This window comes from Lepeophtheirus salmonis, chromosome 9 (genome assembly GCF_016086655.4).
Source record: "Lepeophtheirus salmonis chromosome 9, UVic_Lsal_1.4, whole genome shotgun sequence".
In the NCBI taxonomy this organism is placed as follows: domain Eukaryota; kingdom Metazoa; phylum Arthropoda; class Copepoda; order Siphonostomatoida; family Caligidae; genus Lepeophtheirus; species Lepeophtheirus salmonis.
Genome location: NC_052139.2, coordinates 29,591,838 through 29,663,926, shown reverse-complemented (window position 1 = coordinate 29,663,926; position 72,089 = coordinate 29,591,838). Strand labels below are relative to the sequence as shown.

The 72,089-nt window shown below is 32.1% G+C and overlaps 1 protein-coding gene and 2 long non-coding RNA genes across 43 annotated transcripts; 2 read left to right on the top strand and 1 right to left on the bottom strand.

The window, feature by feature from the left end:
* Positions 1-10,745: 10,745 nt before the first annotated feature.
* Positions 10,746-11,207, top strand: LOC121124838 (uncharacterized). Its single transcript, XR_005866437.2, has 2 exons — positions 10,746-11,059; positions 11,113-11,207. It is a non-coding gene; the product is annotated as an uncharacterized lncRNA (long non-coding RNA).
* A 22,460-nt stretch (positions 11,208-33,667) lies between these two features.
* Positions 33,668-66,665, bottom strand: LOC121124749 (lamin-B1.S). 41 transcript variants are annotated; one of them, XR_011781778.1, is made up of 13 exons: positions 44,601-44,760; positions 44,435-44,524; positions 42,035-42,741; positions 41,026-41,076; positions 40,754-40,949; positions 40,470-40,695; positions 40,261-40,393; positions 39,652-39,972; positions 39,364-39,564; positions 39,151-39,310; positions 38,647-38,765; positions 37,196-37,304; positions 34,519-36,978 (listed from the first exon to the last, which is right to left on the bottom strand). XR_011781778.1 is itself a non-coding variant. In XM_071891028.1 (12 exons), the coding sequence occupies exons 2-12, from the start codon at positions 44,469-44,471 to the stop codon at positions 36,969-36,971; spliced, it is 2,151 nt and encodes a 716-aa protein (XP_071747129.1). In that variant the 5' UTR covers positions 44,472-44,524; positions 44,601-44,634; the 3' UTR covers positions 34,519-36,968. The 41 variants fall into 41 exon arrangements, 23 of the variants coding, with proteins under 23 accessions (XP_071747138.1, XP_071747129.1, XP_071747139.1 ...); XR_011781781.1 differs by lacking the exons at positions 44,435-44,524; positions 44,601-44,760 and adding an exon at positions 65,994-66,665; XR_011781777.1 differs by lacking the exon at positions 44,601-44,760 and having other exon boundaries at positions 44,435-44,584.
* A 1,850-nt stretch (positions 66,666-68,515) lies between these two features.
* On the top strand, positions 68,516-69,909 carry LOC121124738 (uncharacterized). The gene is made up of 3 exons (XR_005866397.1): positions 68,516-68,743; positions 69,319-69,461; positions 69,540-69,909. It is a non-coding gene; the product is annotated as an uncharacterized lncRNA (long non-coding RNA).
* The last annotated feature ends 2,180 nt before the right edge of the window (positions 69,910-72,089 follow it).

Genomic DNA, 72,089 nt, shown 5'->3' with positions numbered 1-72,089 from the left:
AGACTAATTTCTTCACTTAAGGCTTAGCTATGGTTGATAAGCTCCAAGAAATGGTGTTCAGAAAACTCATAAAAGGCAAAAAAACTGCTTAAATGGTCACAACAACAGGGTGGCTATTAGCTTTGGATGGTTTGCAACTATTTTGTCAAACACTAGTTTCTTCACTTACAGACTTGGGTATGATCATTAGGTTTTCCAAAATTACATAGTCAATAAATATTACTTTTTGTCACTTAAGGATTAACTATGTTTGATAAGCTCCAAGAAATGGTGTACAGAAAACTCATAAAGAGGCAAAAACAACGGCTTAAATGTTCACAACAACGGGGGTAGTTGCATTGGGTGAAGCATTATAATTAGCAAATGTGTGTATCCTTCATGATAATAGTATGTTGTTTTACAAGCATAAATAAACGGGGGGAAATATTTTTTTGATGCTCTTAATAAGGAGTAATATCGCCGGACATTACTTCATCATTAGTTTTTGCTCTAAATCTTTACAATGTGATGGTAGAAAACTACATTAAGTCAAGAATGGTTTCCCGAATTGACTTATCAGTTATAAAGGAGTCTTATTTTGATATCTAAGATTACTAATTAAGGTTTAAAATTTGACTGCATGGATTAACTTTTCTTTTTTTAGATAAACATGAAATAAATGAAAGTAGGATTCTAAAAACTGTTTGTACTAAGATTGGAAGAAGACAAGGATTTAAATCTAACATTATTTTATGATTTTGACATTTACTTTATTATCAATAATTATTAAGATCTCATCGGTAGAGATATATCTATCCTGTGCACAATTGTATATGCAACTTGCACATGAGGAAAAAAAGGTGATGATATTTTTGATTAAACTCCACGTCTGGCTTGTGTTTTGCAACTTAAAGTTAGGACATATTGAACTGAATTCCAATGTCAGAACAATAAAATATTATTTGGATCTAACTAATTATTTCAATATTCTGTATTTATAATTTATTGTTATTATTAGTTATATGATTACAATTGTTTAATTTTGTATATTTAACATAAATGTACGATGGTTTATTTTTTAGTATGTAGATTATATTTAATTAAAGCCTTCTTTTTAAACTTGGAAATTCAAATATATTTCGAAATACTCTTACTTTGTAGTTTCATTAGTTATAATTCTGAGAATATGGTTCATAATGAATTACAATTTCATGCAGTGTGACGTTTTCAAATCTACTGTAACGGATAAAAAACGTCTAAGTCAATTATACGTAGTATATCTTCATTAAACATTTTGCTAATAAATACTTTTGTTATATCCTCAAAAATCATAATTAAGCAGGCAACTGATAAATACTGACGTGATTGTCAGTGAGAATCACATCAGTATTTTAAACAATGGTACCATATGTCTTTCTCCCCCCCCCCTCTTTTCCTCGCACGCGTTTTTCTCGACAATATTATCAACTATAGTTATTATTCATGCCCAGAAACTTAAAATTATTGTTATTGATAATTGATGAGAAGAGTTCACAGCTTAACAGCCAATCATCGCTCAGAACACTGATTAGGGTGGGGAATGCAACAGCATCGACAGCTACAAAAAAAAAATACTATATACATTTTTACAACGACAAACACACAATATATACTCCCTTCAGCTATTTTCGTCCGTTGACCCTTTAATATTTTAATCAGCTAAATTTAAGTATTTATGAATTTCAAAATGTATTAATTGGTACATATTGTCCGAAGTTACCTTAGCATTCTAAAACAATACATATCTTACATTAATTCACATCTCACAACCTTTCCCCCCATAATTTATTGGAAATATTTTCAGCATTTGAACCAATCAATGTTCAGATCACTAATTAGGAGAAAATAATTAGAAAAATTCACAGTTAATAATATAGCAAGGTATAAAACAGTGATGTAAAGACGTCAATTCTCAAAATTTTCCGTTTCTTTTTTAAAAAATGAGAGTTCTAGTGGGGAAAATGCTCTTTATGAATATTGTAGGATTCAGATGAAAGAATCTTATTAATTAGTACTATTATTAAATAAATAATATATGTATGAAATGCAAATGCCCTATGTGAGTGCGTGGGAGGGGGGGGGGGATGTTTGTCCGGAAATTACTCCCAAACCAATCAATGGATTTTGCTAAAAAAATTAATATAACTTCTTGAAGCTCAAGATATGGTTCAAGTGTAAAAAAAAATTGTCCTTTAAATAACATTTTTATAAAGACCAATTATTTGACTAAAAAACGACTATTTTATATGAAACAAAAATAAGGAATTTAAAATTTTATAAATGATTCTTGCGCCTTGTTGGTATGTATCTTTGCAAACTTTTTTTAAAGGAGATTATAAGATTAAGAGAAGAAAAAAAAGAAGATAGAAGAAGACAAAGGATTTTTGACAATAATACGAAAGATGAGCGAACTCTAAGCCTATAATCTCTTTTAAAAAAGAAGAAAAAATCAGTATTGATTTTAATTTATTAATGTCTTAGTCAACGCCAGTTAAACTTACTCTATTTTCTTATTAAAAAGTATGAAAAGATACATAAGTAAACCAAAATGCACTGAGAATAATTCTTAAAATTTGACGGTCTATATTTTTGTCTTGTATGAAGTAGAAAAATTCTTACTTAATTTTAATTTCTTAATGTACAGGGCAAAGCCGGACAAACCTACTCTAGTTATTAATAATATTAATGACAGTCAAAGTTTTGAAATATATAATTGAGACCGTTGCAACAGGCCCTTTTTCTAAAACCTCAAAAAAGCTACACTCATCAATTTAAAAACACAATTAATAAGAAAAATATTTTTATAGCAAAAAATCAATAATTTTTGTCACCCTTTCTTTGTGATATAATTGCTTTAGGGGGGGGGGGGTAAAAGTAGTTTTTTGAAGAACATTATTTTTTGTAATAATTGAGTTGGTTTTTCATTGCTTTTTTGTAATTGATATCATTTAAATGATTAATTATTTTGTTATCAGTTGGTATAATGTTATCATAGTTAAAAACTCAATCATTAGGGAGAATTTTGAGATATTGTAACGCTTATGATAAAAGAGACAGATGTAACGAATGATACAAATTTTCTTTTAATGATTATTGTTATTTACTATTTCATATTATTAAAATTCACATCAATCATATTTTTTAGATGCAACAGGGCCTAGAAGAGTTCTTTTAAGAGTGAATCTCTGCAATCTATATTATAAATCTTATGATATCTACCATAATTCATAGTAATTTAAATATAATTTAATTTAATAAATGCCTAGATATTTATTTTACTTGATTTTTAAGACATATTTTATATTTTTCAACAGTTGCGACCGTCCCTGTCTACAGGAACATTCGCCACATTTTGACAAATCGGGGTTATATGCAATTTCTTGAAAAGCTATTGACTGTTATAAGGGTAGTTCCATTATATTTCAACAAATTTTCAAACAATTTTATACCCTTTACGATGAAAATTTATTTCAACTATACTATTACATGGAGTATCATTCAATATAATCAACTAAAAAATTATTTTAAAATCGGTAATCCAGTTAGTAAGATTTGCCTTTTAAAAGTATTAACAACTTGGTGGCGCACACATATTGAAAAACTGTAAGCACTGATTTTAGAGGACATACTTATGATAAAGTATGACTTTGATATCAAATTATATATAATTTATATATCAAAAGGCATATCTTTGGGGATCAATTTAAGGATTGAAGATAGGACAAAATTTTGAAAAAAAAAAAAAAAATCATTTCTTGAAGAGCTCCATAGTCCACTAAAAAAATGTCGTTATATTAGTTAATTTCTTCAGCTTTAATTCATCATGCAAAATTTAATGTAAATTTTATATAAAAACATTGAAAAACATTCAGTTTTACACTAACTATACCACAAAATTCAAGCTCCTTACAAAAAAGCTCTTAAAAAATAACAACATATAATTTACTACCAAAATCATACTTCTATCAAAAGTATGCCCTTTAAAATCATTTATTATTTTTTTAAATATGTGAGCACCACCTAGCGGTTAAATTTTTAAACTGGTCTTTATCTTGCTAACCGTTAGACCGATTTTAATATTATTTTTTGAAAGTGTAATTTTAAATGTATACATGCCATTTTTTTAATATTTTTCCACATAATTCAACCATGGTTTCCCTGCATTTGTTGATACATGATGGAAATACCCATAAACTTACTTTAGATTGAAAAAATAGCAGACATATACAGCTATATTTTGATAAAATCTGGCGAATCTAAGTCAAGGAAGCTGAGAGTAATTGAGTAAAAAAAAAAGGTGTTACAATTGTCCTCAGTCATGCCCTACGTAATGATTCATTAAAATCTGAACACTTTGAATTTTAAACACCAACTAGATATAATTTATGTGTATATAACTTGATGTGTGGACGTTTGTCGCCCAGTGATTCCTAGAGAAGGATTTATACGATATGTATATGGAGTTCACCAAAAGATGCACAGGTTAGATTGAGTAATTGCAATACTACAATGTGTGCTTATACTTAATCTGTGCAACTCCATCTAACCAATAAAAAGAACATTAACAAAAAAAAATATTTGTAGTTAAATTTTCGAAAAAAATTTCCTAAAAATGTAATTTTCTATGAATAGGTATGGATTTTTAAATGAAAAAAAAAAATTATATGCTTGGAGTTTTTTTCAAAAATTACAAAAACCAAGCTATGGATGTCCTTGACTTTAAAAAAATAAAAAACCACTTATTCAAGTACTATTACAAAAAACCACTTTTTTTTTAATATTATATTATTTTCATCTGTGATCATGATTGTTCATAAATCTTGACCCTGTTAATTTACCTACATAGGTATAATACAGCTCCATCCAATGTCTTATTGACTATCGTTATCATCTTTTATAACATTCCAATTCCACTTTTTTTTCTTTTTTTTTTTTTTGTTAGCAACCCTCATAAAAACCCCTAAACAATTTTGATGGACATTCATTCCTACATTGTTATTACAACTACAGACTATAAGATTAAATAAAAGAGTTTTTCCCCCTCAATAAAACTACACAACATATCTCCTCATCAACAACAATAATTATTTCTACAAAAACCTACATACATTATCCAATAAAATATTAATATTGAGGCTTTTCACAAACATGTTTATTTGCTACTGCTGTTGATGGAATCCTTCTTATCTTCATATATGAGGAGGTACTAGCATGGAAGAGGGGGGAGAGGGGGGGCGGGTACTCTACCAAAAACTTCTTATTATTACATTTTTCATTGATGTAACGTTTTTTCTCTTATCAAACTACATATAATTAAGCCATCTTTTTACCTTATCATTTTGTTAAATAAATGTTTTAACAACTTTTCAACGTTATTTCATTATGTGGATTGATAGGTAGTAGGGGAGACCTGGAGTAGTTTTTTAATTAGTGTTGTCCCAGTCCTTATTTATATAGTCCAGTCCAGTCTGAAAAACTGTTCATTCCTTCGGACTATGAGTAATGAAACTGAAAAAAAATAACCAAGTTTGTTCCTATGATATTTTTTGAGCCTACATGATCATTAAAAGGCTGTTTTTGACCGAAATAAAACATTCCATCCTTTCTTTCTCCATTTACAGAGTGATCCAGATACATTGGGAAAATCTTTAAACGCTCATAACAAACCAACTAGATTGGGTAGATCCATATTTTCTTCATTTTATGAGAGCTACATTTATTAACATTCAACTTTTTATAATGAGATCTGTCTTTCTTTATAACCTCTACTATACGACACCAGAAGCTTTGGCAGGCCTGGGCAAACGTCGTGCAGATTTACCCTTGCCATTGTACTGGTCCTAGAATGACACTTTCAATTAACATTCCATAGATGGATTGAGTAGTCCAAGGAAGAAATTATACCTTCCTACAAGACTGGTCCACGAGTCCAGAAAATTACCGGGCCGTGCAAAATTATTTACCGATGATGTAATTATACTTTTTAAGAGGTTTGGTGGTCCAAGGACTACTGGCCCCCTCAGAGCCCAGATCTGAACCCACTAGACTTCTCTATCTAGGCGCACGTGGAGACCAAGGCCTGCAAAAAACGACACAAGAACATAAATGCCTTAAAGGCTGCTGTCAACAAGGCCTGGACCTCCAAGGACGCAGATTACATCCAGTAAGTCTGTGGCAGCTTCAGACGTCGCCTGACCAGTGTCATTGAGTCAAATGGTGGCTACATTGATTAAATTTGATCACAAACTATTTTATTATTCTAAAAATGTATGAATAATTGTTTCTCAAGTCATTCGAAATGTCATTATTGTCCGCGATATGTTCTGAACAAAAATCAGTAAATTATTCTGCACGGCCCGGTACAGGATGTCCTAGCCACAAAATGTACTCACTTTTGGGGACCATATTTGTGGGCAACACCTAGGACCTGACCCCATGCGATATTTGGTTCTAGGGGAGGGTCGATTATGAGTCTGTGGAGGCTCTGAAGAAGTCTACTAACCTTAGTATGGCAAAACTGGCTCCGGAAAAGGTAGTCCTTTTCATTGAGAGTTTTTAGAGTGATTGTTATTCCGTACAGTTGGAAGCATTTCTTATGTTGTAGTTATGAACGATTACTTGATAAAGTAGGTACAAATCGGAGATTTTGCAAATACCTAAAAAAATGTAGCTTTTTTCAAAATACATCCAATTTCAATTACTTGATTTGAACAAATTGTTCCAATTTAGAATCCTTGAGTTAATCCAGATCTAATTAGGCTCCTCTCTAGTATCATCATCCGTTAAGTTATTTGCATTCAAATAATGTGAAAATGATTCGATATATTTTAGCCGTTGCAACCTTCCCCAACCATGGGGACAGTTGCAGCATTTGACGAGTCGCATGTCAATTTTGGAAAAGCTATTCAGTAGTATAACTATTAAACTACAAGTAAATGTTAGTATGTTATGTTAAAATTGTGCAAATCTAAAACATACCAGCTCATAGTCAATCAGCTAAACTATAAGAAAATGCAATTCTCCTTGGCCTCGTACAAGTACCATATATGGGGATAAGATTTGTCATTGTATTTCCATTTTTGGCTTTATGTCCTAAAAAAAGGATAAATATACATTAACCATACCTAAATGTAGTTTCTTCATGATTAATCGTTAACAATATTCTCTCATATTTTACATTTAACTAAACATATACATATTTTCTCAAGGATTGATTCGTTATCTATTAGGAGATATAATGTATAACTGGTGATGGGTTTTTGTAAAAATCTTCAGATTTCAAAAATTGGGCCAAATAAAAAATGCTTGATTTTTGGAAAAAAAATTGAAAAACTAATTTACATTTTTCCATAAAATAATTTTTATAAATAAGTTGTTGGAAAATGATTTCAAATATCCATTGTGATGTTTTATTAGATTTTTTTTTTTATATAAATTTCAAAAACTATATTTTTGAAAAAAATTAATCAAATATTACATTTTTTGGAAAAAAAAAAATTAAATGCTTTTTTTTTTTGGATATCATATCTATTTTAAAAATACATATTTAAAAAAAAAAGTTCCAACAATCAAAGCTGTTTGTAAAGAATTTCCAAAATATACAGTTCTTCATTTAAAAATTAAATAATCGGGGAAAAAAATAACTTTTTTCTTTAAAAAAATAACTTTTTTCTTAAATTTAAAAAAAAAAAATTAAGAAATATATAGCCATTAGCAGAAAATTATTTTTTTTTCCAAAATTTTTTGAAAATCTACAGTTTTTAACAAAAAAATTAAATTTTTTTTACAAAATATCAAATATCAAATTTTTCAGGGGAAAAAATCAAAAATCCATAGATATTCGCAGAGAGTTATTTTAAATTGGACAGAAATCCATATTATATTTTCAATTCAAACAAAAAAAACCCAAATTTCAGGGGAGGGGGGTACATCCCCTCCAGCCCACTCCCTGCAGACACCCCTGGCAGAAATACTTGTTATTACTTTATTCTAAGGTGATTTTTCTTTTAGAATTAAGGAATAATGCTTTGATCTAAAAGCTTTGGAAAATAAATGATCCTATTCAAATTAGCAAGTGAAAATGGCATATGTCTATGACATGTTTTATACACCTAATATCATTGCTCAACTTACAACCAATAAGAATAGACTTTAAAGTACTCCCTGCTATGCTTTGTTAAATAAAAGAAAGAAATAGACCGATCAGCCTGAGAGTTGATGTTTGTTCTTCAAAGAAATTATACTAACTAAACATAACCTCAATACACGGCAGTAGTGCCATCGTTTAGACTTTGCATGAACTTCTCAATCGTCCCTCGTTTATATTTGCAATAGTTTTTTATAATATTTACATTGCTCATCGATACATAAAACATACAGCAAAAATAAATACTCATTTTTTCTTTTATATGAAGCAAAAAAGTTAAGAATTAAGTTCTTAATGTATCGGACAAATCCGATCAAAACTACTCTATCTATATGTATATTAAATGTGGATGTCCGTAGGATTGTCCTGAAATTTATCATGTAGGTTCTTGAGCCTCACAAATTTGTTCTAGAAACATTTTTCTTTTTTGCACAGATATTTTGAAAGGAAATTTTAATATTTTGATAATAAAAAAAGAGAGACAAAGACAAAGGATTTTTGACAGTAATGAGAATAATTCTGAAAATTTGACAGCCTTTATTTTTTGTTTTATTTAAAGCCGAAGACTTTAAAATGAATTTTCATTTCTCGACCAAACCCGGATATTCTAATTTATATATTAAATGCGAATACCTGTCTGTTTTTCCGGGAATCACGCCCTAACTAATGAATAGATTTTTCCGTAAATTTTCAATTGTGTTTTTAATGCTCAAGAAATGGTTCTGGTAACCATTTTTCCATGACTGCTTTAAAAGCATTTTCTAATTTTTTGATATTGTATATCAAACAAAATTTAAAATTTATCTTTTCACTCTCCTTTTAAACGAAATTATAAGGTTTGGAAAAGAGGGAAAAAGGATTATCAATCATTTGAAACTATTTCAAGTCTTTCCAAATTACTATTATGAATTTAATGAATTATTTTATTTAGGAATTTATAAAATATAGATATTTGTTTAAACAAAATTATACTTATTAAAATATTATTTCATTTAATATTTACTCACAGGATTGGATATATCATTTCAAGCAGAAATAAGTTAAATACTCTGACCTTTCCAAAAAGAAAATCAAAAAACTTATATAAAATTTAGTGCACGTAACGTAGAAGACATAGTTAAAGGGTGTAAACATATAGAAAAAAACGCAGGTTTCCTTTTGAAAAGTGAGGGCTTCAACTATTTTTTGGTAGCAATAGCACACTACCCCTGGGCTAATACGAGAGCGGAGGGTATTCAAACATATTTTAAGAGGCCCTAAGCTATTGATTCTCCCCTTCCTTATCAATCCGCTTGATTCATTTCGTTGACGATTGGATTGAATTTAAAGAATTACAAGGAAATGGTAATGAAATAATATTAATCACATTTGAAAGTACTCCCTGGGGAGATGAAACATGCAAATATGTTTAGATATTTGTCAAAGATAATCTTTAGCGAATTTATAATATGTTATTATTCATCATGAAGTTTGAGCAAAATACGGGCAATTTTCCAGGAGCAATTTTCCCCAGAGCAGTTTTCCTAGTACCAATATTACTATTTTTGAAAAAAGGAGAATATAGTATTTATTTTCTATGTGAAGAGGAACATAATCCTACCAAGTTTGTTTTCGTACTTGCAAAACTAAAAAAGTTATGGAGAATAACGTAGTCGAAAAATAACCTTTGATAACTGGTTCATTTTTGCAAATATTGCTTAAGTTATATAATAAAATATTTTGGAAATTCATTGTACAATATGGTATTATAAAAATTATATTAGGAAATTTTATGTTCAAGTTCATCGTTTGTGGTATTTCGTCTAAGAAATTGAAATTGACGTTTGATAAAAAAAAGAGACGAAAAATGAAAAAAATTGATAATGTTTCAGAAAATGACAAATATTTTAGTTAAATATCGATTTTTATTAGACAAATTTATATGCAAACGAATCACCAGCCAAATTTCCACAAACTTTGTTTTTATAAACGAACCCAATAATCCATTGGAAGTCCATTTTTTTGCACCTAAACAAAATAAAATGCAATTTTAGTTTTTTTCCATAAGTTTTTTGATTTTGAGTACATTTAGGCAATGCGCTTATTCTTTTATGTAGTTTAGTTTTTTTAACATTTCTCCTTCCATCCTTTAAAAGAGGAAAACACAATAACAATTTAAAAAATCATTACGTTAAAAACTTCAATGACTCTTATGTGAATTATTCAAAGAAAATAAATCAGTTAGTAACAACAAGTAAAACGTCACCAATTTTGTGTTTTTGTAGAATAAGCTCCCCTCCCTCTAATATGACCTCCAAAATATGACACTCCGTCATAACTTGATCAGGTTCAAAAGAAACACACCTATGCAAAAATTTCAGCCTTCTAATTTCAACAGTGTGGGCACCCATAAAGGACCCACAAACAGATAGAACCAATCTCTATCATAAATATATATACAGATGCTAAGAACTTTATGTATTTTAGAATAGAAAATCAAAGAAAACTTGTTTTTCTTTTTAACAAAAGGATTAAAAACAAGTAAAATTTCTATTGAAAATTCTCAGGGATAGAGAAGCAGGTCAAGACTCACACAAAAGACTCTATGGTTGGATATTGTTTGTCAACAGTTTGATTAATGTTTATTATGTGGTTAGTCGTATTCCCTCACTAGAGAAGGAGTTCCTACTATTAATCAAAATGGACAACGTAGCTATGGATTCCTAGTCTATCAATTCAGTTTTTATTTCTTGCCACGTAGAGCACCTCCGTTACCTCGGAAACAGTGGTTTTTTATTTTGAGACAGTCATCATACCAAGGAGACGTGACGACAAGCCAATCCACAATTCTCACCCGGAAATGACGTCATACTATCTCCTCCCCATCCTCAACATGGGTACAACCATTTGGAAAAAGTAAAAAAATATAAATATCTTACAAAATGAAAACTTTCTATCTTCTGGATTAGCTTTCGATCTATTGTTAAAAAGTGAGGACGTTGCCAACCCATACCTAAACCACTTCTGGTAAGAATCGCTGAAGGTTTTTTTTTTTTTTTCAAAAGTACCAATGTGATTACAAACATTATATTATAAGATCATCAAATTTCGACGAAGAATTTATTTTTTACCTCATAGTAACATACAGCTTAATATTTCATGGACGTACTTGAGTCAATTATAGGCTTATTATTTCAATTTCTTGAATGATTTTCGATATCCTACAATATTGCCTAAAGAGTCTTAATTTGATTTATAAGACATAATTTAACTCCTTTTTAATCTTTCAAATAAAATCAACTACTAGTTATTTCATTGTAGTTGTGATTCTGGCTACTTCAAGCTGATTTTTTTTACGTAGCCAAAAAGTTTAATAATAACCATTAGTTGGTAGAAATTGTCGATAACTCGTCGAAGAATGCAAATTCAGTTTCAATTTTGAGACATTTTCTTGCTAAATAATAATTTCAAAAATAACATAAATTATTTTTAAACATACAAATGATTTTTTTGATTATACATTTTTTATTTCAACTTGTAATTAAATTTGACAAAATCACCACATTTCTCATTTCCTTATGAGGGAAAAACATATGAACTCCATTTGTTTGATATTTAACCTATTTAAATCATGATTAATATTGAACAATAATAAGTGATAAAAATTAAAAACTATTTTTATAAGTAAATTTGATGACGCAAAACAAACAAAGTCAAAGTGATAAGATTGTTTGCAACGCAAAACTTTTACAAGTAAGTATATACATTTGCAAAAATGATTCACTATTCAAATAATATTTAAAAACAAATTTCAGCAAACAAGATGATATTTAAAACATTTTTATTTGTATACTCTATCTTAATAGTCGTTACCAGTAATTTCATTCCCTGTAAAATTCAACCCCGCACATTTCCTTCCCCCTGTGTAGAGGGATATTCAGTGAAGTCATAAGTCTCAAACTACTAAAACACTTATTGTATGGGGCTGGAATGGGAGGCCCGGACTATTGGCAGTTAGAGATGACTAGTGATTACTGATAGATGGACGATCGTTAATGATAGACAGATATGAATGATTTTTGGTGTTAATGAATTAAAAATGACGTCATGAGAAATCGTAATAGTGTGTAGGAATAATGTGGATAATATTCATACCGTAGGAAATATAATTTAATCCAGACATTATTTATTTCTTCAACTTCTATTTCCCAAGGTATAGCCCCCATATGGCATTCATCTTCAGAGCTGACTACCAACTTCCAAGCCCGCCCTCTGCATTCCTAAATAAAAACGTCCTCGACACGATTCTACTGGGTGCGACCACATAACTTCCTTTTTTATAATGCATGGTAATCAGGCTGTAGAATTGACCGGTTTGATTAACATTTTTTTTCGAATTTTGATTACGGTTAGTGCGGAAAATGAGGTATGCAAAATTTTATTTTTAGAAATTATTGTTCAAAGTTTGAAAGGAGACATAAATATTGCATATGCCGCCAATAACGATCAAAATACAGTATTTATAAATATTTTGCATTAATGAATGAAAATAAATAATTGCTAATTTAATTTTGTTTCTTTTTGTATAAAATCCCTCTTAAATCTCTCAATGAAAATTTATTAAAATAAAAATTAAAAAAATGTTGAGTCAAAGTGTATTTAAATACTGAACTTCTGTTTATTCAATATATGGAATGTCTAAGTAGGGTAAAGTGAGGCTTGGTGGATTTGACCAAATAACCTACTTTTTAGAAAAAGATCATCCTTAGCCCCCTATCGGTAACCTGTGATATAACTACATTGAACATCAAAAACTTTTTAGTATGCTCCTAAAATATTATATCTGCTTATATACTTTTCTTTATTTATCTTGAAAATGCCCTGTCTAGTAGTTATACACGTATATTTTCAACTTTTAACTGTTTTGCTTCAAAGTTTTTCCTTTTAATTTCTTGGATTCTTCTTTTTATTTTCCAATGTATGGACTCAGGAGTTAATATTTTAATTAATACTAGGACTTACCCGTATTATATATTTGATTTAGAGTTACTTTATGAATGTTTTAAATAAATCCAGAATTTGGTCAAACTTAAAACTAAAAATATGTTCATCTTTCAACCATAATTAAGATGCATCCTATGACTAACAGCTAATCCTCTTCCTCCTTTTTTTTAATTCTTATAAAATATACGAACTCCCTTTTTCTGTTAGGACATTAATTCTTTTTTTAGATTTTTAATGTTTATGGTGCATTTTCGAATCCAATACCCATACCTTAAAAAAGACTTTGAGACATGGGGAATCCATCTTGTCCTATGAAAAAAAATAAACTATTAGTGAAAAAGCAAACTTGCCTCCTGAGCCCAGTTCATATCAGAACGAAACCTAGCCCTAGGTTCGACAATCAGATTTCAGAACAGCATTTATTTTGTGTCTAAGGTCTGTATCTCTCTCTGTTTTAGAAATAAATACACTGGCTCTACGTTTTTATTAGGGGACATAAAGGGAGCGTGGATCAAATTGTCGCCAAAATATTTTTCTACAAAAAACAACACAATATATACATTTTTTAACTTTTTTATTGAAAATCAAAACTATGACGAGCATATAGGTATAGAGTAGCCATTCATTCGATATAATCACCGTTGGCATCAATAACAGCCTCAATACGGCCTCTGAACCGGCCGCAGGCTCTTCTGACCATCTCATTGTCCATGTTGCCAAATACCTCCTTGATGGAGTCCATCAAGCTGGCCTTGGTGTTATGGAGATGTCTGTTGCTAAATCTCTCGAACTAGCCCCAGACGAAATAGCCCAAAGGTCGGGAGAGTTAGGAGGCCACAAATCCTTGGTTACGACGTCATAACTGTTCTCAGTTAACCACTGCATGGATATTTTGGACACATGGCAGGGTGCTGAGTCCTGTTGCCACACCCAGGGCCTGTCACCGGCCTTTATGGATCTGGTAGGGGCATCCTCAACCATCTTCTTCACCTTGTCGACAAAGTCGGTGTCCCTGACCTTCCTGTCGGCGCCCTCCTCCTTGGGTCCCCTCTTTATGGTGGCATCAACATCCCAGGTGTCCTCTAGCTTCTTACGGATACGCTGAACCGTCTGTAAATTCACTCCTAAGGTTGAAACAATCGTTGAATTGGAGATTTCACCTCCATTATTAACCAATGCCATGACTACAGCGGACCTCAAAAGCTAACTGAACTACGTATCGTCAGCTGACAAGAATAGCTTTTCTATTTGGTAACCGGTTTTTTCTTTGATAATGTCGTCTTCAAGTTATCAAGGTCCTTCTACCTCAAAATTGGGAGAGTGACAGCAAAAGGTTAACATTCAATTATCACAGCCTTTCCATAATAAGAAAATAACTTTGCTAAGCGACGCAAGTAATATTTATTAACGTAGGAGATGAACAGTAGATAGAAGGGCTCATTATCTAAAGGAGGTTATGAATTCAATGGTGCTCATAGCAATTTCATGAAACATAGCTTTAAATTTTTTTTACAAGGCATTGCTGATAATTATTTGAAGAAAAAAAACAAAAACCACAACTATGAATGACATATTTTTAGAGTATATCTTTACAAGGGGCAGTTTTACAATGAAGAATTTTTTTAACCCGGGTTTTCTTGGGAACCCTTAGTCGTACAGATTTAAAACCCAGATTATCGGATTCAGCAGACAATTTTGTATAAGTTATGTTTATAAAGTGTTGAACATGTGGTCCGAGTTTGACCGTCGTGCAGATATCATTGTCGCCCTCAGTACAGGCCGTGCGCCAAAAGAGATCATCAACTTTCTCCAGTTGTCCTCTGCCACCGTGTAGAATGTATCAAAAGAGTTCAATGAGTCTGGAGGGATAGGAACATCAGCAAGGAAGAAGGTAGATCGATCTCAGTACAAAATTACAATTTGGAGATGCTCTGGTCAAAGCCCCTAGCTCCCCGAACTCCAATCCTTTGGACTATTTCTTGTGAGGCATCTTGGAGAAGGAGTCCAACAGGCATACTCACAACAGTTTGGCTTCTCTAAGAGCCTCAATTATGGAGGATGTGAACAATATGAATAAAGATCATCTGATCAAGGGCTGCAGCAGGTTTCGCAACAGGTGAGAGGGATTGGTTGAGACTGAGGGTGGTGGGATTGAATAATTAAGTTCATGGAGTGTCTTTACGATTGTATATAAATGGATTCGTAAATATTTCTACTAATTTAAGAAATAAAAAGGCTCTTGTCCCGGTCTCAAAAATTCTTAATTGTAAAACTACACCCTGTATATATATATATATATACAGGGTGAGGATAATTCCATCCTAAAAAAAACCTTCAATTTAAGCTTTTTTCTTACTTTATATGAACCTAATGAGTAAAATGGTATACAAATTGCCCTAAAATGAGAGCAAAACATTTGGCAATCTAAAAGAGTTCAATTTTTTCGTACATATACTTAAAAGTGAACAGAAAGTATAAACGGCCTTATTTCCCCCTCAATCTAAAGCTTTGTTTTTTTAATATTGACATGCGAGCGTGGCGTGAAAAGTTTCCGCTCTCATCGTGAAGATGGCAGCACTTGTTAATAAAAGCTAGTCACATCTATGAAGCATCTGTTGACAGTTACTTAACAAAGTTTCCGCCATTTTGGACGAGCAGTTGTTATATAACATTCATTTGAGTGAATTACTCTGAGTGCTTTTGTGAAAATGGACAAGATTTAGTATGATGATATCATTAAATATTTGTTTTTGAGAGTAAAAACTTTAAATTGGTTCAACCAATAGCAGATATATAAACACTTATATTGCTAAAATTTGTCTAGTCAATCCAACTCGGAGTCATTGAGCCAAAAAAAAATTATTTCGTGAAGAACTATTTTGAAAAAAAATGACGATGACTAATTAGACGGATTACAGAGATGGAAGCATCACAGGAAGAAGTGTGCAGAGCAAGCAAGAAGGAGACTAAGTTGAATAATAAAAATGTCGGAAAAAAATGTCTTGCATATTTGTTAGGTCGTAAATTTTTCAAACAGCCCTAACAGTTTGCCTCTAGCGAGATGATTAGTGGCAAATGGCGATTAATGCTTACACGTCTCTAATGGAGAATTTGGTGGGGATAAAAGGACTCGGAGTCCATCTGTGTACTGAAAGATGAGGCTGGAGGGGATCACATCTCATTATGTAAAGCACTACGACTTTTTCTTGGATCTACCATAAATCCTTTCAGTATTATTATTCTCAAGAACATCTGAAATGGGAGTCACATTGGGACAAATTCGTCTTTTTCCGTCTATTTTGGCATTTTTCTTCTTGGACATTGATGACCTTGCTCAAGGAGTGAATTTTGAATATGAATATAACTCTCACCTTCCTCGAGAGGATTAAAAGGACACTCACAACTAAAATAAATTTTCCGACATCTCGAAAAAGTAGAGATCCTTCTCTCATCTTAGTCCCAAGATATATTATTCGCGTCGCATTGCATCCCTTCACTTTACTTAACAAACTTATTTTTCTTATTCGTAAAGGGTTGTGATAACTGAATTTCAACTCTCCGTGGTGCAGTCTCCAATTTCGAGATAGAGAGATAAAGTTTTAAGTGCAGGCAAAGTTATAGAGTGTAGCAAAAAATAATTGCATATATAGTCTGAAAAAATGATATATGTAGAAACATCATACTTCAAAATGGGTATTTAGACAAGACAAAAGTTTTTTCGGAGTAGTCTTCTTTTAAAATGAAACAATAGACAGCAATAAATGAATGAATAAAACATACATATACATATAAGAAACCAACGTCAGAAGTGTGAGGGGATTCAAGTCTGATCGGATATAATATTTTGTATACAAATATATTATTATATCATTTGTTCAATTTATTATTATGTAAAAGCAATTAAAATATTCTAATGAATTTTCGGCAAGATGAATCATATCTCATCCTACAGATAAAATATATGTCACCTATGAATACCTCCCGCAGTATATATCGTATTTATTTTTTTCAATTTAAAGATGTTTGTAGATAAATATGTAATAGGGTGAATCTATTTTTATATATTTTTCATAATGTGGTGTTTTTAAGGTGTCAAAATGTCTCTTTTGCTGTAAAAATACATTTTCCAAAATTTGAGTAGTGGTTCCCAACCTTTCAGATATAGCTCCCCATTTTAGAACAAGTAATCAGGAAACAAGCCCAATTTTTAAAATATCTTGTAAATAAATACGGTCTTATTTTTGCTCAAGAAACTGCCATATATTGCGAGTAGGATTTATACATTATTTATTTGTGAAGTAACTATGTATTTTGCAAATTCTTCTAGGAGTAGAAAATCACCGGGATCGCCATATTATTGGAGGTTATTGATAAGAATTCCACAACGTTTCATATGAAGTTGTGTATGCGTTTAAGTCAAGCAAACAGGCTTTAAAATAAACATATTTCACTTCCTATTAGCAGCAACAGCCTTGATCATCATCGACGTTGTCTTCTTTATTTTCTATCATAAAATATCGTCACGAAGTAAAAAAATGCACCAGATACTGTCAAATTTCTTTAATTTAGTACAGAATTAGCTAATTTAGCAATACCAGTGGGATGAACATCAACAGAAATCAAATATACTAAATACTGACTCATACGTTGTCTTGAGGTATTTAGAGGGAACTTCTACTTTTAGTTTCGTTGTATGAATTTATAAAACTTAATTTTAATTTTGTAAATATTAAATAAAAACAGCTTTTTCCCCAAAAAAAAAAAATGTATATGTATTTTTTCAAAGTTTTTAAGCCGTTACGCCACTTCTAAATATTTTTTTCAACTTGCAAACTTGCAATTGTTATTTTCGTACCAAAAGAAAAGTTTTGAGACTTACAATACTCAACATTTAAAACATCTCCTAAAATACGCTCCACCCTAATATCAACGTACATATATTAATATACTGTAAATTACTTTAATAACTCAGTTTATAATATGTACAAAGTACAATATATATCATAACTATGGGAAATAGTCCATTTGTTAACCTCTTTTTTCTATCTGTATGTATACTATTCTTGTTTAAAATAATTGAAATGGGTTTTCTATTTGAAATATATATTTAATATGTTCATACACAAAAACTTTTTAATAAGGTATGTTTGTTTTACACAGTCTTCTTCGGTAATACGGAATTACCATAGTAGTGACAGGCTATTACACTAAAAGTTTTATAGAAACCTGAACATACGGCGTACATATAACATCTAAACCAACTAAATTCGGCTCATTAAAGAAGTTTGGTCAGAACTGGTCTTAAGCATAAATTCGATCTACATCGTATCCAACAAAAAAATTGGTCTGGATCAGTCTACGAGGCTGGTAAGGATATTTAAGGACTACTCCATTAGCGAGTTTGTTCATTTTTACAATAACACTTGGATCAACTCATTCAAACGACTCTTACATAAGAATGACGTCTCTAAAATGGCAGACACTTTGAAGATTTTGCTAACTTATATTTATAGGTACTGCCATGTTTACGTCTGTAAATTTTGTAACCACCATCTTTGTATAACATAATAGGCCTGAATCAGTCTGGCATAAAATGGGTTTAAAACAAAGATTAGGTATATATCCGACCCAAAGGACAATTCCATCTGGACCAGTCTAACAAAAAAAATTGGTCTAGATCAGGGCCATCAAAAGTTTGAGACTGTTATGATTTTTAGTGGACCAAATTCAGTTTTTTTGAGGAAGTTTTAAAAGGTTTGACGGCCGATTTAAAACCTTTTCTTCAACAAAATACTATGAGTTAAATATTTTGAAAATATTAAGGTGTAATTTACAATGTTGATGACCCAAAGAAACAAAAACAATTGCCATACATTTGTAGACGTCATTAGAAGTATAATACCTTTAATATATGTATTACTCATTTTGCGATCGAAGGTCGTTATAGCTTAGATATGTACACAGGTTACCTTTATAAATCAATACATTATGTGTTTAATACTTTTTAAGTCTAAATAAATATCGGTTACTATAAATCATAATTTGTGGTGTTATTAACCTTCATAAATAACTTTTTGTATATATTTATCAATACCATTATGTACATTTTAATAAGGCAGAGCGTGGCAACATAACATCCTCTTTCCAAAAGGCAATCAAACATTTTTTTTCGTCAAATATGAAAGGGTTGATTTTTGTTTTATAATGATAGTATACATCCAGAGTTAAAGTTTAAAAAAATCATAAAGTTTAACCAAAGACTTCTTTTACAGAGTGGTCGATTAAAATCTGATCACTTTGAATTTTAAACTGCAACAGGACATTAATAATTTCTTGAAAAATAATATAATTTGAACAAAATTAATACAATAAATAGAAGTGTCTCTGAGCTCTGTTAACCATTAATGTAGCCATCCTTAGCCGCAATTATGGCTTTAAGGCAGCAACGGAAGGTCTGGCACCCTCTGTAGATGTATTCCTCTGTCTTTGCTCCGCAATACTGGCTAGCAGTGGATTTAAGGACTCAAATACTTGGATGACGGACACTGCAGGCCTTCTCCTCGGCATGAGCCCAAAAAGGTTTTGCATCAAGCCTGCAGGGGGCGCAAAAGTATCAAAAAAGAGTTCAAAAGACCACGTGATCTCATAAATAATGTGGAGTAGTTTTTGGGAAACTATATAACGATAAGTCCTCGTTGAACTAACTAAGAGTAATCTTGAGTATCGAGATCTGAGAAATTTCTGCCTATACCCTTGTTAGATACGAGGTGATGATTGTGATGTTGTCCTTCTCCTCATAGCAGTTAATATAATAAAGCTTAATGACAGCTAATCTGTGATCCTCTAAAACACATTATTCAAAGTGACAGGGTTAGGTCAAGTCATATTTTTCACAACTCTGGATATAGTTGTGGATTACAGGCTTTAAATCATACTCTTTCATGTGACGCGAAATCAATGCATTAGGATTTCAATCAATAAAATGGAATTTGTATATTAAAGAAATACAAAATTGTGAGTATACTGTGATTTATAGTAGGATATTTCAAACTATTTCCCATGCGGGGTATTCATCTTTGAGAATGACGTTTAATCTTTTTATAGGATAGGTTATTTTAGTATACGATCTGGGATTTGTATGTATGTTGTAATTTGATGTATACAAGAGGGGGGAAGGGGAGAGTGGATTTGATATTTTCAAAATGGGAAAATATCAACAAATAGCATTTGAAGGAAGTAATAAATATTTGATTGTAATTATTCAAGACCCAAACACTATTGAAGTTATTATCATGGTTGTAAAAAATATGACATTCGATGAGCGCAATACTTTTTGTTGTTGGCAGCCTGAACTGTAATTTTTTTTTCCTTCCAAAGCTGCTATTCTTGTTCCTTTACTCTTGAAGAAGAACATTATGAAAGTGATTAATAGACAATGAGTTGCAATGAAGATTTGTTGCAGAGTTATTATGTAAGTCCTCTTTGCACACAATGTAAAATTAAGGATCGACATACGAGTAATTACTGGCCGTATGTTCTTGGTATATACGGAGCGGGATTTCTGTTGAAGACAAAGTGTACCACTAAGGATTTGTTACGGAGCAATACGTGTAACTCTTTGTGGGGCAATTCGGAGTATAATTGAGGATCCATGTCGTAGTAATTCCTGCCTATAGTATTACTATAATTGAATATAATATGATCCGCCGGTATGCTAAATAAAAACTGAACATGAACGTGGTCACCGGGACAATTTGAACAATTATTTGTAGTAGAGAAGATTAGCTGTCATTTTGTTTTATTAAATTAGCTGCGAGCAATTATGAGATTCAGAAAAATAAATACAAGTTAAAGCTAATATGTTCTCTTTTCAAGAATAATGATAAAGGGTGGACCATCTAACGGTTGTATTTTGAACTACCACTTTTCTGACGTTTGGCAGCTGTAACAATATTCTCATTGTGTCTAATATTTTGTACAAAGGTCTCCAGTTTACAAAATGGTTAAGTTTACGCTCGAAGAAAATTGGGAAATACTGAAGACTTACTTCCAAAATGGAGAGTCTTCAAACGACACTGCAAGAAAATTACGCAAAGCGCCTTCCAGGCAGTTTGTGGATAAATTTGTGGAGTGTGTGCACGAACTGGTTCGTTAATGGATAAAACAACGCGTTCCCGTGGTCGTCCAGTGCGCTCAATCGAAAAAATTGCTACTGTTGCCGAAAGTGAAAAAACGACCAAGGAGCTGCTGTTACGGTCAATGGTGAGCTCTATCGGGCCATCTTGGAAGATTTTTTGTTTCCCCAAATAGAAAAGGAAGACATGGACGACATTTGGTTCCAACAGGATGGCGCTACGTGCTACACAGCCAACGTTACAGGGGATCTTTTGCGCACTGTCGAAAAACAATTGCATCATAAGCCGTAACGGCAACGTCAACTGGCCACCTCGTAGCTACGATTTGACTCCTTTGGACTATTTTTTGTGGGGAACCGTCAAGGATAAATGTTACGAGAGGATTGGCGATTTGAAATTCGAAATTGGAGTCACCATTGCAGCTATTGAAGCTCACACAATCGAAAATGTATTGAAAAATTCGGTCGACAGAATAGGCTTCTGTAAGGCCCCTTACGGCGGCCCTATCAATGAAATGGTGTTCCATCATTTACTGAAATGTTGAGGCTTTCAAATAAGTAAAAAACTATTGATAAATATCCATTTGTCTTTTTTTTATAGCGATATCAAAAGGAAAAAGTTTCGTGAGCCACTCTTTATATGAGCTTTGGTTTTCAGGTTGCAAACGCAAAAAGCGTTTCAATTATTATTAATCTAGGATCATTGATACATTTGTGTGTGCTTTTTCCAACGTAGCGCATTGGACAAAGGCCTTTGACTACTAAATAGTAGGCTGTATCATTCGGAAAGGTATCCAAATGGGGGATGTAGTGACGTAAATCCTTAAAACAATGTAGTGAAATCATTTAGCTAAAGGATATATATATGTTCCCTTATGCCCTATGCAACTTTTTCTTCCTTCGCAGAATCTACCTCGTTCGTTACTTAACTAAAAAAGTGAATTAATAAAGGGCTGCCTATTTAGTTATGACTATGAATAGGTTTTACGATCAAGTGCGAGGAAAATGCATTTTTAGGGTTTAAAATAAAGTATCTCAGTGAACAACACGCACAAAGAAAAAAAATTATCTCCTATACTTTGTGTGAATAGGTTCGATTCGCGGTCGCTCCTAGAGAAGGAAATCTCCATTAGGTATATTGACTCAAGCCGCTTGTTCATTTTTAATTTTTGAAAACAATTCAAAAAAATTATTTTTCTTCGTCTGCAAAATTTGCTTGACCTTTATTATAATAAAAAATAAATAAATAATAAATCTTCCCTAAAACTCCTGCTTTCCCATAAAAATTTCATAATTTTTTTTTTCTTTCAGAGCAAATTTTTCATACCATACTCCAAAAAACGCAAAAGTTCTTTATTTGGGGCGTGGGCTACAGGCCCTGTAGTACACCCCCTGAGGACGTCAAAACCATTTCAAGGACTGCCGGAGTAATTGCAATACTATAATGTTTTCTTTACACTTAATCGGTTCAACGCAATCTGACAAATGACATTAACAATAAAAAAAGAAAATACGTTAGATATCAAAGATTGTCTATCTGTTGATTTGAGCAACATTAATTTCAGCAAATGTCATGTTAGTAATATTCATTTGAGAAATTATTTATTTGAGCAAGATAGTTCAAAATAATATAAATTTAGTTATTTTTAGAAAATGGCTTCTAAGGAGTTTGGACGGATCTTTTTGAGTGCTTCTGTATCAGTCTGTTGGCTGCATTGAATGAAGAAATATTCAGTATTCTGAAAGCTGAATTAGTTTTGGGTGGCAATATGAAATGTCGTTGAAATAAAGGATGCTGAAAATAATTTCGCCCAAATAAAATCTTACTCAAATTAATGTTACTCAGATCACACACACTAAAATTCATAAGTGATATTAAACAATAAATATATTAAACATGTTCTCCCTCAGCAGCCACCATCTTCTCCATCCTGCCCCTAAAGGATTTGCACGGTCTGATGACTTCCGCGGAATCGACAAAATTCCACTGCCTTGTAATGGAGCCCTTCAGGGTCGCGATGCTCTTGTGGCTGACCTTGTACACCTCCCTCTCCAACTACCCCTACTAGTAGTAATCACACGGATTGAGGTCGGGTGAGTTGGACGGCCAGGTGTTGCAATCCCAGAAAGTGATGGCCTGGGAGTTGAAGAGGTGAATGGTCCTATTGGCGATGTGTGCGGGCGTTGAGTCTTTTTGGAATATGAACTCCCTCCCGGCGGCCGTTTCGTTCATCCAGGGGATGATGAACTCCTCCATGACTTCGCAGTACCTTATCGTGTTAACCCTTTCCTTGGAATTGAAGAAGAAAGTAGGGATCACCTCACCGGTGCTGCAGATGACACCCAGGGTCATCACGGAGGCCGGGAACTTTGTGGTGAAGACCGCAGGCACCTCTTCTCTCTCCTTGGCAAGCCACCAGTAATTCTGGACGTTGTAGCTTCTGTCGACAGTCCAGTTCTTCTCTTCGGAGAAGAAGATGATTCTTCCTCCATGGCTCTTCAGGTCATTGAGGAGACCCTTACCTTTGGTAATCCTGGTGGCCTTCAAGGATGCCGTGAGGATGTATTGTCTGGCCATTCGGTGTGACCTGTACCCGAGGTCCTCATTCACAGCCTTGAAGACCAGCTGTTTGCTCTCTCCACGGTTCTTAGCAAACCTGGACAAGGAAGTCCCTGGCGAAGCCTTGATGGACTTCCGGAGGCCTTTAAGGAAGCGGGGAGTGCGGATTCGGTCACTTCTCATGTTGTGGGCCTTGCGGCAAACCTCCCAGGCATTGAAGATCCGGTACACCGTGGTCTTGGGGTAGTTAAGAAGCCTGTAGATAGGAGAGGGCTTGTGTACCCCGCGCAAGCCAATTCGAGGATGGTGTCTCTCCTTGCTTGTTGCATTATCACTATTGTTTGTTGTCAAAACAATTGTGGTGGAAGTTATAGTGTATTGTTCATGCAACCTTTTATATTAGTATGATTTAACTCCGAATATCACCATTATGGATCTGGATGAAGTTTAAAATAGTTCCTATTTATCGTGGACACCCCCAGTATAATGGAAGAGGGTCTGGCTTTTTGTAATTGTTAGCTAAATACATGTATTATGTTTTTCATGGCTGTCATCACAAATCTTTTATTCTTGCAGTGAGAACATCTAAGAACAAAGTAATTACTAGTCCGTGAAAGACAATGAGTAACTTTGAGAATTTGTTGAAAAGACATAGTTGCAAATTCTTTTTAGACTCGAAGTCGAATTGAGAATCAACATGGAAGTAATTCCTTCCTATATCATTGCCAGATTCAGAGTTGGGCTTGTGTCTATGTCGTGTGTCCAGATGTAAGCAGCTTATCTAATGAAACGTAATGAGAGCTAAGCTGTTCTCCTCCCGAACTCTTTTTTTTTCAAATTGTCAGGGTTACCAAGTTTACTTGCAGTGTTTGTTTATAATTTACAAGTAGATAGTATTATCATTATCTATGACTATTAGTATAGGCTTTCCTTAGATATATCTTATCAAATTACGGAAAACAGAAGGTCCATTAACGGAAAGGCAACATGTTAAAAAAAGTCAAATTCAATAAATCTTCACATAAGCTTTTTTCATGCGTTAACACTATGCAAAAAAAAAAAAAAAAATGTGTTTAGATTAACAAGAGATAAATAGCTTTGATATATAGATACTTAATCACTTTGTGCCTAAAGAAAAAAATATAGTTGGTATGATCGTATCTGTGAATGAAGAAAGACCAAAGTATTTAAATACAAACTCTATATCATGTATTACTATCTTGTACAGGTAGCGGGGATCAGATTGTCGCCTACTTTAAACCTTAATAACTTATCAAATAAAAAACCGGTTAACAAATAGGAAAGCTATTCTTGTCAGCTGACGATACGTAGTTCAGTTATCATCATGCCGTCATCATATGAGGAGATAAAGAGCTATAAGTGGAACGAGAAGCTTTCGAGGTCCGCTGTAGTCATGGCATTGGTTAATAATGGAGGTGAAATCTCCAATTCAACGATTGCTTCAACCTTAGGAGTGAATTTACGGCCTGTTCAGCGTATCCGTAAGAAGCTAGAGGACACCTGGGATGTTGATGCCACCATAAAGAGGGGACCCAAGGAGGAGGGCGCCGACAGGAAGGTCAGGGACACCGAGTTTGTTGACAAGGTGAAGAAGATGGTTGAGGATGACCCTACCAGGTCTATGAAGGCCATGGCGAGGGATCTGGGCTGCCATGAGAAAACAATAAGGGATAAGCACCCTGCCATGTGTCCAAAATCTCCATGCAGTGGTTAACCGAGAACTGTTATGACGTTGTAATCAAGGGTTTGTGGCCTCCTAACTCTCCTTTGGACTATTTCCCCCATAGCACTAAGGCCAGCCTGATGGACTCCATCAAGGAGATATTCGGCAACATGGACAATGAGATGGTCAGAAGAGCCTGTGGCCGTTTCAGAGGCCGTATTGAGGCCGTTATTGATGCCAATGGTGATTATATCGAATGAATGGCTACTCTATACCTATATGCTCGTCATAGTTTTGATTTTCAATAAAAAAGTTAAAAAATGTATATTTTGTGTTGTTTTTTGTAGAAAAATATTATGTATCTGCTGATATCCTTTTGCTTAATCTATTTTAACAAAACAACGATATTCTTTACTCAATTCAGAAATAGCTTCAGGAGGGTTTCTTGTACGATATGAAGTATGCATGACTTGAGAATTGAGTTTTGTAAGATCCACATAAATCTTAATTTCCCAATTTAATTTGGGGCCATCGACTATCAGTTGATACCACAGAGCCGGAATTTCTTCTACCATTTGAATAATTTTATTTTTCCTCATTACGTATATTATAAGGTCGACTTAACATTGTCTCGGAGTAAATAAGGTATTTGATGAGCAGAATGAAAGGCTAACGGCTTCATATCGGACTTCAGTGTAATTTTAATTGTATCTGTAACAAATTGACCTTTTATATATTTAAGCTCATTAGTTTAATCAAAAACAGAACCGTATCCAAACTGTAATTTATTTTCTATTAACTTAAAGAGATCTGAATTATCGCTTTGTGATGGAAGAGTCTGGATCCTTGCATATTTTTCTACCAAACTTCGTTTTCGGATGAGGTATTCGTATTTGTTGAAGAGAAATTCTCATTTTTGGACATAGGGGGAGGGAAACTATCATGGCCATTTTGACAAGTATTACAATCAAGGTAAAAACCATTGAAATTTTGACAAAAAGGCAATCAAGGAAAAGTTTTTCATTTATGGACACAAATATTAGCACAAAATGTTCCACATTGATGTAAACTTTGACCATTCCCTTAAGTTACGTGTTACTTTATTCATGACTAGTAATTAATTTGATTTCTAGTCCAACCTTCCGAAATATTTCCATCCCCCATCACATAAATATCAGTAGTAGTATCTGAGACTGCTAAAGTTTAATTAGTTGTAAGGTTGTTCCCTTCGAGCATAATCACAAATTGAATATGTGTTTTGTTTGTAATTTTTTTCAAACATTTTGAAGTAAAATTACCCCTGAATCCACAGGATTTGCCTTTTTGATTAAAGGGTGGACATTCACAACGTTTGTGCTTAGTCCTGTTGCAAAAGTAACACATATTTTGTAAATAATTATCTGTGAATTTCGAAGCTTTTGTGTTGATGTTTGACCCAGTTTGCGAGAATTTCGACTTTTTGTTAGCATTGAATGTATTTTGTCATTTTATTTGAAAAATAAATGAATTGTCTAGCACCATTTCTTGCCTCTCCTTAGTCCATGATAACTTTTCTAGTATCTTCAATGGAGTTTGGATTAACACACTAATGTAAAAGCTATCTTTTGTGATGTTATATGTGTTAGCAAGAGACTCCCAATTCAGTCATTTCGTTACATGTATCTATATAATCATGACTTTCTGACTGACATATACGAAAGAAGTATTTTAAATCTATATACTGGTTACCGAGGCTTTAAGGTGAGATGTGATTATTTCCAAGAAAAGTTGTCCGAGTTTATTCTCGTATTAGCTGAAATACCTAGAGATAAACAAATAACTTATAAGAATCCAGGGGAACAGCATACCTACAAATATCCAACCCTTGTATCAATCGAGTGCTTAGGAAATTCTGTGAGTCTTGAATAATTTTCCCACAAAGGAAAAGGGTGCAAGCCTATGTTCAGTCTCGGCATAAAAAAAAAAAACCCAAAATCAACATTGTAACCCCGACAATTTGAAAAATATTTTGGAGAAGATCAACTACATTTTGCTGTGACAAGAGAGGAAGAGGAGAAGGAAATAAACAGAATCATTGACAAGAAAGTCATCGATGGCGATCCTCAATTATATTCTCAGTCCAACAAGGACTTAGAATTATAACTTTGCAACAAATCTTCAAGATTACACTCCGTCTTTTATGACCAAAAATGAATGTTGCATCGCGAATTGAATATAATTGAACCAATATAGGTAAGGAAGTTCACTACGCTGGAATTAAGTAATAATGACAACTGCTAAGGAAATGAAAAATTTATTATTCAGATTACCAATTCCAAAAAAAAAAAAAAAAAAAAAAAAGAACGAGCTAGTTAAATAATTTATTCGATTGACATCACTAAATATAATACAAGGGACGTTGCCAGCTTTCATAATTTGGGGTGTGGGGGTCGTAGCCCCAAAAATTATCAACACCTATGTATAATTACTTGAATAAATAGGTTTATTTTATATATATATTCTAAGAAAGGGTGCCTGTATTGCAGGATAGAATGGAGGAGAATAGAAACAAAGAATGAAGGTAGACAAAACCCGATAGAAAAAAACATACAGGCGCAAAAGAAAAGAGGAAAATGACAGAGAGAAGGAGAGGGATATAGAAAGAGACAAGAAAAATAAGGTATTTTTTGACAAAAACAGAGCCTTAATGACCTTAGGGCCCACTTAAAATACCAAAAGAACATCCCCTATTATTTTATACGTCCCTTGGCTCAATTTCAGACTGATTTGTTCAACTATTTTGGACTCCATGTGTGATAACACCAAAAACAAACTTTTAATATATAAGAGGGTCGTCTGAAAAGTTTTTGAACTCAACGTGAAGATGGCAGCACTAGTAAAAAATAGTCACATCTATCTAGCATCTCTTGACAGTTACTTACCAAAGTTTCAACAATTTTGGACGCACAAACGTTATGTCATAGTTGTTTGAGTGGGTTGATGTAAGTGTTTTTGTGAAAATGGACCAAATGGAGTATCGATTAAATATTTGTTTGTAAAAGTGTATCCTTTAAATAGATTCAAACCATAGGAGACATTGAGGCAAAAACAAAGAGTGTCTAGTGAACAATTATATATTCTGCAGAAATAGACAAGGAGTATTATTTGGATGGGTTTCAGAGATGGTAGGATCGGGGGAAGAAGTGTTCAAAGTTACAAGGAGGCTAAAATGAAAAATAAACAGTCAGAAAAAATTTCAGATCAACCTTGTACATTAGATTTGAACACTTTTTTTTTAAAAAAAAAAAAAAAAGGGTCTAGTAACGCTACCAGTATACGCTATACACTCATGTACTCATTGTTGAACGTACAAGATCAAAACTAAGAGTTGATAATATCAAACAAACTCATGGATATAAATATATATGCATACATTCTACATGTAGGTAAAATAACCCTTTTCCATAAATGTAAGACAAGTTTTATCAATTTACCATTTATCTTTCTGTAATTGTATCTCTTAATGTACCATTAAACGGAGAAGAAAGGAAATACTAAAATTGTATAGGGATAAATAATTCCATGTATTCAGTGAGGAGCGTTTCCTTCTAAAAAATTTTACATTTTTCTCCTCTGTCTTCACGTTCCAAGATATCTAGGTAGGAATACACGTATAATTCTATTCAACTTGATTTCTCTAGGGACTTTAGAACTGTATACGTTAGTATCTTCAATTCCCAACATGTGGAAATGAAGTACATAGATATACAGAAGAATACAACGTCTGGATATTTAGTGATGTGCTGCTATCTGGATTTTGCAACTCCAGTGTTTTCAAGTTTCTAAAAATAACACTCAAGGAATTAAAATAATTGTTGGATTGGTTCCAAAAGACAACTGTCCTATCTATCAGTCGGGTCCTCTTAACATTTGTCAGTACTAGGAATTATCCTGATTGTTCTTTTGTCGAAACTATAACAGCTGAAGTTAACTAGTTACAACTAATTTTGCCATTTGTGTCCCTGGAGTTCATAATTCATAACCTCTTTCGACGAGACAAGATACCGGGAGGAGATGTGTGACGAGAACGTATAATCATACGTTCTTGCTTTAATTGATTATATTCTTACTTTATATATTCTTCATTCTTAGCTATGAGCGAAGAAAAGAAAAGATGGCTAGGACTGTAGGAATGAAAGATCGATGGATCTAAAGTTGTTTCTACTATATGGATAGCGGACTTCAAAAAGATCAACTCAGAGTGTGGCCTACCGTGCATTCAAAAATATAAGCTCTAGTTCTTCATTTACTTTATTTAAAATGTGAACCAATTATAATAAACATAGTTTTCATTAGGAAAGATAAATTGGTTTAATAAAAACTATTAAAATAAAGGATACTTCAACCAGACAATAACTAAAAATTCAAAATAAAAATCGTATGCAACTCAATAGTAAATATAATTAACTTTATGTTGAAGAGGAGATAACCCTTCCAAGTGCTGTATTGTGGGTGAGGTATTGAGGTCTAGAGCTCACCACAACAAATGAGCTTATTGTAGAAGTTCGTGTTAGCTGAGCGGTTGTCAACCGATAGGCCAACATCAATAAACCCGGTTTGATAAAGAGTCTTCATTATGGTAGTGTATTGATTATATATCCATTTTGCATTTATTTTTGTAATAAATACTTTCGTTACCCCCTCAAAAATCATAATAGTGCAGGTAGATGATAATCACATCAGTATTTTAAACATGGATACCATAAGTCTTTCTCCCCCCTTCTCCTTGCACGCGTTTTTCTTTACAGAATTATCAACTTTGGTGATAAAAAGACCAAATGGGATGGTAGGGGGGAGGGGATGAATGACTGATTAGGCGATCAGTCCTAGGACTGATCCAATATTAATTACACAACACAAGTGAGTGAAGTCTGTACTTGCTTGGACACTTCTTACTCGCTAACAAACTTGTGAGTCAAAAAATCTTTTTTTTAAAGAGTGATTGAAAATGTGTTACTTTACTTTAGTTTTCATAATTTCATATTCTGTAGATAAAACTAAAAATATATTTAACTTACAAGCGTAATTCAACATTTTCTATTGTGAGCACATCAATATTTTAACACAGCCGGGAATTACCAATATATTTTTAGTGGCACTCCTGCTTATGAATATGAATGTTTTAGGATATATTTTTCTACTCCAAAAGCATATCCTAATGGCTTTTATTATTAACCTCTACATTTTATATTATTATAATAATATATATATGTACATATGATGAATTACTCTTCTTCTATATAGAGGGCACTACCGTGCACATGAAGAGGTCACGACATACGTCTCTCTAGGATGAAGAATCATAATAAGTTATGTTGATCCTTATATTGATCATCACATAAAAATTTAATAACTATTTACAAACACAAAGCGATAAACAAAGTCTTATGAACTAATATTGATACTAACATTTGTCGTTAAATGCTCTTTATAAAATTATGTAGTAGGGATTAAGGATGAAAGATTTTTTTAATATTCCTCAGGTAGGAGGAAGAACTGGTATAATGTCATCAATTTGTCTTGATAAGGATACTGTAAAGGTTTCCAAGATTTATTCTGAAGTGGTTCCAAAATGCCCCCCCAAAAAAAAAAGTAACGACGTTCCCAATACTATTATATCATAATTATATTCATAACTAATAGTTATCTATTAATCAGGGCTGCAGATTTGGTTCATAAAATACCCCAATCAGACTTATTTATATTTAAGACTTTTGTAATGTCTGGGAATTTTGAGTGTATAGACTGTGGAACACGTGTGAAATAAACTTATAAAGTAAATAACTTTTAAGTTTCATAAATTAATAGTAAAGGGTTTTGCAATAAAAGGTGTTATTTTGATATTGAAAGAAAAATTGTATTTTTTGGGATAAATGATCGGATGTTTATTTCAGTGTAAAAAGAAAGGTATGGCATAATATAATGGAAAACAATATCCTCCAAATGGACGCCACAGCTACGATTAAAGGACTTTTTATGAAATTTTCCATCACTAAATTGCAAAATTGCTGTTGTATGCCTTCAATAGCTTCACAAATTCCATCTTTGAGGTCTTGAATCGACGCTGGGCTGTTGGCGTAGACCTTATATTTCACGTGTACCCAAAAAGAAAAAGTTGCAAGGTTTTAAATCCTAAGATATCGGTGACCAATTGCAATCACCTATCCGAGAGACAACATGGTCCAGAAACTTTTACCGTAAAAGAACGATGCTTTTGTTGCATGTGTGGTACGTAGCGCCATCTTGTTGAAAGTAAACGTTGTCCACATCAATGCCATCCAATTCTGGCCATAAAAATCCAAAGAATGACGATGAATGGATACCCCTGGGTTTCCTTTAACACTTTGGGCTACAGAAACAATATTCTGAGTTTTTCTTGAGCCACGTGCACAGGTTTTATTCTTCATACCAGTAACCTGTCCCAACAGCTCGAACTTTTCGACCAATTTCTATTTTGCATTCCGAACAAGGTGCTTCTCGTCAAACCCAAACATATTTTAGTTTTACAAAACGTCTTTACCAAAACCCTATACTTAATACCTATAGTTGATAACGATTTAGGAAAAAACTTTAGGAACAATCAATGTAAGCCTTAGATTATAAATAAGTTCAGAGTCGGTCTAATTTTCGGATTTAGACTGCTTAACCCAGGTTTTAATTGTAACAATATATGGCTATTTATTAATTTGGCATTTACGGTTTTCTATTAAGCCTAAGGAATATGCTTTTTCGAGTTACAACCCTACTTTGTTAGATACTTTATAGGTGCTTACATAAATAGATGATTTCTATTGGTGGAGTTGACATATTTGTAATGAAAGAACAATATTTAAAAATTAGAAAAGGAAAAATATTTGTTGCGTGTGCTCTTTTTTTCCCCATTATTTAAAAGGTCGTCATGAGGTTAACTTCTTCCTTCGAAATGGTGTGCATTATTGTATATTTTTGAGGTATATTGATTTTAAATAGGTAATAAAATAAATATAGTGTAATACAATACTTTTTATGGACTAATGCTACGTATTTTAAATGTAAAAAGTGAACTATAGTTAAAAGTCCATCTTGGACTCAGAATAAAATTGAAGATTGGGAAACGAGGAATTCCTGCCTAATTCCTAACTCCATAAGTAGTGGGGGCCTATGTTTATTTCCTTCGCCTCTTAGTACCTTGCAGCTGATCTAATGAAACGTCAAGTCAGCTACGCTGATTTTTCTTTCAAACATTATTCAAACTCTCAGGGTTACAATGTTTATTTTCGGGTTATTTTTTTAACATACGAAAAAGGCTTACGATTTACGACCCTACACCGATTGATAATTTATAAGAGGGTGGACTGACAAAGATACAAGACATATTTTCTGAATTTTTATTTTTTAACATAGTCTCCACGCGCTTCTCCTATGGGTGTTTCAATCTCGTTTGTAAGACACTATTTATTTGTGGATCAATACTTCCGAGTTGAATAGACTTTTTGTCAAATTTTAACGCATCCACCACCTATTTTTATACTATTATTTGAATCTATTTGAAGGTTACACTTTCAGCAGAAACAAATATTTAATGATAGCTTCATATTCGATTTTGTCCATTTTTACAAAAATCCTCAGATAAACTCACTTAAAAGGCTGTTACATAATAATTGCACCTTCAAAATGGCTGAAACTTTGTTGAGTAACAGTGAATAGATGCCAGATAGATGTGACTTAGATTTAAAAAAATACAAGGTTAGATCGTCGGGCTTGCTAGAAATTTTCAACTTGATATACCGTACCGACTGTTAGGAAAGACAGCCCGATTTTGACGTCATGGAGTATAACAGGGGTACTCTAACAATAACGGTTGAAGGAAGGCGATCTATAGCTACTCTTGATAACAGTTATACTCTAAGACTTCACTATTAAAAAGTGTTCAAACATCCATCGGGAAAACGTTATAGTATAACTTAGTATTTCTATTAATCTTGGATGTGACTAGTTTTTATTTATGGGAGATCCCATCTTCACGTTGAGGTCTGAAACTAGCTCGACCACGCCTGTAGGTGCTTAAATTAATGTTAATAGAGAGTTCTTTTAATAATATCTTAATAAATAATTCAACATTACTTTCAAATAAATATATAAACAGTATTTATTTCTTGAATTATGATAATAAAAAGATTGATTCACACCTTTACATGAATTAAAAATTAAATCTAAAGAAAATTAAAACAATATAATATATAAAATGGTTCACACTCAATAGTTGTCATAGAAATATGGTGTATTGGTTCTCTCGGTAATAATTAGTAATAGTAAACTATACCACCACAATAAGATACAATATTAAGGGGAGGGGGATAGGACCCATGATTATTCCTTTAATCATGAAAACGTCTAAAAAATTACAAAATATAATATTATTTTTACAAAATAAATATACATTTTTACTATAACATATAACAGTTGAACTTTTGATAAATAATAATTATTCGCGTTTAAAAAGATTTTTTTTTTAAATTTTTTCTTACATATTCTTTAAAAAATATAGATATAAAATGATACTTAACAATATATTTTCTTTTCCAGTCGTAGTTTATATAAGGGCCATTCAAAAACCACATGGGGACTTATAAATAAAGCAAGCACGGCCTAAAACATCATTCATATTTGGTAGAAAGAAGAAGGACTACTTCAAACAACTTATACTAGAACAACGTGCCAAAATGGCATAAATGAAGTCACAAGGAAAATGGGACAAAAAATTTTGAAGAGCTTTTAATGTTTTACAAACTTTTTCCATAAAAAAGGTAATTTTGGGGTTAAAAAAATTGGATTTTTTAAACAGTCATTAAATAAAAAACGGAACTAATTTATTAAAGGCCATAAGAAAACTTGGGTTTTTTTTAATAAAAACCGGTCATTTTATGAAAAAATAAGATTTTTTTTTTTAAACGTTATTAATTAAATTATTAAACTTTGTTTTTAAGTCCTCAGAGTTTTAACTTTTTCTTTTAAAAAAACCAATTTTAAAATAAAGAAATACATAAACTGTCACTAATTATAGGATAAAACATTTTTTTTTTCTTACAAAATGCCATAAGAAAACACTGGCCTTTAAAAAAACGTCAGTTAAAAATTGGGTGTAAAAAACATGTGGTCCTTGGAATGGTGTAAAAAATGACCCCCAAAATATGCAATACCTACATAATTTATATAAGGTTGGAAGACTGGATTAAGAATTAAGCAAACAAACAAAAAAAAAGACACTAAATATCATCTACGATAAACAATTGTATTTAAAGGGATTTGTAGTAATAAAAACTGGACGGCTATTACTGGATCGGGTTTAGTTTTTAATCATGATAAAAACTAGTAATTATATATTTATTATTATAATTAATATATGAACACTTAATGGAATGTAGTTTTGAAGGAAAATGGAGATGTACTTTTCAAGGAAATGAATTATTTTAAAAGAAAAAAGTTATAATAGTGAAGAGTCGGGTCTTGGCAAAAAGTAAGAAATGTTAAAGAAGAAAAAAAAAATGGTGTTGATATATGATCACGATGGACCATTGATTATTTTATTAATATATACAAATAATGCAAGGAATACTTTATACATGAAATACACACTCTTTATTTGTCTTTTCATTTTTGACGATCTTAAGGGAGTTTTTTTTCTATCTTACTATAAGTCAGAGGCGTCTTAACGATAGGGGGCATTGCCCACTCCCTTTCTTAGAGACTATGACAGAACTGGACTACTGTCTTCGGACCTGAATAAGGGCCGACACATCACTAGTCCTCACAAAAAAAAAAAAAAAACAAAAACTTCAAGTCCTAATAGAATTTAAATGTCCTAATTTTTAGGGGAAAAAACAAATTGTTATTCATTCAAATTATAATCCCTACCCAAAAAAAACTTTTTGTCTCTTCTATAAAAAAAAAGGATGAACGTCAAAATTAGGGTTTATAAAAGAACCAAATACATTTTGTCAAAATTCTGAACAAGTTAACATCACAAAAAACAACAAAATTTACAGGAGCCCCCCTGATGACGTCACCATTATATAATTTACCCATCCCCTACTGGTAGCAGAATAGCTATGAAATGAAAGAAGAAATTGAATGAATACAATTGTGGCATAAATTGCTTAATGAATATATAGAAATAAACTTATTAATTAATTACTGATAAAATTCAAAATATCCATCAAGACATTTAATAGTACAACACTGTTTTGTCTCTCATAATGATTGTACGAATAGTCGTACGAGTGAAAAAAAAAGAGCTTAAGTTGGTCAGACAAAAGAAAGAAACAAAACTATTAATTAAGAGGCGAAAATAAGCCACGTGATCAATATTAGCTACATAAATATTTTTTTTGAATACTGGGGGTGTTGAAGATCCCATGAATATAATACAATATTACCCTGAATTCTGCTAGAATGGGACTAAATGTTGGATCGGTCTAAAGAAACTAAAAAGACTATATTCCTATCAGTCTGGTCCTACTCAAATTTATCAGTCAAGCAATTGATCCTGGTCGGCCTTTTATGATGACTAAATAACTGAAATGACATATTAACTAACTGTGTCATTTCAGCTGTGTATCATAACCACTTTCAAGGAGACAAGATTCCAAAAGTTTATAATAATTAGCTGTGTGGCTAGAACGTATTCGATCTAGCTATCTTTCATAATTGTCTTTGCTTTTATACTCTTCAATCTTAGCGAGGAGTGAAGAAAATAATAAGATAGCTAGGCCCAAGGACTGACGGACCGACTAATCGGCCCTTAGGACGGTTGAATAGTAAAAAGACTAATTAAGGAATCAGTACTAGGACCGATCCAGGATTCAAAGGAATATAAATTTGCAATCCTTACGAGATTAAATGATATCTTGGAGGGAGGTGGGAAAAGATTTCACGTGGCTCAAGACATATATGCTCTAGCTAACAATCGTCACTTTCGCCACTTTGTTTAATAGCTTTGTCGTAGTCCATGTATGTATTATAGAGTACTCCGTAATAATTAGTGATAGCTCTAGCTAGAAGTGAAAGGATGGTTGAGTAAGCCTTCATTTTATATTTACAAAGGGTTATGTATGTACAGTATATTATTTTCAAGACTTATCACACATCAATGTTTTATTGTGGGAAGGGGGTGTAGTAGGAAAAAAATATTAATGAATTTTATGAATGAAATAAAAAGTTAGATAAGGAAGATGCAAAAAAACCAAATAAAAAGAAGAGTTATGCTGGTGAAAAATGAGGAGGTGAAGGTGAAGAAGAAGAAGAAGGTAGTAGTGGCTACATATGTAAGCTGTGTGAAGCTGACCCATAAGCAACATTATTATTTACAGAATAATTATATGATAAAGGCTAAAAAAAAATAGCTTTTTCTTGACCATTACTCATATCATCGTTTCCTTAAAAAGGGCAGAAATAAAATAATATTTATTTAGGTATTATTTGAAATATAAACGTAAATACTTTGAATGCAATATAAAGCTGCGCATATAATGTATATTAATTGGTAAACATGAAAATGAATTTTACTTTTTTTTTTTTTTTTTTTTCAGTAAATAAAAGTAGTAGAGGATATGAAATATAAATGAGAGAGAGAGAGAGATGACATCATCTTACAGCTGTGTCTGAGATACGGTGATTTTTCTTTGAATTGTGTTTTCAGATGATCGCTCTACGGTTGTTTTATATTTACTTTCCGTACTAGATGAGGTGTTTAGTGATTTGTCTGAAAAAAAAGTCAGAGAAAGAACTGTGTCATAGAGTGTGCTTCCAATGGGGGTTCAATCTTAAGGTTAGTTAGCACATCTATCCATAGAATTCTAGAGAGATGGAAGAGTCACGCAGAATTTGTATTCCCACATGAGGGGAATATAAAAGTAGGAATTGTTTCAATAAAAGAAAGAGGGAATTTAATTCAATTCCTTCAAGAGTGGAAAAAATGTAATAAAGAAAACAAGGTAACCTGCTTCCATATGTCTAGAATTCCATGACGTGTTAAACACATAAAAGACGTATTTCAGAATAATGGACAATTGATTTCTAAGGACTTTACATATGTCAACGCAAAATAAAGCTCTAATGAGTATTCTTCGTGGAATTATTATCCACAATTTATTATTGACCCATTGGATGTCCAACAATAAAAGAATGATAAAATGCTTGAGTATAAGATTGAAAGGAGCAATATGTGGGGCAATATAAGCTTCTTCAATCCAATATAGGTTCTCAACTGCAGTTAAAATTATTGAGTATCTTAGCTCATGCCATAAATACGAATAATAAGCCTATAATTAATGTAAATATTGGGTTGTATGTATGCATTTCCTTCATTTATATTCAAGCTTGTTTTTATGTTGACACATAACAGTATAACCTTTAAACCTCCACAATTAAATCCTATCAAAATGTAAAAAAGATTACTTGATTTAAAATGCTACCAAAAATTATGATTATTATTGTTGCCATTTTCTCTCTTGCAAACAATTAAAAAGATTTTAAATCCCATACACAATTTTAAATTTGAAAGAGGGATTTGGTGAAGGTTTGAAGGTGATGATGTTATTTAAAGTCCTAAATCATTTAGTGTCCATTTCTAAAGACGTTCGTGTACACACACCTGAGAGATGAGGAAACTCACCTTGATTGTAAGAAAAATTAAGACACAACAAATAAAGAAATAGGAACCTGTTGAAATAGTCTTATAATACCACCACGCTCCGCAATATTTGGACTTTTGATGGGATTATAAAATTATTATTCAGGACATGCAATTTTATAAAAGATAGCACCAGAGGAAAGATATTATATTATGTATTAAATTGATTATATTATGTAGTATGTAAATATTGGGATTAATATTATAATGCAGACTAGAATCTAACAAAGCAACAACAGTTACACAATTGAGTAGAATGTAAGTTGTAAGAATATCAGAGAGAGAATAATGAATATACTGCAATGAACTCTGACGACAACGACAAGAACAACGAATGAGACAAAAAGGAAACGGGACATGATTCATTGATTGGTTAAGAGGGACAGTGACAAATTTGAATGAATGTATGTACCAAAGAAAGGTTTCTAGAGTGAATATATCTCTTTAAATTGGAGATTGATATAACCCTTTGAGGTGGAGGGGGAGGATGAATATATCCCGTTTCATCATCGTCATTGACGTCGTCATCATCTGTAAATAAATAAAGTACCCATATGCAAATTCAAACATCACTCAAACAATTGAAAAACATATTATTAGGACATAAAGCCTTCTTGCTTCAAAAAATAATAGTAACTCTTTGTAGTATGTTAAAGCAAAAGGGGATTTTTTTTTTAAATAGCTGTGTTACAAATACATCATTAATGAATAAAGATATAATTATAATTGATCCCAAATTTATTTTTTCTTATCTTACTCAGTCTCGCATGAAGAAATTTTCATTCAAACACCAAATGACCAAAAAAAAGAAACAAAATAGGTGATTGGTACAATTTAAAATTTATAATTAAAAGAATGGTTTATCAAACCACAGTGCTGTTGTTATTTATTGAACCACGTCTACTTCTCCCCTTACCACCTAATCCTAAGCGATCTTCTTCCACTTCAATAAGACTACGGAAAACAGCGATTTCCATATCCAAAGCAACCTTGATATCTTGAAGATTTTGATATTCCTTCAATTGGTTGGAGAGTTCATCGAGCAAACGTTTGATTTCACTATCCTTTGCATTCATCTAACAAGGAAAAAAGGGTTAATATAGGCTATATATGCAATATATATATATACCTGTGCTCGGTGAGTGGACTTTATGTCATCCATTGCTTGAGACAAGTCTGAAATTTTCTGGTTCAAATTGAGGTTAAATCCCTCAAGATCCGACACTTTAGAAATTAATGTTTCAATGCGAGTTTTAGATTCCTTTAATTCTTGCACTCCACTTGCATTGCTTCCTCTTTCCTCGGACAAGGATGTTTGAAGATCTCGCACCTAAATAAATAGAATCGAATGAATACAAACACTCATAACGGGGCACACTCCTAAAATATTTATAATATGAAATATCCTCTTAATTACCCTATTGTCATACAGTTTGGCAAAGTCTTCTCGTGACTGAGCCATTTGTTTATCATAAACTTCTCTAAGCTCCTCGAGAGCTTTCTGTAGACGATCTTCATATTCATCTTGGAGTTTACTGTCCATTTCAGTAATTTCGATTTCCTTGCGTGTTTTAACTTCCATTAATTCTTTTTCTAGTAATTGAAGTTTGAATTTGAGATCTTCTTCCAAACGGGAACATTGATTTTCAAGATTGGCCTTCTTTAATTGCTCTTCATCAAGATGGCGTTTTGCGTCGGCTAAACGGTCACGAAGACTATCTAATTCAGGCAGTACATCCTATTAAAAAAAACAAAAAAACATTAATAACAAAATCTTACATTTGCAGAAACAATGCATTCATTATTTGGGTTGTGTCACTTCTTATTTAGGACTAACTACTGTATTCCTTTCAAGTTCAGTCCGCCATGTCAGTCTTAAAACTTGTAAAGTTTGATCCTTGATGATGTCACTCAGGTGCATTAGTTTTGTTTTTTCATAAGTTCTAATATTGACAGTCCATAGGACCGGCAGTCTTTAGACTGGACTGGGCCGAATAAATAAAGACATTATTCATTAGCAACTTACTTGAAGTTCATCTGCAATCTTTTTGCGTTCAGTTACTTCTTCAGATAATTTATTTGTCAAACTTCGGATTTGATCCTCGAGACTGGATACATGATTCATTGAATTTTTGTAGTCATTCTCTTTCTTCCGAAGTCTACATAGATATTTTTAAATAAATAAAAAGACATAATCAATGTCACAAATATGTGATTTGAACTTTAGGAAATTACTTGTCTTTAAGATCCTGATTTTCTTCAAGTAAACCTTCAGCACCAACTTTGAGCTGATTGTACTGCTTGTTCATAGTATCAAGGGCTTCCTTGAGCTCTTCAGTCTGTTTGTCATACAAGTCTTTGACGTTACACAGTTCTTTGGATTGATATTCTTCAACAGTTTTAATTTGATGACTCAACTTGTTATTTTCATTTTGAAGTTGACGGACTCGGTCGATATAACCTAGATAGATAAATATATTTAAAGGATGTTCATACCTAAAGTTACAAAATAGACTCACTTGCAAGCCTATTGTTTAAATTTTGTAGAGACATTTTCTCTTCTTTTCGTGTGAGTCGAGAACTTTCTGGCATATCTGGATTAGGATAGTTATCAAGGCCCAATTCGTGTAGAGATTGAGTCGATTTGTACTTGTTGGATGATTTAGGAATGGATTCCACTATTTTGGTAATGTTTTCTGTGGATTTCCTTGTTTCCTGGGAAGAGAGAGATTTGCCTCCATTATAAATGATGTAAATAAAAATATTAATTAATTGATTTTTTAAGAATTACCGAATTAATTGTGTTATTATTATTCATATGATACGAATATTGCGGTTGATCCTTTAATTTTTGAAGATGATAGTAATTTTTTAAAGAAAGAAAAAATGGATTATATTAGGATTGAGAGGAAAAAGAAAATTCAAATCTAGAACTTTAAAAGAATTCAAAGGATTAAAATTTAAAGCACTTTATAAATTAGAAATGAAGGGATGGATTTATTTAAGAGTGGGCTCCGAGTTGAAGGGATTTCCACAAATATAATTAATTCTGTACAACATCATAATGGCTGAAAAATGATTTTATCAACATACATAGACTTTACAAAAAAATCCACAAATATGAAACAAACAATTTTTTTAATACAAGTACTATTTGTTCCTTAACCAATACATTAATCATAGTTATATAATTAGGGGAAAAACTGTGTAGATTTGAAGACACAAAGTTTTTATTAATAAAATATAAAGTATTTTAATAATTTTTGTGCCTCTACATAAACTATTACATTATTTAAAAAAAAAAAAAACTCTATTATGTGGCTGTCAACACAAAAGCAAGCTAGAATGATTCTTCTCAAAATTGAGTAGGAATTATTTTTTTATTTTTTGACGAATCTTTATCACCCCCTTCGGGTGTGCTGCAAATTGCACTTAAAGTACACAAAATGAATCATCAAAATAAAAGAAGAGAAAATTTATGGATTTTTTTTTAAAGGAGCCATATCGGGGTCAATATAAGTTGCTTTAATCAAATAAAAGTAACGAACCAGAGGAAAGAGTCTTGCAGATGTTAACTCGTCACAGAAATTTGAATAATAAGACCCTGCTTGACGCAAATGTGTTTACGAAATATTTGGCTGGTTGTGAAAAAATAAATTGGATTTTTTTTCCTTTTCTTGTTTATTATTTAACAAGATTGTTTTTATGTTGACGACACACTGTATGTTTAAAAATCAAACAAGAAACAAAATAAAGCAAACGCAAACATTTTTTACTAAAAAAGTAATGAGGAATCTTACCATAATATAGCGTCCAGGGGACTTTGGTCGCAATTCATTGTTATCAATCATTTCCCTGACTTGTTCTTTCATGCGATTTGATCTTTTTTCCTCTTCATAATGCATCTGTTTTCTTCGAAGTTCCTCCTCTTCATAGAGCATCTGTTTTCTTCGATGTTCCTCCTCTTCCTCAAGCTGTTTCTGCTGCTGTTGCTGTCGTTGATATTCAGCCTGTTGTCTTAAAAAGTCAGATTGAGAAGTCCTTTGAGGGCCTGGGGATTTTGAAGGTAAAGGAGAGGGGCTTGCGTTTCCTCCTCCATATGTGGTATTAAAGCTCCTTGCAGATCCTGATCTTGAGATGGGATGACCATGTAGCCAGTCATGTGAAGCAATGGAGGAGTGATCATTTGGATCATCGTTGTCTGGAACATCTTCTTCACGAAGAACAACTAATTTGATTTGATTACCCGCAGATTTGATGACGTTGACGGCGTCGTCCACGTTGCGAGGAGTTTTGGCGTTAATGGAAACAATTTTGTCATTTTCACGAACTCCATATTTCTCAGCCTGTCCATCTTTTACAACTCTTGCAACGAATATCCCCGTGTCCTTTTGTTCATACTTATCCAGTCCTCGATAAATGAGGGATAGTCCGAAACCACGAGTTCCTCGATCTACTGTTATAGATCGGGGTCTCCAACTCACCACCATTTTTGGAGTGCTTTTGTCTGAAATAATAAAATAAAGAAAAAATAATTAAATAGGTTAGTCAAATCTGTCATTAGAAATTAAAAAAACACATGTGTATCAAATATCAATTTATATTTTACTCAGTCTCGTAGGAAGAGATGACCGGAGTTGACTTTGTCTTCTTTTGAGTTCCAACATATTCACAGACCTTCACAACAAAATCACAGATCCTTTACTAATAAATAACTTCTTATGATTGAAGAACAAGGAATTTTATTTTTAGCGATAAGGGTCCCCTCCTTTCTTGCTGCAATAAAGCCATGGCTGCCTACTGATAACTAATAATATACGCATGTACGTTAAACAAGCACTTATCAGCAAAATTTCTCTTGAGTTAATCAAGCACATTGATAAAGATTTGAATGCAGCAATAATGGAACTGAATGGAAGAAGAACAATTTCAAAATGATTAAAATCAATAAAATATAGGAGAACGAAGATTAATGACTAGTAGTATCATTATATTTTTGATCGGATTACTTTTGAACAAGAATCGATACTCATTTTTTTTTTTTCACAACATGCTATACAAAATCTATAAAGTGTACATAAGACTTGGAGATACAGAATATATATTACTCCATGGCTGAAGCTAAAACTATGGAACGAAGCAATAACCAGTTGATCTATTTTTGTCCGAATTTAGGTGACTACGAGACTACTTACTAGTTTGCCAGGGACGCTACCGTCATCATGAATTCCTCTATCAAAGTCTAACTAATTACACAATTTAATCTTATTCAAAAGAACAATTCTGCAAAACGGAAGAAACAAAAGTATACGTCACGAAGAAATGATCAACGAATTGAGTCATTTAGTCAAAATTTAGTTGGGTACAAAACTACTAAATTGTCCGCTAGGGAACCTGGTATCATAAATGACTATAAAAGAATAATTACAGAATATTACGGACCTCAATAGCTGAATTCTGCAAATTCAATAACTTCCCTAAAAAATGACGAGCAAACTGAGATATTTTGTACACATATAATTGGCTTCAAGACTACTTACTAGTTCACCAGGGGCACTTAGTGACTCCTGAGTTCTTCGTTAAGACTTTAACTAATTACACAATTTCCATGAGTTTAAAAGGTGAAATATGTGAAGGGAAGAAAAAAATGGGTACTTCACCGAAAAAATGATCAACAAATTGGATCATTTTGTTGAGAGTATTATAGTTTACTATATAAGTCTTTTAACTAATTACACAATTTCAGTGAATTTAAAATGGGATTTCAGAGAAGGGATTTTTTTTTAAATACGTCACGAAAGTATAGTCAACGAATGGGGTCATTTTGTCTAAATTGAGTTAGCTACGATACTTCTAATTAGTCCACCAGGGGGCATGGTACAATTAATTAGTATATAGACTTTAAGTAATTAATGAAGGTTCCTGAATTCAAGAGGTGAATTCTACAAAGGGAAGAAAAATTGGCATACGTTACAAAAAAAAAAATGAATTGAACCATCAAGAGTGGTATCTTGCAAAGAAAAAGTTTTTGTCTAGGTAACTCAATTAACAAAAAAATCATGGTTTCGTTTAAAAAAAAAGAACAAGTGAAATATTCGAACAAATAAACAATAGGTTTTTGTTTTTTTTTAAATGAAGGGATGAACGGAAAAAGTTTGAATGGCTGCAATAGTAGAGATATATATAATTAATTAACTTACAGCGCCTATCGCAGACAAATTGATTGAGAACACCCATAGTTAGGCCTTCCACGAATAAATTCGCCAACAAATCTATTTATTTCTGAAGAGCTAAGGATAAAATAAACTTAAAATGTGTTTCATTCGCAAGTGTTTGAGTTATTATAATCATTTTACGTTTACGCACATACACCTCAGTAGGCGAGGAGAGTTTCTTCTCTACGCGTTTGTCATCATCATTTGTTACCTTCGTTTGTCATATGTTTCATGTATGTATACATAGGTATATGTCATCAAGTAATTGAGGTAACTCTTCTAACAGAACGAACAAAAGGTAACACTCAAGTGACAATTATTTTGTTCAATTTGGAAATGAAAAGAGATACATAGGTTCACTTCTAATGAAATCCTGATGACTCAGATAAATGAAGATATTAAATACTAAACAGATATGTATATCTTTTTAGGTATGAAATATATTAGGAAAGTAAATAGGTAGAGAGTAAAAATACATAACAAACGAAGGTCAGAGGGACTCTTTTTCAATACAACTTTTATAATTTGTATACAAGCCTGGAATGAATGAGGTAAAAAAGAATCCTAATCAACACATCATAAATTAAGTATCTACACTAATGGACATACACAGGTGGAGAAATAGGCAGTTCATTGCCTTATTGTTAGTGTTGGTCTAAAAATCTTAGAGCGGTCTGTGACCGTTTTGATTTTTAGGGAACCAAATTAATTACCTTACATAAAGAAGTTTGGCCTAGATCACACCTAAATAAAAATTCCATCTGGATCTGTCAACAAAAAAATCGACCTCATTTAAAATTTGGCCTTGACCAACTCTATCAATGAATTGTTGATGACGTTGCTGTGTTACAAAATGGGGAACATCGATCATTAAGAATGTCAAATGAATTTATAAGGTGTTGCATAAATCAAATTTGTACAAACGATAAGTCGAGAGACAATCGGTTCACAAATTGAGATAAAAAAAATTGGTCGAGACGGATTCTATGAATGAATTATTGTTGACGTCATGCACATTTCAAAATTATGAACATTGTGGCATTTAATGACGTCATATAAAGCGGCATTCATCATATTTGAATAACTCATAAATGAGGCTAAATAACGATAAATTACATTGAAAATTCTAGCAATAGTGACGTCAAAGAGTATGAGAAGTTGCGTGTTTTGTCAAAATCTGACTTACATGATGGTCTAACTTTATATTTCTATTAACCTTGGTATATACTAGTTCTATGTATTGGTGACGTCCGTTAAATTTTCGAAATGGGGAACATCGATCTACAATTGCATACCTCATATTCGTGCAACTCATAAATCCGGAGTGAGGGGGAAATAGTTCCATCAAAATACTTGATGTACTATTTGAAAACGATTAAATTCCGGTCTACAGTCTGAGACCACGGAGTGGTGGACCTGAATGTAAGTCCATATGTCTCTTGAAAAAATAATTGAAGAACAAAATCGAAAGAAAAAAAAAGTTCTTGGACCGAGTGTCAACACTAATGTTGTGTCGGTCCTCATTTAGAATTGAACACTGCAGTCTCGTCCAGTTTAGTAGGGTGCAGTTCAGTCCTAAAAACTGGTAAATTTCATTTTTTGATGATACCACACAACTTAATCACTTTTTAATCAGTTCAACTACTCGCAGATCTAAAGATCGACAGTTTTAAAGAACGTCCGCGTGGACAAATAAAACCATTTCAAATACTGGACTAGACTAGATCGAATAAATAAGAACTAACACAACATTACTTAATCAGGGGCGCCGTCCCCCCCCAAGAAAATTTAATATTTGAATTTATTTTCAAATTATTTTTCCAAAAACTAAAATTTTCAAAAAATCCCATAAAAAAATCTCCCTCCACCCCCCCCCCCCAAAAAAAAGCCCACAGGCGCCCTAGGCACTGCATATTTTTTATCAGATTTACTCATTGAAGTTGGTGATGGGAGTAGGAATGAGGAAAAAGTGTTTTCAGCTTATATAATATCATTAACGAGTATTTATGTGCCGTTGTTAAGGAATTAATTGTATATAGGTATGTAGGAGAGACCGGAAACAATTACTAAAAGCCCTTTTACTGGAGAATAAAAAGCTATAGTCGCAAAACTTACAACACATTTGTCTAAAGAGGGGGTCCACAGGATTATATTTTGAAAAAGAAAGTCCAGAAGCTAAAAAATTTTGTAATACAATTCGAAAAATGAAGTTTCAACAATTAAATTTTGTAAGAATTTCATTTCAACTAGTTCTGATAAACTTTAAAAATCTTAAAGTATGTGAATATTTATATATTATTCTTCTTTTAAGCCAAATTTAAGTCTAAATTAGGCTTAGTAAATTCATAATAGATATATGTATAATGACGTCACAAGCAGATATATATGCTATTAATACCATTTATCGCAGATTGTTTTATAAAACGTCTTATACGACCTATTCGGACTGGTATTTTAAATTAAGTGTGAATATTTTTCATTATTTCTTAATTGAGACCTAATTAAAGTCTAAAATTAGGCTTATTTTATAGTATAGAAGATGGGCTTATGATGACGTCATCGATGGAAATCTATGATAATGTAGTCATTTATCAAAGATTGTTCCATGGTATGGCTTTTTGCTTCCCGTTCGGAGGATCCTTCAAATTTAGGACCGGACCGGAAGTCCAAACTTTTGAACCGATACATCCCTACCCCTATCCAAGGTCACAAAAGTGTGAAATGAGTAGGAGGTTCTAAAAGAAGTGCTTCCTTCTGAGTAAAATATTTGAAGCCCCATTTCTAAACAGAAATGAATTTTACGAGACGATTGACACACTAACTCAGTTACAGCTGTGGATTGTTCATACAATACATACATTGTACATATTCAACTAAGTCAATATTACGACGTGAAAGTAAAATGTATTGATGAATTTGTATTGATAAACCACTAAATAGTACATACTTCATATAATGGAAAATTGGCTATTAAAAAAAAATCCTGACCAAAAAATTATTCCCTTATAGAGAGACGTCATAAATTGCATCAAAATAGAGCATGATCAAACCCATGTTATTAGAGCAAGGTTAGGCAACATAAAAATCGTAGGGCAAACACAGCTGATATATAAAGTAATTATCTCTCTCTTCATAATGACTTCATTGAGGCATTTGCTTGTGCATATGTAGTAGTATATACAAAGTTAAAAATGTAATAATTACAATTTATTTTTCCCATTAAATTAATTTAGTTATTAAAGCTATGTAAAGAATTTTCAATTTTTACTTATAGTTATTCTCCTGTATTTGGAGTTCCAATGACGTCATGCCTTATGCTAGTAAATTTTGAGTGATAATTTTGGATAATTTCTTTGCAAAGGGCTGTAGGACACTGTAACTTGTGGCAATAACATTCATTTTTGACAGCGTTCTGCATGTAAGTAAGATACACATATTTTATATTAAATAGGATTTTCACTCAGGAAGCTGTATTATATTGCCGCAAGACGGCGTTACTCTTTGTGGCTTTGTTTACAAACTAACATAAGTAGACGACACTCATACTCCAATGAAGCAATGTAATTTTGGGGCTCAAAGTTTAATATTTTTACTACATAAAATGGACACATTTCTATATTTGGAATTCACGATTATTAACGTAAGAAAAACAGACAAAAGTGACGTCATTAGTATTGTGCCAGTCTGTATTTATTCGGTCCAATCCAGTCTTAGAATCGATTATCAGTCCTTGGGACTGTGCTTAATATTCTTGTTCCGTTTCTGTAAATGGCTATAGATTTTGGAGAAAAAAAAATCAAAAAATTTAATATTTGAGACTTAATTCTTAATTTTTTTTTTTACAAAATTTAATTTTTTGTCAACAAATATGGATTTTTGAAAAGATTTCTTATGTATCTAATATTTGAACCTTAATTCTTGATTGTTTTTCACAAAATTTAATTTTTTGTCAACAGCTATGGATTTTAGAAAAAAATTTTTAAAATATAACTTTCTGTGAATACTTATAGATTTCCCAAATTTTTTTCCATTAAATTAAATATTTGAAACTCAATTTTTGAATTTTGTTTCAAAAAAGTTTAAACATTTTGAGAAAGGCAATGGATTTTTGAAAAAATTTAATTTTTGATTTTTTTTCCAAAAAATGTAATTTTCTGAGAAAAGCTAGGGATTTTCAGTTTTTTTTCCATATAATTTAATATTTGAAACATAATTCTTAATTTATTTGAATTTTATTTCCCTAAAATTTAATATTTGAAACTTAATTTTTGAATTATTTTTGACAAAATTTAATTTTTTGTCAACAACTATGGATTTTCGAAAAAAAAAATTAATATTTCTAATTTAATTTTTGAATATTTTTTCCAAAAAATGTAATTTTCTCAAAATAACTATTGATTTTCGAAAAAAAAGTCCATTAAATGTAATATTTTAAACTCATTTTTTCAATTTCTTTCACCAAATTTAATTTCTTGTCAACAACTAGGGATTTTTGAATTTTTGTTTTATAAAAAAATTTAATATTTGCAATTGTAATTCAGTTTTGCCATTTTTTCTCCAAAAAATTTAATTGTCCAAGAATCACTATGGATTTTCGAATTTTTTTTCTATAAAATTTAATATATAAATTTTTTTTTAATTCTAAAAACCAAGCCCCCCCCTTACAAAATATATATATTTATAATCCTACAGTCGCCCCTAAGTAAGCATTTTAATAGATCATTTACACTTGAAAAAAGAGATTTCAGTAACTTGATGAATTCATATCTAAGTATTAATATTGACTGATGTAACTAAAAAAAATAATACTTTAACCTCTTGGGAAATATGCTGTATATCCACAACTCTACATTAAATAATATGAATACTTTTATACATTTCAACAAGATGGTATCTTTCCCATTTCCACTGCTCCATATCACAATGAAAAAAAGAAAAAAACCCTTCCTAAATTGAAACTGACATGTGAAATTCCCAGAGTCTAATTTTATTTCCAGATACGAATCAACGCCACCCTTTTCCTCCTCTCCATTACTTTGTAGCCAACATATGTGGAGTATCAACACAAAAATAGTTACTGTTCTACTTCTAAATTATAAATGCACAATATTTGTGTGATGAGTTCAGATAATTCGGAATATTAACCATAGTCTAACGCCATTACTTGATAATATACATCAGTAGTCATATCAGAATATCTTGATGTTTAGCAATACTTTAATACTATTAATTTATTAACGGAAGAGACTCAAAAAACAATTCTTTTGTTGGTTGGCATAATTTGAAACTTTTTTGGTATTTTTATTTCATACACAACATGGGTCGTTCGAGTTTTAATTAACTACATATAATTTTTTTGCTGTACCACAGCCATTCATATTTCATGTTCTATGCTCAATGCTGAAGTTTTGATATGAAGTTTTACAAAAAGTGAGGTTATATTATTATAGTCTAATGATCCTTGAGCATTTTTTATTTTTATTTTACCAATAAATAATGGCTGTTAAAAAAAAGAAAAGAAAATGGAAGCTAAAATAATTATTGTGCAAGAAATGCTTGCACACAAGAAGTCCAATACTGAGATTACCAATGACCTCAGGATCAGCCATGTATGGCATTAAATAGCGATTTGAAACCCAAGAAATGGTCGCCAGAATGTCTGGTAAAGGTCAAAAACGAAATAGGATAAAAGCCTATGATTAAGGCTGTCAAAAACACACCTTGCTAGAAATCCAGTGAGGACGATTCGAGGTATGGACATACAAGCAGGGTTACATTCAGAAGGATAATTAAAGATGACCGAACATCTCATTACGACGGCCACAAAGCAGCAGGCGTTGTGTAGAACTAAGCTTCTTTTGAATGTGTCCAAGAACATGTGGCCTCACAGCCAATCCCCAATCTGAATCCTTTGGAGTATTTCATCTCGGCATAGGTCACTGAGATCTTTGTAGTGCGTACTTAAGGCTTCATGGGCTAACTTGTCTGAAGACTACATTTTATGTGGTCTGGAGGGAAAAGATGGAAACCGTCTTTATTGAGCCTAAGGGAGGTCATATTTGATAAAAACAATCGTCAGTGTTAACTTAAATATGAGGCATTGGGTATGTTCTACAGAATAATTGACTTTTTCTTTTCTTTTTTTTCTGATTTTTGTGTAAGACTGTTTTTTTATTTGCCTACCACAAAATATGTGTGTGCGTTAGGTATGGAGTAATAGCCCACTGAGATTTATATTACATAATGATACAATATCGTACCCATGGCAGTGATGACCTACATTAGACAACGTAAAAAAAGCCTTTTCCTATTTCCATGTGGATGAGCATTTCGTAGTCATATTTCTACTAATATTTTTATTTGAACATGTTGAGTCCTATGGATCTACAAAGAAAATTTCCAAATGAAAATCTACCTCCCCACACTACCTTAATGAGCAGGGAAAACAGGTAGTTCTTCTCTCTTTCTCTAACTTTTCCTACCCTCTAAATCTTATATATATAATGATGTACTACAGTATATCTCCTCTTGCTGAGGAAATTGATACATTGAGGGCTTCTATAACCTATATATTATGTACCTACAGTTTATACCTCTCCCATAACATTTTAAAAAGAGGGAGTGTGTTAATTGTTAGAAATTCTTTGATCTCTGATATGAATATGTTTATTAGTGTTAAGACTCGGTTTAAGACCGAATTTACTCTCTGTTCGGACTGAAAGGATTTTTTCTAAAGCAATTTTGGACCGATATTTCAATCTACACAGCTATTTCAGGCCCTTGTCTGAAATTTAATAGGGGACAAATTTTTTGAGTCGCAATCTATTCTCGACACTCGCGATGTATGAGGTGTACAAATATGATTTTTTGAAATAAAAAATAGAAAATTTTATTATTCATTTATTAAGCCATTGCTTAAAGAAGGAGTTTAAAATTACAAGACGATTTTTTTTAACCCATTGTTTTAGATATAAAATAAGTAGGGTCGCACTAAGCACAATAACTCACAGACTATAAAAACTAGATGGTCATGATATTTTGACAGCTGTGTTTTGAAGGTTGAATAAGTTTATTTAAAACAATTCTGCCATATACCATATTTGTGAAGCCCGGGACCTTTCGGTCCATGTGTTATGCAACACATTAAACTTCATATGACGTTATTCTAGGTTGATGCTCATAACTTTGAAACACAACTGACGTCATGTACAATGCATCTATTTAATTAACATGCTGTTGCCTATATTGCATCATCCAAGAAAAAGGCTCAAATCAGTTAGTAGTTAGCCAATTCTCCAAAGCTTTTGAAATTATTATTCAATTATTGTTGGAAATTGCTCACAGCTTGAAAGGAACTCATTCGAATTCCACCAATCAACGCTCACAACATTGATTAGGGGAAAGAAGTAGAAAAATTTACAACTGATAACAAAATACAATGTATTTTGTTGTGTTCGATAGGTAACGCATTGAATTGGTCTAGATAGAATTTTAAATAAGACCGAACGAGATACCATTTCGTGTAAGGACTTTAAATTAGTTTGTTCCAATCATTAGCCGTTTCAGAATGGCTAGGATTTTCAGACCGAAACCAAACACTCGTATGTACGTGGTGGTGTCTTCAAAATCTAAAATAAATTTTCATATTTTGCAAGTAAGTTACATTTAGTATGCTCAATTTTTTCAGCTATATAATATGTTTATCAGAGGCATATTAGTTATAAATATTTTGTTTGCTCCGCGATTTTTTGGAATTGAAAAACATGGATGAAATAATTTTGTCTAAAAAATGAAATTAAGTGTAACAAAACACATTAAATGTCGACGGTGACATACAATAAAACTGTTCCTGGTAAATAAATGTTCACAAGTGGTACAAACTTTTCCGAGATGGCCGGAACGATGCCAATGACTCCCTCTGGACGCCCAAGCATGTCAACAACAGATCAAAACGTTGAAGTAATGAAGAAAACGGTTTTTAAAAACCTTGGGAGTCGTTGCTGAGATATTGACTTATCATTTGGCTCGTGCCATAAAATTTTTTATAACGTTTATGGCATGAGACAAGTATGAGGAAAGTTTGTTGCAAAACGGTTTAATTTAGACACATTTAATCGTAACATTTTTTTGGTCAAAAACAATCATGCCTCAGCCATCATATTAACCGTATTTGGCCCCATGTGACTTTTTGATGTTCTCAAAACTGAAGAGACCTACGAAGGGACTACTGATATTTGCAACTATTGAGGAGATAAAGACTGCATATCTGGAGAAGCTCAAGGCTATACCGAAAAGTGCTAATGAGAAGTGCTTCGAGGATTGGAAAAAGCGCTGGTAATAGTGTATTGTATCTGAGGGGTATTACTTTCAAAGGGGACCATATAATATTGATGAATAAAAAAAAATACTAATCATATTATTTTTTGAACAAACCTCGAATTTACAATACACATATCTTGACAGATTTCCCAATATTGCACACTCAATAATATTTTATACAGGTACAACAATAATATGACTTATGGGAATGCCCAGGAAGGGATACACATTTTTCACATGTGTTCCACATGTTTCCATTTGCTCTCCTTATTCATCATCAGTCTGACTCACTATATATCCTAAAATATCCAGCAACAGTTGAATTTAAAATGATGATTAATTAATCTTAAATACATGTATATCTATAAGTCTGTTTTGGTGCTATCACACATGGAATTCAAAAAGGTTGAACCGATAGGTCTGAAATTTAGGAGGTAGAAGAATGAAATAACCAAACATGCCACTATGATGTTTTTTTTTGGCCCTCCAAGGTAATTAAGGGGCAGTTTTTGACCTAAATGAAACCTGTTCTACTTTATCTCTTTCTATGTATCTCTCTATCTCTCACTCTTTGTTTCTATTCCCCTCTATTCTGTTGACGAATATATTTCATTTAGTCATAACTGACGAAATTAACAATGAAGTCAGATCAAATATAGTGAGATTTTAATTCTGTAAATATGTTTATGTTTAATGAAAAGTCACCTCTAGAAATAAAACGGGTCATGGAGTCAAAATAAATATTTTGTCTTTCTCAAAGAAATAAAGTGACATCATATATTATACAAGAATTAAAGTCATTAATTATGAATAATAAAATGGAGTAATTATAATTTATATCAATGAAGATGCAGTACTTTTATATTAGTATAGTAATATCAGTGTCCATAGAACAGTGATTCCTAACCTTTTCAACACTGTGGATCCCTATGATATTGTTTAATATCTGGCAGCGTATAATATATGATGAAGCATCTGTTGACGATGCTCTGCATAGCACAATGATCTTGAATAGCCCTAGTTGGGAAGCACTTCCTATTAGTCTCATTACATGTACCCTGAAGCTTTTTATCCACTCTTAAAGCGTATGAGTTATGGGACATTTGATTCATTATACTTTTTTAAACATTTAATTTTGTGTTGAGATTCGGTTCAAGAACAATTATTATCCGTTTTTGTCTCATATGATGTTTTGATAGACCGATATCTCCTCCCAGAGTGATACATTCATTGTATTCCGCAACCTTTCCCTTAAAAACAATAGGAAAAAGGTCCAAACTCAGTTGGTAGCTAGCCAATTCTCCCTACTATAGAAATATGTATAAATCAATAATTATTCAGGATTGTTTATAGTTTATGATGAGATAATTCTAATTCCCCCAAATTAAGTTCAGATCATGGACTAATAGAAAAGAGACATAACATTTACAGACTAAAATTCACTTGGTTTTTTTTTTTTTTTTTTTTTTTTTGGGGGAGTTTAGGGAAGTAACGCGGAATTCGGTCTAGACCGCAAACTCAAACCGGAGGCCTAACTTTAATTATTTTCAAACCGGTAACCGATTCTTTTTGGTCTTAATCTATGGACCCATTTTCGTCTCTATTCTGATTTATGAGTTGTACAAATATAATTCATGTAACACATTGAACTTCATAAGAGGTCATTGTGCTAATGTTCAGAGTTTTGAAACATACATGACATCATGAATAATTCATAGACAGAAATGGACTTGACCAGGGATGTCAAACCTTTTAATATAATGGACTGGATTGCCACTTGAAATATTTTAATGGGCCACATAACCTATTAAATCAAATTTCATCAAAAATGGCCATAAATCAAAACTATTAAATGCATATATATTTCAATTTAGGGCAAATCTAATTTTTCAAGGCCAAACTGCTTAAAAATAGGGCAATCTGAGAGTTCTGTGGGATTTTATTTTAGTTGCAGTTTTGGTTTTTTCTTCATTTTTTTGGAAAAATTAAAATTTTTACTTCGTTACATATTTTGAACGAAAAATTAACATTCTTGGTTTTTTTTTTCTTCAGCACAATAATTTTTTTTTTAAATATTTTATTTGCTATATATTTTCCAATGTCTATACGTAGTATGTGCGGTCTACGCATTTTGATGATAACGTGACAGTTTTGCTAAAAAATACTACTTGTAGTCTGAATGAGTAGTTGGCGCACTTGCACATTAAGAGGGCTGCTGCAATACGGCAAGTGGGCCCCACGGGTTGGACATCCTTGGTCAAGACTGAAATTTAAATGAAGCATTTTTTTTTTTTTTTTTTTTTTTTTTTTTTTTTTTTTTTTTTTTTTTTTTTGCAACACCGATCCAGACAGAACTGCTTAGACCGATCTAGGATTTTCAAACCGAGTCCCAACACTAATCTAATAAATAATCATAATTTATTGATACGCGTCTTGCTATATACGCACCTCCAAAAAAGAAAAATATCAAACCCATACACGTGACGAAGCCTCGACCCTTCCTATTGAATTATTTGTACTTCAATAAAATTACAATAGGTAGGATGTATTGGTAGTAGATTTCAACGTCATATCCTTCAATCGTGACTATGATCCTTTATATTCAAATTAATTTTGCGTCAATTTAACATTAAAGATATAATTGTTTTAAATATCCTGTTTGGTTTTATGCCTTGAAGCAGGTACTTATGAACCAAATATTATTTTATTTTAACACATAAATTCCAATTCGCTTATGTAATCGTTTATGGTCTTAAGGCGGAGTAGTTACATTCTACTGATAATCATTTTCTGCGTCGTTATCATCTTAGCGTTCAAAACATTTTTATTATACTCATGAAGATTGTAGACTTGACATTAAATCCCTTTAGACTACTTTAGGGTGAATATTTGTAAATACTAGGTTACGCTATTAAACTATTCCACTTAATACACAATGTACAAAAATGTATACTAATGTCAGCATCAGTAGACCGCCAAAGCTCTCAATATCAGTGATCTGACGATGAGGAGATATGTGAAGGCATCTTATGTACGACGATATCCACAACTACTTTCAAGAGTAACCGAGGCCAATCAATTCAAGATAAGCCAGAAATTGTTGGACTTGTTTAACGTATAATTAGTCCATTTGGCCGTCCTTATCATCAGACTGTCATTTGGAGTGTTGTAGTCAATAAGAGAGGCTGTGCTACCACCCACCGAAATTTGGATGACCTCAAGGTCTCCATTAAGTAGCAGTGGACACTCATGACCGAGGTTTTTATCAAGGACCACTACCATTAGGTCTTGGTTGAATGCAAAAATATTTAGTGAAGAACTTAGAATCTACTTGTGAGAAGGATGACGCAATAAGTAATTGAATACTCCTTCGATGTTAAATATGTGAATGGTTTTATTTTCGAGTAAAATTAACAAAATGAAAAATTGATACGGTAACACATTATTAAGTTCAAGGGCCCATAGTTACAAATATTACTCGTAAATCCAAAGTAAATAAGTAATTTTAATATTTGTCACAATGAAATGACAGCATCAATATATAGCCGTGGTGTGTTAACATAAAAGCAATCATGAACAAACAATAATAAAGAGAAATTTCAAATCATTTTTTTTTACTTCATATCTACATACAGCCCAATGGTTCAGAGACATATTTGAGTCTATTATAGGCTTATTATTCAAATTTCTGGGATGAGTTACGATAATCAAGAGTGTCAGCTATAGTTATAAATCTTTATTTAATATGAGAGGCTTATATGAACTCCGATATGTCCCCTTTTAAATAAATTATATCGATTTCTCATTATTTTATTGTGACAATCAATTTTTGCTAATTTAAGTGCAATTTACGAAGCATCCAAAAAGTTAATCAGAATTTTTTTTTTATATATAAATTGAAAAATATTCTTGAAAGAATACAAATGTAATTCACAATCAATTTTGATTCTAAATCAATCAGGCTTGCTCTAGTGCTAGCGAACAACAATTGTCAATCAAAATGCAGATATCTTTATTAAACAAGGCGCTATGAGACTTTTCTTATACAAGCAGGGGCGTCTGTAGGATTAAATTTGGGGAGGGGTCTTGAAAACTTTATTGAGAGAAAAAAAAACCCACATTAAATTTTGTCAGAGAAAAAAATCAAAATACACAACTATTGACTAAAAAATAAAAATTCCAGAAATATTACAAAAATGCATAGTTATTCTGAAAAATTTCGGACATTAAATTTTCTCGTAAGAAGCAAAAATTCATTCATTTGAGGAGGCTACATCCCCTCAAGCCCACCCCCTGTATACGCCCCTGACAAGGCCCAACTTGTACATAAATTCCAGCCAGTATACAGGATATTTAGGTTCAAAAATATCAAATAAGTCACTTACTTTATAATAGTATGTCTAATTTACTTAATATCACAAAAAAACACACTTACTTTTAAGGTATGATAGACGACTGTAACGCATGGTGGATCAGTACTGAAGGAATGCCTTGAATTGGTAACGAAATATATACTATAATTGACTTGTAATAATAATGTAATAATCACAGTAGTCGCACATACAAATATTTATGAAGTAAAAAAAAAAAAGAAGCTATATAATTAAACAGAGACTAGGATTAATATGCAAATTTGATCAAAAGAAGTGATGACCATTCATTTATATAAAAAAATTGTCTTTTACACTCGACCTCCATCCATATGAGGAGAGTGTGCTTCCAGTGAGAGTGGATATTATAAAAGTCAAATGAGACACTTGTTCCAAGTGTTGTGCTATTGAATATTAGCTGGCTATAGACCGTAGAGTATCACTAAAAACAATTTGGAGGAGAGGAAATATCTCTCAGAGGAAGATTAGTTTCCACACTATATTATTACCTATAATGTAATACAGACTGACATCATTTCTCTATTTTTAATAAAGGTGATGATACAATTTGTAATAAACAACTGTTAGTATAGCTCTAAAGTCGTGTTAATATCCGTTTGTTTCTATATAGAATAAAAAGTGATTCACAACTGCATGTGCTTTGCATACAAAAGTCCTTCAATTAATCTACAGCCATAATAATTATTAAAATACAAATTGATCAGCTCTTCATGCTCTTCTGGATAATGTTTTTTTATTGCTAAAGCAATATATATATAAAGTATAACACCTGTGCAAAAAAAAAAAAGGTATGTGGTGTTGTGTTTATTCTGTATAACTTATTTGTACGATAAATATCCACTGAGGTTCTGTGAGTACTTTTATTAATGACTAATTGTTCCGTGCGTTTTTAAATTATTTATAATTAGGATGTTTAAATCTATTTGTAGTGATGAAAATCGGCTGTATAATGGGGATGTTTAAATAAAGACCCCGAAAATAAATATGGTAACCCATACAATTTGAAGAATGTTTCAGAGGAGATCAGCTGTGACAAGGGAGGAGGGAAAAAAGGAAATAAATAAGAACATTGGCAAGAATAACTTAAAGGATGTTGATCCTCACTTCTACTCTGAGTCCAACAAGGACTTATAATTAGTACTCTGCAACGAATCCTCAAAGTTACTCGGCGTCATTTATGAGCCTGCACGAATTTTCAATAAGGTTTTGGAATATATTTGAAGGATTTGAGGAAAGGAACTCAGGAATCAGATAATAATGTCAACTTTTAAAGAAAAGAAAATTCATTCTTCACATGACTAATTAAAAAAACCGGTCCAGCTACAAAAATTCACAATATTTTAATTACAAAGTATAGGGATTTTGTTTGATGTACTGTGATAGCCCATAAAATGCCCTCTAAATCTGAAAAAATTATATATTTTTAACTCTAAGAGGAAGTCGAATTTCTGTCTACAAATGACAACGACTCCATGGTGTTATTTTCATCTTATATTAACTTTACTTTAAGCTTCAATTTTTTACAATTCATAATGTTTGAACCGTCATAATTATCGTTTAAAATCCTATTGAGTTTTGTCGCAATACTAGCTGGCAAAACGTCCCAGAATTTAAACAGTCACTAAATGTCGCCAAATTCAATAGCTGATATATTTAGTGGCAAAGATATAAAGAGGGGCATTCGCAAGATTTGGGTCGTATCCACAACCAAATAATGGTTTTCCTCGTCACCACAATATTAACTTATTGTTTTTTACAAAAATTGTAAAACAATTTTGGACTCCCCTGAAAAACTATACGTTATTGCTACCCAGTACATTTAAATATTTACAATAGCAAGAAATAAAAATTAAAATCACTGGTTACGATTAAGGTTAATATAATACAAGGATAGACCGTCATATAATCGTGCATTCCAGAATTTTCAATTTCCTGTATCGTACTGACTGCTGGGCAAGAGAGACCCATTTTGATAAAACACACAACCAATCATATTCTATGACGTCACTATTAAAAAGTGTGGTAAAAGTCAAACATCAATTCTACACGTGTTATGTTATAACCTTGTATTTCTATTCACCTTGGTTGAGATTATATACTTTATTTGAAAAATAACCACGTGGTTTATTAATGATCATCGCTTTTTGAAATACACAAAGATAATGTTCATTTTCCTTTAATGTGTTGTCATTAATTCGCATAAGTTAATTCTTGTATGATTTAAATGAGATGGGCCTACGTACATATTATGAATTCAAAGAAAGTATTCCATAGGATTTTTATTTGTATATTAATTAAGGCCCTTCGTTTAGAATTTGTATCATTTCATACTAAGTTACTGATTTGACTATTATTTTAATGTATATAGTAATTAATAATTATAATCTAAATAATAATTAAAAGTTGGGAAAAAGAAAATACAGAAACCTAGCTACCATATGTTGTTGTTTTTTTCAAATTTTTCCTATCCCCTTTTGAAAGTCAAGGTTGAGAGTGGATAAAAAAAATATTCGTGGTGAACAGTGGACACCCAATGTCACTGATTTCACGAAAATTAAAACTAGTGTTGGATATTATATAACTTATTAGCCAAAGTTTAAAATATCAATGCTTAACTTGAATCAGAACATGACAAATGAATGTTTGAAGCCATGCTCGGATTTTCTGTCCAACATTCACTTCAAAGCCAGTTACTATTTTGCAAAGGCCTTGGTTAATATTATATGGATCTATATTTAATAAGAAATTTGATAGTTTCTTCATTTACCCATGATTAAATGAATATTATACATTTATCCATTCTAGTAAATAAAATGAAAAGAACACATCACTTTTCAATTCCCTATTGGGGGTCAATTCTATCAGTATACATATCTGTAGTGATGTGTCATGAGCAAAACTCGTAAATTGATACTTGAATTTTATAAAATAAACAAAAAAGGACTCCAAAACTCGGCTCGTGTGTCTAAAATGCGAGTATTTACTCGTTACTCGTCAAAAATTATGTTTTTGACCTTCTTCTTTTTCGAGGATATTAAAGCATGAAAATTCTATAAACTTATTTTCTTTTTTCGTATCCAAAAAGTTTTGCGTACATAAAAAGAAGTTAGCTGCTTCCTCTAAGCCAGTTAAAAATGTAAATTTTATTATTACTAATTAGAGAAGGTAAAAATAATTTTAAATCGACAAATTTTCAATAATCCGATATAAACTATAATTTTGACGGATAAATGTATTAGTTTTCAAAAAGTAGTTTTTTTATAAACTTGAAAATTCTCGAAGAGCAAAATTCAGCTGGAGGCATATCACTACTTATTAATATAAAAACTAGTTTAAACACTAGTATATAATAGATTTAAAACATAGGTTAAGTTTGTAATGTCAACATATTATACAATATATAACATGAGATTGAATGAGTGAAACGTATCTTCTTTAAAAGGTAGATGAACTCAAATACCAACTCAAGAAGTTAACTGTATTTCTTTATTCTTTTTGTATGGGCTGTACTTGCTACAATGAGTTAGTTTTTTATGCAAGATGATTTACTTTATTACTAGCATTTAACATTTAGCTGGGGTTTTTGTCTATTACGTTGAGGTAGATCGTAGTTAATGTGTCAACATATATATATAATAAATTTCCATTCTTAATATACCCCATGCGTCGTATTTAAGCTTAGAATGAGGATTCATTTTCAGACTTGATTAAAATCTAGTTTGTGAAAACCAAATTAAATTTATTTCCAGTGAATTATAACTGAAATCAACAGTTTTTATCCAATATGGCCTCCCTCAGCCTCGACACTCTTTCTGAAGAACAATCAAAACTTATAGATGTAGTCTTCTGACAAATCAGCTCGGGTATCCTTGATTGCATACTCTATAGATCTCAGATACCCATGAGGCTTGTTAGAGGTAGATCCTTAGAACTCTTCCTACATGGAATAATCCAAGTGATTAAGATCGGGGGAGCACAGAGACACGATGCTCTTCGACACATTCAAAAGAAGGCTTGGCTCTAGACAACAACTTCTCCTTTGTGGCCGTCGTAATCAGATGGTTCTTCCTCCTTGCTCTCAATTTTAATCCCAATTTATATTTCAGCCTATAACCTTGCTCATATGCATCTTCTTGGCCATACTACGAATGGTCCTCTAAAGGTTTTAGATTGGTGGTTTTTGACATGCATAATCATGGCATTTGTTCTTACTGTTCGTTTCTGACATTGCTCAGACATTCTTTCGACTATTCCTTGGGTTTCAAATCGTTTTTGAATTCTGTACACGACTGATCCAGAGCTCATTGGTAATTATGGGTCTTCTGGCACACAAGCACTTCCAGCACAGGAATTCTTTTAGCTTACATTTTGTCTTCTTTGAAGATAATATTTATAAATAAAAGCAATTGCATATGGTTATTAGAATATAACGAAACCGCACTTCGATCTGTGAGCATTTTTTCAAGTGTAAACTTCAATATGACGGATGTAGTGATGTATTCATTGAACAGCATGGACATATAATGTGAGTTATGACTGAACAAATGCTTTCTTCTATCACTAATAAAAAGTACATTTTCATCATAACTGAACAATATAATGTTGAGTATCTATAACAATACAAATATATTACTTAATAATACGTTAACATCTCTTTTGACAAATTTATATATGATTATTGTACAATCATAATCTATGATGCCATTATTGGTATAGAATCAGCCCTGTATTAAGCGGTCAGGCAAGGGAAATAAAGCTGAAAAAGCTACAGCTTAGTGCGCATGATCTCTTCCTCCAAATGTACTATTTTGTAGCAACTCTAAATTGGACAGCTTAATGCCCTGCAAGTTACAATTTGTACGTCTTATAATGTCATATTTAATTTCAAAATGTGTCATTTGTATTGTTATCATTTATTTTTCATCTATTCAAATTACGCATTTGTTATGTAATTGATTTAGTGCACAGAGTTTTTAGGTGTCTCCAAACAGCAACCTTTGTCTTAAAAATATAGAATATAACTACTCAATAAATCCTGATATTGATATAAATCAGGAGCTCATTTTACCGTACACCCTGTATACATGCTCGATGCTACAGACAAAACTCCTGGGAGATTTCATACATTTGCTTAGATTCTTATTGTTATATGTTATTAGAAATACCCAGGAGTGACAATGTCTGTACGGATTAGACAATTAAAATGAATTAAGAACTTATCTGCTTAATATAAAACAAATTGTAAAATTTTAAGAATTATTCTCATGTTGGTTTTCTGAGTATGAGAAATATAGAAGGCACTCTTCTTTAACAAGATGAGGAAATAGTTACTTTATTCTTGGTCAGACACCGAACTCGCAGCCTCGCCCCCGCTTCTCTGAGCATCAAGGAAACCTTCTAATATCCCAAAATATATCCCAGCTCTGAGGTTGTACAGGTGAAGTAATGAGCCAGGATACAGCTTAAACTCTACTACAGTCATGTTTCTAGGCACCAAGGAACCCTTCTAATATGCTATAATACACTCTGCCCACGGGTTGTATAGGTAGTTAAATTTATCTACTGCCCTTTCCAGGATCATCAAGGAACCCCCCTAATATCCTAAATATACCCCACTTTCAAGATCTTTTAGTGAAGTACTTAGACTCAAGGCAGTTTAAACTGCACTGCCACTTCATTTCTAGCACCAAGACCCTCTTGTAATATTTAATAATACATCCCTACCCACGGGTTGTGTATATGAGCTGCTGTTCCCTGAGGCAGGTGAAATTTTCATCGACCGCTGCTTACTTGAGCATAAAAAAAACAACCTTTTAATATTGAAAATACACCCACAGGTTGTAGAGTTATAGGACTAAAAATGATATGTTAAGGCCGCCATGGCCTTGAAGGCCTAGAAAAGTGACATCAAAAACGATTCTGGAGCCTTAAAAACCTACATTAAAAATTTCAGGAAAATCCATTAATTCGTTTGCCCGGGATTGAAGGACAAACACAGAGACATTGAACTTTAATATATAGATTTAGGACTAAACCGTTGACCTTATGTTTGTACCATAGATTATTGTATCAATTAGTCATTTCCATCAAAATAGTAGAAAATTATACCATTAATATATGGAGCATTCACGTATAGAATATTCAACATTACCCTCATCACAAGTAGTCTAAATACTTCATCTCTTTTTTGCGTTGCAACTTGTACACTTTTCTTATACAAGTTACAAATTATACAAAAATATGTTATAAACAAGCTCAAACTGAATATAACAACTGATGATATTTGATAGGAAGTAACTTGATAAAAGTATAATTAACAACCCAATAGAATCAATTCCTTATGTAGTATTATTTCGATAGTGAATCGATTTTTTACCTATGAAAATAATATTGTTTCCTTTAAAAGTGATATTCAATACAACATCAGGGCAGTAGAGGGCAGATCCAGTCATTTATAATAATTGAGAGTAGTAGTACATAGCTTTAAACTTAAGTACAAAAATGTTTTTCACATTTTGTAATGATGTATTTATTAATAAAAGTTGTTATTTTTTAACTATCTATGTACATAGAGCTCCAACGTTCAATTAGATTGTTATTTCCGTGCTTCTATAAACTTTCCAATGAAAGGGAATTTTTTAATACAATACTGCAGAATTAGAATTATATTATTCATAATACCACAGCACAATGGAGTACACTTGTGTACAACTTGTAGCCTCCCGTCAATTGATTATTCATTTAATGTTTTATTTTTTTACTGTATATGGGAATCATTTCAGAAGTAAAGTCATAAACGTTGAACATATACATCACCAGTAGTAGTATCCGGCATTGCCCGGAATAATTAAAGATTTAGCTTTAATAATGTAGAAGATTGCATCCCAAGAAATCCAAGGTGTGACTCTCCGTTTTTCAATTCATATATCAATTCATATGATGTATTCTCTCCTCAAGAATGAAGGTATACAAATAAAACTTAGATAAAAAGGATGCTGGGATGACGGTTGAGTACTTTACCGTCTCAAGTGCTCACAAAGAAAAACAATGCACCTTGTATTCTATACAAAAAATCCCTGCGAGAGTTAATTCATTTTTAAATGGTATACCATTCATATTTTATTCAAACCTAATCAGAGAGGAATAATAAAAACAAACGCCTAAAATATTCCAACAATACGACTACATTTGTATCTCTTTGATCAAAAATATAAATATAATATACATCAGGGATCACTATATACAGTGCCCCCTGTCGGCAATATTTCATTAATATACCAACATTGTTCATTCTTGGATCAAAATATGTTTATGGTATACATCAGGGATCACTATTTACAGCGTATCCCCCGACCGGTTTTCATACAGACAGACAGAAAGGAAAACTGTACTTTATTAATATAGATGTGTTGAACAATTAATGGTGTAAATGGATTTATAAGAATTGGAAGTTTCGGTTTGAAACTCCTAGACCTCTATGGTTTTAGTGGACCAAGCTAATTCGAACCCTATAGAGACCAGTGTTTTGTTTTTTTTCATTTTTCGCTAGAGTTGAATTTAGAAAATGTGAATAGTCATTTGAGTTTTTGTTCCAAGTTGACATTCAAGCTATATTATTATAGCAAATTATATTCTTAATTGATGTCTAGTATCTTTTGAGCAAGTTTGCAAAGATAAATAAAATTGAGACTATAAATATGAGTTATATGAACAATTTTGTTGACGTACTACAGAAAGGACACTGGCCCAGTTAAAGAAGTTCGGTTTGGGCCGAGTCTCAACAGTAATATGTATTTATGTAACATATAAGTTACCAATCAATGTGCGGAAGAATGACATCATGGTAACGTATATTAGTTAGACGTCAATTGCAGCAGGGGTTTTTTTATATAAAGAAAAATTAAATGACTAAAGTAGGAAGAGATATATGTAACATTAACTTAGACAAAGGAAGAGCAGGTTTGATGCGTTAGTTGAACGTGATGTGTAATGCTTTGAAATAATTAGAAGTGGTTTTTTTTAAATGATTGAATGACAACTGATTTTTTAGAGTCGTCATTTTTGCAGAAAACATAGATTGGAGTTGAACGCTTTTGAATATTAAAATCTAGAGATAATTGGGTCAGCACATAGGTGTATAAGAATATAGGCAACCCATGCAATGTTAATCAATTAATTTGGTAAATTTGTGCCATATTCAGCTTAAAAAAAAATAAAGCTGCAAATGAACTTGATAAAAATTTAGTGGGGATTCAATTCATACTCTTGAAGGAATATGCACCAATTTCTATCAAGAAATTATACTTACTAACCTTTTGGCTGTTTTGAAAATTCCACTTTCAAAGTATCTAAAATAGATCGTCACAATAAAAGAATGCTAGGTTATATTTAAAAGGTCACATCGGGCCCAAATTAAGTCTTATAAATAAAATAGAGATTCTACACTATAGCCAAAATCATTGGCTATCTTTACTCACCCCACATATTTGAATAATAGACGAGATAATTTACGTAAATAGGTCTATGATTATTAGGCTTTATGTTTAAATCAAAATGAAATGGGGTTCTCTTTTTTTCTGGACGCATTGTTCACGAACGTTTCGATATTGATGCACAATTCATTTGCCTCTCCCCCCTACGCCTATCGGTCAGCAAATTTGTTAGTGCATCTATTCTTCTAACCTTCATAAAATATGTACAATTTTGGTGTAAAATACACATCATTCGATGGTAGTATGACGATCTGAGATAGTGGGATACACGGAATACAAACTCAATGAGATACTATCACTTTCATGATTAATTATACGCTAATAGATAATTATAGGACTTACCCTGTTTTGTAAAGATAGAAGAGAATATTTTGAGGCCTGTATTTTTGTTCGTGTTCCAACAATTATGTATTTATTTTTAAATAGAAAGTCGAATCGTGTAAAGAGTACTAAAATCCAATAAAAAACATGTAAATTTGTAAAAGAAATACTCTCACAAAAAAAAACACACAGCAACAACAGAACCGAATATATATTCCAAACACAACTACTGAATCATAGTAAAAAAATATATTTTTTTAAAAAATCGTTTTTTTTTCTTCTATTACTTCTTAAGTCAGTCAGGAAGGAAGGGCTCCTTTTGCGTGCCTTTGAGTTCCCCTCCGTTTTGTCTGATGATGTCAGGTACTTTTTTCTTCCTCTTCTGCTGTTGTTTTTTATTATTATTATTTATACATTGCCTGTACGAAGCAGGTATGTTTTAGGGGAGGAAAAGCATGTTCAATTTCATAATCATGTATTGATATTCATTTTTGAAAGAAAAATAAAAGAATAAATGAATCAATCTTTTGCCATTTGCTGGGTTTTTTTCCCCTTTAAATAATATTTAATACAATCAAATCAAATACTTTGGATATATATATATTTATCAGGGAAAACAAGCGTTCAAATATTCGTCAATATAAAAAAATGCACAGGTATATATATTGTTTCACATTTACGACAAGAGCGAGTGAGTGCACCCTTCCAACATTCCAATCCTCACTACACACTCTCGGGGCTTTGCCTGCTATTAGAACGCCTTACACAGGCTTACATACAACATAATTTTATAAACAATGTCTTTTAAAAGGTACCTACCTGTCTACTTTTCTCTCTTTCTTTAGGAAAAGTAACTTTAAGTACACTCTAAAATGTGGATATATATATATAATTTATAATATTCTCTCTATAAGGACTGTTTGATGTATCTACAAGTATTACCAATAGGGTGCCCTCTATCCGATCAAAACCTGACAGAAACTAAAATTTAAAGCATTAAGAATAAATCAAATTCCCATCGAAAAATTAAAATGATTCCGTGGCATCATTTTCTTGTGAATTAAACTTTGTTTAGAGCTTGCATTTTTCACATTTCAATATGTTTGAACAGTCATAATTATCGTTGTAAATCCTATTGAGTTTTGCCGCGATGACACCGTGCGTCTGCATATAAGTCGTGTAGGACGTTAAACAGCCCCTATGTAGCGTATTTATCTGATGAAAGCATTTTGGATGTTGATCATTTCGGGAGAGACCTAAAGAGACCAAGTTTTATCGTAGTAAACAAAAAATTTCAATAATATGAAGAAAAATAATCAAAAGGATTAAAACCTTGACACTCTATTATCCGGAGTTATTAAGCGTCGGCAAACAGGCAAACGTTGCTTTATTAATAATGAATATAACTCTTTAACAGATCCTCAGTGGTAGTCTCAGTTTTTCATGAACTGACTCACGTGTAGATACTCAATACGTAGATTTTCTCTCCTAAAGAATGAAAAAATAATGATTACAGCTTAAGAAAATAAACAACACTATTTAGATTGCAACACAAACAACAAAAACTTGACGCTTAAAAATGCTTAGGATTTACATGTACCCCTCTAATAGCTAGTTTAATTGTCTACTAACAGACCTCAAAAGAGTTTTCGTATCTCGTACAAAGGAATTCTTTGTTTCTATCGATTGGAAGGCTCCGATTGCTCTTTGAGAGTCTGACCAGATGCAGGACCCAAACTTTGCTTTATAAATACATTTATATATTACTTTTACATATATGAAAAGTGTTTTATTTCATCGTTGTATATAAATTGTAAACAAAAATTAACAATTGCCCTAGAAGGCAAACTATATTTTTCTCTAAATATCCTATTTTTCTCGTCCTTAATTGATCCAACAACAAAATAAGTTTGTAAATTCAGATATTTCATAGGGATTGTTAGTACATATGACTTTGATTATATTAAAATATCAGGAAGTGTTCATTCCAGGTATTCAGTCTTTTTTATATTATCAAAGACATTTGATGTATCAAAAAATAAATTATAACCCGTACAAAATAACGTCTTCTTTAATTATATTGAAATTTTTGACAATGTATAAATATTCAAAGATTTTCATTCTAACTTTTCAAATCCCTGAAACGTTGAATAAATATTTACGTAGGAGTTTTACATCGCATGAAGGGTTGTTGCTTTGTTTGTCTCATGCCTTCACAGGTTTACGCCCTCTCATGGATGATGACCCAGTTTGTTTTTTTTGTGTTTTTTTTTGTTGTCTTATTTCAGAAACTCCCTGTGACCAAAGAAATAATGGAATGTATTTGGATTTGAAGAACATATCCTGATTCAACGATAAATCACAAGAAGAAAATGATCTTCATACTCAGAGTCATACCCCCACTAACAATCAAAATTAGAAGGTTTTAGATGTCAACAGCCCATTTTGTATACTCATCTCCCCCGCGCCCCTCCCCATTTTCATTTTCTGTGTTTGGAACGTTGATGGGTTTCTTCAAATTGCACGTTGTTGATTGGACGAATTTGCTCTAGTTAAGGTAATAATAATTCCCAAGAATAATTATAAAATAATCATTCCATAGAAGAAAAGAAGAAATTTATAACTACCAACTGATTTTGTGTCATCTTTCCGTTTCTTTTTGGTTGCGATATACAAAAAAAAGTAACGACATGAAGAATTGACTCACGCCAACCAACAAATTTTATGCCTTTTCTTCTTGTTTGAAAGATTGTAAAGTACAATAAAGGAAAGTAAGTATCATATATACAGACCCTCAGTCTAAAATGCAAAACTTTTTCAAATTTCTCACCTGTTTTGTTTGTTTGTTATATTTCAATTTTCAACGCTAATAACTTATTGTAAACAATTATGTAACGAAATTGTAAGCAAAGAATAAGCAAAATCAATTTACAAATAAGCGCGTCTTAACCAAAAATATGGAGCAACGCAGAGCTATAATTTTGGAGCTATCTCCTCGTGGAAAATCTGAACTAGGCTAAAACTGGTCATTAAGGCAAAAGGCGATATATTGAATATAAATTATTTTTTCCAAATTTGAGGATATTTTTTGAAATAGAACATTATTTTAATTTCAAATGATGAAGGCTGGGAATGCCTCCTGGCAAGATGTGTGTTGGAGGGTTATAGGGTAATCGTTCATTTTTATAATTGTTTATCTAATGATGATAAATAATCAACGATCAAAAAGTGTTGTATTTTCGAAGGAGGGTCCCGTATTAATGCTAAACTTATACAAAATGAATTCCCATTTTATTTATATCACTTATTATTTGTAACGCGTATTTTAAACTTGGAATCGTTGAAGGCTCTATCCAGCTGCTTCATACCCATTACTTTGTGTAATCATAAATATTACCTAGTTTGTTATAAAGAATAAATGTTTATCGTTTTCAACCCATCAACATGTGGTCATTAGATTAACTTTACAGGGTCAAGAAATGGTTGCAGGTATACTCCTAATTGATGGTGTAGTACATTCATTTTTATACAATTTTTCATCAAGTGAAATCAGTTATTATTTTAAAGAATTCAATTAATGACAGATCGATCATCAGAACATCAAAAATAGTCATTTTAATGAGGACTATAAATGCCCTTGAGACGACACCATCGTGGGAGCTTTACAAACACACACCTACAAACTACTCAATATATATCTAGTAAAAGTGTTTTCGTGAGTCAAAATATACAAGCATAATATATTGAGGAAAATCATTCAATAACTTGATAATCCTGCAAGAGATATGAAAACTGGTAAAACCACTTTTTGACGAGCATTAGGAAATCCCAAGTTACACGACCCAAATACCAATGCCATAAGTGTCAATAGGATGAGATGAGCAAGGCCATAGTGGAGAAGACCTTAAAGATCCGATTGAAAGGCATCGATAAAAGAGGCTGATATACACAATATGAGTCATGAAAACCAAGTTTTCTGTCTAGATAACAGCTGTTACGGCATTACCCTCTCAACACAAAAATACCAGGTTTATTTTGCTGTCAGCTGTCGATTACATCGTCTCACTGGATACGTCACGATAATTCATTATTTATGATAAATCAACGAAGTAATAAGTTGTAATGCAATATTTATGGTCCGTTCCTAACTTTTAATTGGTGTTTTTTTTAACCTGGTCAGAGTAAAACCGTGGGGGGAAGGAGCAACTTTCTGCTCAACTGCGTTTTTTTTTTTTTTTTAATCCCTCTTCTTAGTATTTTTCTTAACACACATCCCTTCTTTAATTATAATGCCTTATAGAATACACTAACGCTCGCTCGAAAGGTCTAAACATTAAGAAAAATCCCATTGCCCATGATCAATGTAATTTTCCACTTCTTCTTTTGCCCGATGAAATCCGGGTAACCCTTGGCTAGTTTAAATATATATTTTCATATTAAATATTGGGAGGAACGAAATGACAATGAATGGTAGGACTCAAGGAGTCATCAGAGATAAAGAACAATTGGTATTGATGACTGACTTATTTGACTAACTACCAACAGATTTCAGGGTTTTTTCTGTTTCTGGTTAGAGGAATGGTTATGTGAGCAAAGAAAAATAACGAGGTGTCGTATTCAAGTCCAACTTGTCTGAGTTCAAGTCATGTCTGATTCTACATGGCTCTGTTCTAAAGCATGTCCGAGTTCAAATTCGAGTTTCACCTCTGTGAGTAGACAAAATGTTATTTAACTTCCCAATTTATGTTTGATAATTAATTTTTATATAAATAGAGTTCAGTCAGAAACCACGGATATATCATTTATTAGTCCCTATCATTCTGGACGGTAAAAAGAGGACATGCATAATTATTTTCTTGAAATAGCTCAATTAGACGTTAAGGAAAGTATTGGAAACCAGGCAAACTTTAATTATTTACAAAATATCTCTTCTAAAGTAAGATCTAAACTCGCAAACAACTCTGGACCCAAAGACTAAATGACTGGAGTTTTAATATCATATAGTTTAAAGTTCAAGTCATATCCGAGGTACCAGGCCAAACTCAAGTAAAAGTATTCATAGCACCGAGTGCATGTCCATTAAAAAGGACTCGAATACTACATCTAATCTACAATCTGATAAAGATTTTGATTGACGATAGGGAAAACGTTATCTGACACTCGATAAGGCTTCTATTGAAATGTTAATTGACTTTGTTTAATATACTTGATAGTTGATATTCATTTACTAAAAAGCAAAATATTTTTTTTTACTATTTATGAAACGACATTTCTTTTAAATATATTCGTGAGAATAATAATCATTTTTCGAGATTATTTAGATCTATATAGTTAATAATAACATAATTCACTGATTAATCGCCATTTTACCGGATGGTCAATTGTAAGAGATCTCTGTATTTCACACCAAACTGTCTAGAGAGCTACAAAAAAAGTTCTGAGGGACCTTGTGAGGGTAGAAAGGCCACTTTTTGGACCAGCAATAAATGGAATTAGTTTTTTTAGCTCTTTTTGACACTTTTGCCCCCCTACAGTCATCATGCAAATCCCCAAGACTATACCTATTGGGTGCATTTCAAGCGGAAGGTCTATTATGTCTATCATCCAAACACCAAGTGCCTCAAGGGCCCTTTCATCCAGCACTGGGAGGTAATGACAGAGACTACATCCGCAGTGGGTGCCAGTCCTTCCGCCACCGCCTAGAAACTATTATTTCCCCTAAGGGCGTCTTCATTTCGTATATCGTATTAATTTTGTTGAAATTTTATTGTTAATCAATAAATTATTTACTGATTTTGCTGAAGTTTAAAATTCAAAGTGTTTATATTTTATTGGACAACTCCGTATATGTATAGAATATGTGAAAATTGATTTTGCATCTAGAGAGATAGCAGATATATTTCCAGGGTTGTAAATTTTAAGGGTTTTGTATCGTGCGACTTCTTTTGTTGATGGCAGCTTGAAATGTTTTATTTTTCTAAAGCTGTTGTCTTTAATTCTGAAAGAAATAACATCTAAGCATAAAGTGTTACCACAATTGTGTGAAGATTTGTTGAGGAGTTAGAAGTCTAAGTCCCTTTAGAACTCAGGTTGTGATGGCGGCAATTCTTCCTAGTG

What these genes read in the sequence shown, in the direction of transcription:
- LOC121124749 (XM_040719931.2), bottom strand. Translation starts at nt 42,901, where the DNA reads ATGTTGGAACTCAAAAGAAGACAAAGTCAACTCCGGTCATCTCTTCCT. An exon ending in CCCCTGGACGCTATATTATG is followed by an intron (nt 41,077 to 42,034) that starts GTAAGATTCCTC and finishes CAAAAATTAAAG; the next exon opens with GATCAACCGCAATATTCGTA. An exon ending in TTTAAACAATAGGCTTGCAA is followed by an intron (nt 40,696 to 40,753) that starts GTGAGTCTATTT and finishes TTATCTATCTAG; the next exon opens with GTTATATCGACCGAGTCCGT.